Here is a 72,089-nt window from a genome sequence, read left to right as displayed (position 1 = left end):
CATGATCTTCCTGTCCGGGATGGAGCCTCCCTCGGGTTCGTGCAGTGGGGGAGATCTTCGTGGGCTATACTCGGCCTTGTCTCAGGGTAGTAGATTGATGGTTGGAGATATCCCTCTAGTGGTGTGAGGGCTGTGCTTTGGCAAAGTGGGTGGGGTTATATCCTGCCTGTTTGGCAGGCACAGTGTATCCCACACCGCTCCTGTCTCAGCCTCCAGTATTAATGCTGCAATATTTTATGTGTCCGGGGGCTAGGGTCAGTCTGTTATATCTGGAGTATTTCTCCTGTCTCATCCGGTGTCCTGTGTGAATTTAAGTATGATCTCTCTAATTCAAATATTCTCTCTCTCTCTCTCAGCAACATCGATGAGGGTGGTAGTTTCTATACAGCTGGAAATAAGCATTTGTTCTTAACTGACTTGCCTAGCTGAATAAAGGTTAAATCTCTCTCTCTCTCTCTCTCTCTCTCTCTCTCTCTCTCTCTCCTCTCCTCTCCTCTCCTCTCCTCTCCTCTCCTCTCCTCTCCTCTCCTCTCCTCTCCTCTCTCTCTCTCTCTCTCTCTCTCTCTCTCTCTCTCTCTCTCTCTCTCTCTCTCTCTCTCTCTCTCTCTCTCTCTCTCTCTCTCTCTCTCTCTCTCTCTCCCTCTCTCTCTCTCTCTCTCTCTCTCTCTCTCTCTCTCAGGACCTGAGCCCTAGGACCATGCCTCAGGACTACCTGGCCTGATGACACCTTGCTGTCCAGTGCACCTGGTCGTGCTGCTGCTCCAGTTTCAACTGTTATGCCTGCGGCTATGGAACCCTGACCTGTTCACTGGACGTGCTACCTTGTCCCAGACCTTCTGTTTTGGACTCTCTCTACCGCACCTGCTGTCTCTAACTCTGAATGATCGGCTATGAAAAGCCAACTGAGCCACTGTGATTATTATTATATGACCCTTCTGGCCATCTATGAACATTTGAACATCTTGGCCATGTTCTGTTATAATGAGGACTGGCCACCCCTCAGAGCCTGGTTCCTCTCTAGGTTTCTTCCTAGTTTCTGGCCTTTCTAAGGAGTTTTTCCTAGCCACTGTGCTTCTACATCTGCATTGCTTGCTGTTTGGAGTTTTAAGCGGGGTTTCTGTACAGCACTTTGTGACATCAGCCAATGTAAAAAGGGCTTTATAATTATATTTGATAGATATGATTGATACAGGCGACCTTCCTATCTTAGTTGCTGGAGAGGAAGGACACCATTCAGGGATTTCACCATGAGGCCAATGGTGACTTTAAGACAGTTAAGAGTTGAATGGCTGTTATAGGAGAAAACAGAGGATGGATCAACAGCATTGTCGTTACTCCACAATACTAACCTAAATGATTGAAAATAAGGAAGCTTGTACAGAATAAAAATATTCCAGAACATGCATCCTGTTTGCTAAATAAGAATCCCTTTATGTTCTGAATACAAAGTGTAATGCTTGGGGCAAATCCAACACATCACTGAGAACCACTCTTCATATTTTCAAGCATGATGGTGGCTGCATCATGTTATGGGTATGCTTGTCAATATATGAGAAAATTATTGTATCACTGTTCTGCAACATATGTTTATCACTGTTCTGCCCCCGTCCCCACAGGAGGTCTTTTGCCTTTTGGTAGGCCGTCATTGTAAATATTTTTTTTCATGTTTTTTTTTTAACTGACTTGCCTAGTTACATAAAGGTTAAATAAAATAAAGACTGCACTGACCTTGTGTTTAGCCAACATGACAGCAGCTAGCTAGCATAGCTTGGGGATAGCTACAGATGGTTAGCCTATCTAGCTAGCTGATATTGGGCTGTCAAATCACAGCTATGCCAAATTGCCAAGAAGGCAAGAAGTACCAGTGTCTGGAATGTTTTTCATAAGACATATTCTACAACATGTTATCATGGAAACGATATCAACAACTGCGAGTTGAATGCCAGGTCTTCAGTTAGCTCAGCTGTCAACACAATATTATAGTCGCACAAGACTGGAGGTTCTGCCCAAGACTTGAGGCTCTTCTCTGCCAAGACTGGAGGCTCTGCCCAAGACAGGAAGCTCTGCTCTGCCTAAGACTGGAGGCTCTGCCTAAGATTGGAGGCTCTGCACTGCCTAAGACTGGAGGCTCTGCCCAAGACAGGAAGCTCTGCTCTGCCTAAGACTGGAGGCTCTGCACTGCCTAAGACTGGAGGCTCTGCCTAAGATTGGAGGCTCTGCACTGCCTAAGACGGGAGGCTCTGCTCAAGACAGGAAGCTCTGCTCTGCCTAAGACTGGAGGCTCTGCACTGCCTAAGACTGGAGGCTCTGCCCAAGACAGGAAGCTCTGCTCTGCCTAAGACTGGAGGCTCTGCACTGCCTAAGACTGGAGGCTCTGCCCAAGACAGGAAGCTCTGCTCTGCCTCAGACTGGAGGCTCTGCCCATGACTGGAAGCTCAAACCAAATTGCATTTGTCACATGCTTTATAAACAACATGTGTAGACTAACAGGGAAATGCTTACTCGCTGGCTCTTCCCAACAATGCAGAGAGAAAGAAAATAGAGAAATAATAGAAAAATATTAACACAAGGAATAAATACACGAGTAACGATAACTTGGCTATATACTCGGGGTACCAGTACCGAGTTGATGTGCAGGGGTACGAGGTAATTGAGGTAGATATGTACATATAGGTAGGGATAAAGAGATTATGCAACAGGATAGATAACAAACCGTAACAGGAACATCTGTGATGAGTCAAATGAGTTCAATGCAGCTACCCAGACTGTTTAACTAACTATTTTTCAGTCTTATGGCTTGGAGGTAGAAGCTGTTCAGGGTCCTGTTGGCTCCAGACTTTGTGCATCGGCACCACTTGCCGTGCAGTAGCAGAGAGTACAGTCTATGACTTGGGTGGCTGGAGTTTTAGGGCCTTCATCTGACAACACTTGATATAGAGTTCCTGTATGGTAGGGATCTCGGCCCCAGTTATGTCCCGGGCCATACGTACTGTCCTCTGCAGTGCCTTGAGGTCAGATGCCAAGCAGTTGCCATACCAAGCGGTGACACAGCCAATCAAGATGCTCTCAATGGTGCAGCTCTAGAACTTTTTTAGGATCTGAGGACCCATGCCCAATTGTTTCAGCCTCCTGAACTGAACTGAATGACTACCGAGCCGTAACACTCACCTCCGTCATCATGAAGCGAGTCGAGAAGCTAGTCAAAGACCACATCCCCTCCTCCCTCCCTCCTTCCTCTCCGACACACTCTGCCCTCTCCAATTTGCCTACCGCCCTAGTCTAGTTAGTATCTGTTTATAATTCCAGATTTGTCCATGTCATATGACTTTCAATTCTTATTTCTTTCATGTTTTCAGGTTGTCGACCCGATTGCCATTCCACTGCACACTGCCTCACCGACCTGGATAAAAGGAATGCATATGTGTTCATCAACTACAGCCTTCAATAACATAGGGCCCTCTTAAGTTCACCACAAAGCTCACGGGCCACCCCCAGGGGGTGAAGGTGGGAAACATGAACTCCTTGACACTGATTCTCAACACGGGGGCCAAACAACATGCACACCGTGGTGAGGAAGGCACGACAGCGACTTTTCAACCTCAGGATGTTGAAGAAATTCGGCCTGATTCCGAGGGCCTCCCGAGGGCCCTCACAACACCATCGAGAGCATAATGTCGGGCTGAATATTTGTTTTATTATATATTTTTATTATATTTTTATTGTTTTAATTCACTTTGTCCTGCATTATTGGAGCTCAGATTTCACACTACCCTGTCATGTCATCTGCCACCCTGTACATGTGACTATTCAACTCTCTAATCAACTCTCTAATCAACACTTTAATCTCTGTTCAACTCTCTAATCACTGTTCAACTCTCTAATCTCTATTCAACTCTCTATTCGACTCTTTAATCACTGTTCAACTCTCTAATCAACTCTCTATTCGACTCTCTAATCAACTCTCTAATCTCTATTCAACTCTCTAATCAACTCTATAATCAACACTTTAATCTCTGTTCAACTCTCTAATCTCTATTCAACTCTCTAATCAACTCTTTAATCTTTGTTCAACTCTCTAATCTCTATTCAACTCTTTAATCTCTGTTCAACTCTCTAATCTCTATTCGACTCTAATCAACTCTCTAATCTCTATTTAACTCTCTAATCAACTCTAATCTCTATTCAGCTCTCTAATCTCTATTCAACTATCTAATCTCTAGTCCACTCTCTAATCAACTCTATCATTTCTAATCGATCTCACCGGAGAAAGTGTCATAGCAAGTGAAATAGTGCCCCTCTGTCTTAGTAAGTGTAGCCCATGTATCTGATGCTGTCTGGTTATGTATAGCATTTACTATGACATGTTACTCTAGTCATTTTTTCCCGAGTGGCGCAACGGTCTAAGGCACTGTACCTCAGTGCAAGAGAAGTCAATCTCTGGTTCGATTCCAGACTGTATCACATCAGGACGTAATTGGGAGTCCCATAGGGCGATGCACAATTGGCCCAGCGTCGTCCAGGTTTGGCCGACTGTGGTCTGACTCATCAAACCTTTAAGTACATGTCTAATGCCCAACCTGGAGAGTACTGGATTGGACAAGACAGAGAAGGGGGAGAGAGGGGGGGAGAGAGAGAGAAAGAGGGGGGGAGGGAGAGAGAGGGGGGAGACAGAGAGAGAAAGAGGGGGAGAGAGAGAGAGAGGGAGAGAGAGAGAGAAAGAGGGGGAGAGAGAGAGAGAAATGAAAGGAAAGAGAGAGAGACATAGAAGCAGAGACAGAGAGAAACGGAGAGGGACTGAGAGAAAGACGTTTTCGTCTTTTGAGCTTCTAGTCATGAAATCTATGCAGCCTACTCAATCACTTTTTATAGCTACTGTTTACAGGCCTCCTGGGCCATATACAGCGTTCCACATTGAGTTCCCTGAATTCCTATCGGACCTTGTAGCAGATAATATTCACATGGAAAAGTCCACAGACCCACTCCAAAAGGCTTTCGGAGCCATCATCGACTCAGTGGGTTTTGTCAAACTTGTCTCTGGACCTACTCACTGTCACAGTCATACTCTGGACCTAGTTTGGAATAAATGTTGCGGATCTTAATGTTTTTCCTCATGATCCTGGACTATCGGACCACCATTTTATTACGTTTGCAATTGCAACAAATAATCTGCTCAGACCCCAACCAAGGAGCATCAAAAGTTGTGCTTTAAATTCACAGACAACACAAAGATTCCTTGATGCCCTTCCAGACTCCCTCTGCCTACCCAAGGACATCAGAGGACAAAAATCAGTTAACATCCTAACTGAGGAACACAATTTAACCTTGCGCAATACCCTAGATGCAGTTGCACCCCTAAAAACTAAAAACATTTCTCATACGAAACTAGCTCCTTGGTATACAGAAAATGCCCGAGCCCTGAAGCAAGCTTCCAGAAAATTGGAACGGAAATGGCGCCACACCAAACTGGAAGTCTTCCGCCTAGCTTGGAAAGACGGTACCGTGCAGTACTGAAGAGCCCTTACTGCTGCTCGATCATCCTATTTTTCCAACTTAATTGAGGAAAATAAGAACAATCTGAAATTGATTTTTGATACTGTCGAAAGCTAACTAAATAGCAGCATTCCCCAAGTGAGGATGGCTTTCATTTAAGCAGTAATAAATTAATGAACTTCTTTGAGGAAAATATCATGATTATTAGAAAGCAAATTACGGACTACTCTTGAAATCTGCGTATTCCTTCAAAGTTCAGTTGTCCTGAGTCTGCACAACTCTGCCATGACCTAGGATCAAGAGAGGCACTCAAGTGTTTTAGTACTATATCTCTTGACACTGATGAAAATAATCATGGCCTCTAAACCTTCAAGCTGCATACTGGACCCTATTCCAACTAAACTACTGAAAGAGCTGCTTCCTGTGCTTGGCCCTCCTATGTTGAACATAATAAACGGCTCTCTATCCACCGGATGTGTACCAAACTCACTAAAAGTGGCAGTAATAAAGCCTCTCTTGAAAAAGCCAAACCTTGACCCAGAAAATATAAAAAACTATCGGCCTATATTGAATTTTCCATTCCTCTCAAAAATTTTAGAAAAGGCTGTTGCGCATCAACTCACTGCCTTCCTGAAGACAAACAATTTATAGGAAATGCTTCAGTCTTGTTTTAGACCCCATCATAGCACTGAGACTGCACTTGTGTAGGTGGTAAATTACCTTTTAATGGCATCAGACCAAGGCTCTACATCTGTCCTCGTGCTCCTAGACCTTAGAGCTGCTTTTGACACCATCGATCACCACGTTCTTTTGGAGAGATTGGAAACCCAAATTGGTCTACACGGACAAGTTCTGGCCTGGTTTAGATCTTATCTGTCGGAAAGATATCAGTTTGTCTCTGTGAATGGCTTGTCCTCTGACAAATCAACTGTAAATTTCGGTGTTCCTCAAGGTTCCGTTTTAGGACCACTTTTGTTTTCACTATATATTTTACCTCTTGTGGATGTCATTCGAAAACATAATGTTAACTTTCACTGCTATGCGGATGACACACAGCTGTACATTTCAATGAAACATGGTGAAGCCCCAAAATTGCCCTCTCTAGAAGCCTGTGTTTCAGACATAAGGAAGTGGATGGCTGCAAACTTTCTACTTTTAAACTCGGACAAAACAGAGATTCTTGTTCTAGGTCCAAAGAAACAAAGATCTTCTGTTGAATCTGACAATTAATCATGATGGTTGCACAGTCGTCTCAAATAAAACTGTGAGGGACCTCGGCGTTACTCTGGACTCTGATCTCTCTTTTGACGAACATATCAAGACTGTTTCAAGGAGAGCTTTTTTCCATCTAAGTAACATTGCAAAAATCCGAAACTTTCTGTCCAAAAATGATGCAGAAAAATGTATCCATGCTTTTGTTACTTCTAGGTTAGACTACTGCAATGCTACCCGGATAAAGCACTAAATAAACTTCAGTTAGTGCTAAATACGGCTGCTTGAATCCTGACTATAACCCAAAAAATGGATTATATTACTCCAGTGCTAGCCTCCCGACACTGGCTTCCTGTCAAGGCAAGGGCTGATTTCAAGGTTTTACTGCTAACCTGGTGGTTAGGTGAATTCCAGGACAGACAAGTGATTGTATCTTGACCTATGATCAGATCAAATGTGACGGAGAAATCCCCAGTGGGATGGCTTGACCAATAAGCTCTCCCTGTCCTCTTTTAAAATCAATTGTTTATGTGTTCTCCCATCACACAACTATGTATTAAAGAAATAACAAGGATATTAATATTGACTTTCACCCATGAAAAACATCCCTCTCACTACAAAAGAAAAACCAGCCCCATTGTGGACCACGAGGTCTTGCACCCAGACAAACTAAACAACTTCTTTGCCTGCTTTGATGACAATACAGTGCCATTGACACGGCCCGCTACCAACACCTGCGGGTTCTCCTAAAACATTTAAACGCGTTAACCCTCGCAAGGCTGCTGGCCCAGACGGCATCCCCAGCCACGTCCTCAGAGCATGCGCAGACCAGCTGGCTGGTGTGTTTACGGACATATTCAATCAATCCTTATCCCAGTCTGCTGTTCCCACATGCTTCAAGAGGGCCACCATTGTTCCTGTTCCCAAGAAAGCTAAGGTAACTGAGCTAAATGACTACCGCCCCGTAGCACTCACTTCAATTGATTTGAGAGACTAGTCAAGGACCATATCACCTCCACCCTACCTGACACCCTAGACCCACTCCAATTTGCTTACCGCCCCAATAGATCCACAGACGACGCAATCGCAATCACACTGCACACTGCCCTAACCCATCTGGACAAGAGGAATAGCTATGTAAGAATGCTGTTCATCGACTACAGCTCAGCATTTAACACCATAGTACCCTCCAAACTCATCATTAAGCTCGAGACCATGGGACTCGACCCCGCCCTGTGCAACTGGGTCCTGGACTTCCTGGCGGGCTGCCCCCAGGTGGTGAGTGTAGGTAACAACATCTCCACCCCGCTGATCCTCAACACAAGGGTGCGTTCTCAGCCTTCTCCTATACTCCCTGTTCACCCATGACTGCGTGGCCATGCACGCCTTCAACTCAATCATCAAGTTTGCAGACGACACTACAGTGGTAGGCTTGATTACCAACATCGACGAGACGGCCTACAGGGAGGAGGTAAGGGCCCTTGTAGTGTGGTGTCAGGAAAATAACCTCACACTCAATGTCAACAAAACAAAGGAGATGATCGTGGACTTCAGGAAACAGCAGAGGGAGCAGCCCCATATCCACATCGATGGGACAGTAGTGAGAGGGTGGAAAGTTTTAAGTTCCTCGGCGTACACATCACGGACAAACTGAAATGGTCCACCCACACAGACAGCGTGGTGAAGAAGGTGCAGTAGCGCCTCTTCAACCTCAAGAGGCTGAAGAATTTTGGCTTGTCACCAAAAACACTCACAAACCTTTACAGGTGCACAATCGAGAGCATCCTGTCGGCCTGTATCACCGCCTGGTACTGCAACTGCTCCTCCCACAACCGTAAGGCTCTCCAGAGGGTAGTGAGGTCTGCACAACGCATCACAGGCAAACTACATCGCAGGCAAACTACCTGCCCTCCAGGACACCTACACCACCCGATGTCACAGCAAGGCCAAAAAGATCATCAAGGACAACAGCCACCCGAGCCAGCACCCGAGCCACTATCATCCAGAAGGCGAGGTCAGTACAGGTGCATCAAAGCGAGGACCGAGAGACTGAAAAACAGCTTCTATCTGAAGGCCATCAGACATTTAAACAGCCATCACTAACATTGAGTGGCTGCTGCCAACATACTGACTCAACTCTAGCCACTTTTAATACATGTATCACTAGCCACTTTAAACATTGGCACTTAATATAATATTTACATACCCTACATTACACATCTCATATGTAAATACTGTACTCTATACCATCTACTGCATCTTGCCTATGCCATTCGGCCATCACTCATTCATATATACTTGTTAGATATTACTGCATGGTCGGAACTAGAAGCACAAGCATTTTGCTACACTCGCATTAACATCTGCTAACCATGTGTATGTGACCAATACAATTTGATTTGATGGTTTGTGATCCTGACCTGAATTGACCACATGAATTGACCACATGGAATACCCTCTCCTATAGAGGACACATATTTCCATCTTTAAATTATTACACAGACCCACTGGATTTTGATGAATAGGACCTGTGACAACCCCCTTCTCAGATCTGAAAGAATTGACATTCAAAGACATTCGTAGGTTCTGTCCAGAAACAACTCCCGGGGCCTGGTCCCTATAACCTGGACAGACACTTCAGTAGAGCACAAATATTTGTCTGGTAGGCCCTAAGCAATATGGTAGTACCTTCTGCTTTCTGATAGTCTTGCTTTCATCTATCCAGTCTTCTCAGATCTATATACAAGTGCCTAAGGAATATAGCTAGATAAGTCTGTCCAACAAAGCACAATTTGGCTTTCTTTTATTTCTCCTCTTGTATAAAATACGATGTACTTTATTGCCATTAACTTACAGAGAATGGAAATGTGCTTTTATGCTCAGAACCCAACCCCCCCCACCCCCCCCAGACAAGCATGCGCGCACACACACACACACACACACACACACACACACACACACACAGTCTTGTATACCTAACCTTGTGGGGACACATTTCAGTCCCATTCAAAATCCTATTTTCCCTAACCCCTAAACCTAAATCTAACCCATACTCTTAACCTATCCCTAACCCTAACCTTAACACTAACCCGAAAATAACCTAACCCTAACCCAAAAACTAACCCTAGCTCCTCCCAGTTGGTCAAATGTTTGTTTGTTTACTATTCTTGTGGGGACTTCTGGTCCCTACAAGTATAGTTAAATATGTCCACTGACATGTTTAACTATACTTGTAGTATAGTTTAACTTGTAGTATAGTTGGACTATACTGGAAGCAATGGCTGAGGTGCAGCCCAGTGCCCCTGGATACAGTTTAGGGAGTTAAGTGCCTTGTTCAGGGACACAATGGAATCTAGGATGATGCCATCAACCCTCCGGTTGCCGGCTCACTCCGCACCAAATGTTCCTGTCCAACCCTCTGGTTCCTGGCTGATGTTCCTGTCTGACCCTCTGGTTCCTGGCTGATGTTCCTGTCTGACCCTCTGGTTCCTGGCTGATGTTCCTGTCTGACCCTCTGGTTGCTGGCTCATGTTCCTGTCTGACCCTCTGGTTGCTGGCTCATGTTCCTGTCTGACCCTCTGGTTCCTGGCTGATGTTCCTGTCTGACCCTCTGGTTCCTGGCTGATGTTCCTGTCTGACCCTCTGGTTCCTGGCTGATGTTCCTGTCTGACCCTCTGGTTCCTGGCTGATGTTCCTGTCTAACCCTCTGGTTGCTGGCTCATGTTCCTGTCTGACCCTCTGGTTGCTGGCTGATGTTCCTGTCTGACCCTCTGGTTGCTGGCTCATGTTCCTGTCTCACCCTCTGGTTGCTGGCTGATGTTCCTGTCTGACCCTCTGGTTCCTGGCTGATGTTCCTGTCTGACCCTCTGGTTCCTGGCTGATGTTCCTGTCTAACCCTCTGGTTGCTGGCTCACTCAGCACCAAATGTTCCTGTCCAACCCTCTGGTTCCTGGCTGATGTTCCTGTCTGACCCTCTGGATGCTGGCTCACTCAGCACCAAATGTTCCTGTCCAACCCTCTGGTTGCTGGCTGATGTTCCTGTCCAACCCTCTGGTTCCTGGCTGATGTTCCTGTCTGACCCTCTGGTTCCTGGCTGATGTTCCTGTCTAACCCTCTGGTTGCTGGCTCACTCAGCACCAAATGTTCCTGTCCAACCCTCTGGTTCCTGGCTGATGTTCCTGTCTGACCCTCTGGATGCTGGCTGATGTTCCTGTCTGACCCTCTGGTTGCTGGCTCATGTTCTTGTCTGACCCTCTGGTTGCTGGCTGATGTTCCTGTCTGACCCTCTGGTTGCTGGCTGATATTCTTGTCTGACCCTCTGGTTGCTGGCTCATGTTCTTGTCTGACCCTCTGGTTGCTGGCTCATGTTCCTGTCTGACCCTCTGGTTGCTGGCTCATGTTCCTGTCTGACCCTCTGGATGCTGGCTCATGTTCCTGTCTGACCCTCCGGTTTGCTGGTCACCCTCTGATTGCTGGTCACCCTCTGGTTGCTGGTCACCCTCTGGTTGCTGGTCACCCTCTGGTTGCTGGTCCGTCTCTCTAACCGATAGGCTACCTGCCGCCCCCATTATCATGCCTCAATTCCTCTAAAACAGTTTGACTGGTTAATGTCTCCCTCTTTATGACCACATATAATTTGTCACACAAAGAGGTGATCATGCAAATCATGCTGCAAATACTCTGCAGCAATGTTTACTATGTCTTACAGCTAAATTTCATACAGGGAATTAAAGCAGGGTCCTGGTCATAAAGGGAATTACAGCAGGGACCTGGTTATAAAGGGAACTTTTTGAGGGTCTGAGGGCCCATGCCAAATCTTTTCAGACTCCTGAGAGGGAAGAGACTCTGTCGTGCTCTCTTTACAACTGTTTGGGTGTTAGTGGACCATGTTAATTCCTTAGTGATGTGGACACTGAGGAAGCTCTCGACCCAATCCACTACAGCCCCATTGATGTGGATGGGGGCGTACACGCCCCTCCGTTTCTTGTGGTCCACGATCAGCTCCTTTGTCTTGCTGACATTGAGGGAGAGGTTGTTGTCCTGGCACCGCACTGCCAGGTCTCTGACCTCCTCCCTGTTGTCGGCCTCTTCGTCGTCGGTGATCATTCCTACCACCGTCGTGTCGTCAGCAAACTTGATGATGGTGTTGGTGTTGTGCACAGCCACACAGTCATGGGTGAACAGGAAGTACAGGGAGGGAATAGGCACACACCCCTGAGGGGCCCCCGTGTTAATGGTCACCATGGCCGATGTGTTGTTGCCTAAACTCAAGATCCTAAAGATCCAGTTTCAGAGGGAGGTGTTCAGTCCCATGGGATTTTTTTAATTATGTTACTTAGATTGATGTACAGGCGAGTCAATAGGTCTTAATCACATCGGCTATGGAGAGCATGATCACACAGCCACCTGGACCAGCTGGTACTCTCATGGATGGTTCAGTGTTGCTTGCCTAGCATAGAAGGCATTTAGCTCGTCTGGTAGGTTTGTGTCGCTGGGCAGCTTGTGGGTGGGTTTCCCTTTGTATTCCGTAATAGTTTGCAAGCCCTGCCATATCCGTCGAGCGTCAGAGCTGGTGTAGTAGGATTTGATCTTAGTCCTGTAAACACTCTGCCTGTTTGATGGCTTGTCGGAGGTTGTAGCGGGATTTTTTATAAGGGTCCGGATCAGTGACCTGCTCCTTGAAAGCTGCAGCTCTAGCCTTTAGCTCAGTGTGGATGTTGCCTGTAATCCATGGCTTCTGGTTGGGATATGTATGTACGCTCACTGTGGGGATGACCACATCGATACACTAATTGATGAAGCTGGTGACTGATGTGGTAAACTCCTCAATGTTATCGGATGAATCCCGGGACATTTTCCAGTCTGTGCTACCAAAACAGTCTGTAATCATACTGTAGTCGTACTGTAATCATAATGTCTGTAATCATACCGTTGTCATACTGTAATCACAACACCTGTAATCATCCCGTTTGTAATTATGCGGTCTGTAATCATAATGTCTGTAATCATACGGTCTGTAATCATACTGTCTGTAATCATACTGTTTGTAATTATGCGGTCTGTAATCATAATGTCTGTAATCATACTTTCTGAAATCATACTGTAATCATACTGTCTGTAATCATCCCGTTTGTAATTATACGGTCTGTAATCATAATGTCTGTAATCATACTGTAATCATACTGTCTGTAATCATACTGTCTGTAATCATACTGTCTGTAATCGTACTGTAATCGTACTGTCTGTAATTATGCTGCCTGTAATCATACTGTCTATAAGCATACTGTTTGTAATCCTACTGTAATCCTACTGTCTGTAATCATACTGTAATCACACTGTCTATAATCATACTGTTTGTAATCCTACTGTAATCCTACTGTCTGTAATCATACTGTAATCATACTGTCTGTAATCATCCCGTTTGTAATTATGCGGTCTGTAATCATAATGTCTGTAATCATACAGTCTGTAATCATACTGTAATCATACTGTCTGTAATCATACTGTCTGTAATCATACTGTAATCGTACTGTCTGTAATCGTACTGTAATCATACTGTCTGTAATTATGCTGCCTGTAATCATGCTGTCTGTAATCATACTGTCTATAATCATACTGTTTGTAATCCTACTGTAATCCTACTGCCTGTAATCATACTGTCTATAATCGTACTGTTTGTAATCCTACTGTAATCATACTGTCTGTAATCATACTGTAATGATACTGTCTGTAATCATCCCGTTTGTAATTATTCGGTCTGTAATCATAATGTCTGTAATCATACAGTCTGTAATCATACTGTAATCATAATGTCTGTAATCATACTGTCTGTAATCATACTGTGATCATACTGTCTGTAATCGTACTGTAATTATACTGTCTGTAATTATGCTGCCTGTAATCGTGCTGTCTGTAATCATACTGTCTATAATCATACTGTTTGTAATCCTACTGTAATTCTACTGCCTGTAATCATACTGTAATCATACTGTCTGTAATCATCCCGTTTGTAATTATGCGGTCTGTAATCATAATGTCTGTAATCATACAGTCTGTAATAATACTGTAATCATAATGTCTGTAATCATACTGTCTGTAATCATACTGTAATCATACTGTCTGTAATCATACTGTAATCATACTGTCTGTAATTATGCTGCCTGTAATCATGCTGTCTGTAATCATACTGTCTATAATCATACTGTTTGTAATCCTACTGTAATCCTACTGTCTGTAATCATACTGTAATCATACTGTCTATAATCATACTGTTTGTAATCCTACTGTAATCCTACTGTCTGTAATCATACTGTAATCATACTGTCTGTAATCATTCCGTTTGTAATTATGCGTTCTGTAATCATAATGTCTGTAATCATACAGTCTGTAATCATACTTTAATCATAATGTCTGTAATCGTACTGTAATCATACTGTCTGTAATTATGCTGCCTGTAATCATGCCGTCTGTAATCATACTGTCTGTAATCATACTGTCTGCAATCATACTGTAATCATACTGTTTGTAATCATACTGTCTACAATCATACTGTAGTCATAATGTAATCATACTGCATGCAATCATACTGTAATCATACTGTCTGTAATTATGCTGCCTGTAATCATGCTGTCTGTAATCATACTGTCTATAATAATACTGTTTGTAATCCTACTGTAATCCTACTGTCTGTAATCATACTGTAATCATACTGTCTATAATCATACTGTTTGTAATCCTACTGTAATCCTACTGTCTGTAATCATACTGTAATCATACTGTCTGTAATCATTCCGTTTGTAATTATGCGGTCTGTAATCATAATGTCTGTAATCATACAGTCTGTAATCATACTTTAATCATAATGTCTGTGATCGTACTGTAATCATACTGTCTGTAATTATGCTGCCTGTAATCATGCTGTCTGTAATCATACTGTCTGTAATCATACTGTCTGCAATCATACTGTAATCATACTGTTTGTAATCATACTGTCTACAATCATACTGTAGTCATAATGTAATCATACTGCATGCAATCATACTGTAATCATACTGTCTGTAATTATACTGTAATCATACTGTTTGTAATCATACTGTCTGTAATCATAGGGTCTGTGATCATACTGCCTGTAATCATACTGTAATCATAATGTGATCATACTGTCAGTTATTATAATGTAGTCACACTGAAATCACACTGTCTGTAATCACATCGCCTGTGATCATACTGTAATCACAATGTATGTAATCATATTGTCTGTAATCATACGGTAATCATAATGTATGTAATCATATCGTCTATAATCATACGGTAATCACAATGTGTGTAGTCATATGTATATAATCATACTGTAATCATTCTGTGATTGTGCTGTCTGTAATCATACTGTAATCATATTGTAATCATACTGTCTGCAATCACACTGTAATCATGGTGTCTGTAATCATATGGTAATCATGCTGTCTGTAATCATACTGTAATCACACCGTCTGTAATCATACCAGCACTCCCACTCTGAGACTCTTTGTGAATATGGGCCCAGGTTTACTGATCAAAAATGGTTTGTTAAGGTAACTCTTTAGAATGCATTCATGTTAATGACAAGCTAACTCTGATAAGTCTCTCTCTCTCTCTCTCTCTCTCTCTCGCTCTCTCTCAGCAACATACATTGATGAGGGTGGTAGTTTCTATACAGCTGGAAATAAGCATTTGTTCTTAACTGACTTGCCTGTTTTTTGCTTAATCCTCCCTTTTTCTCTATTAGAATAGCCTTCTGTTTAGTGGTTCGTAAACTAAGTTCTGAGTATAGTTTGAGTTATATCGTAGTGCTCTTTACCTAGTTATTACAGTATGTGGACCTAGAATCTACCAAAATGATGCGAGATTTGACTTGATTACCCTCAGGACTACACTTGTTCTCAGTACTCTCAAATTGAATTCGTGAAGCATTACTGAAGCTTCAGTACACAGAGCCAGAGAATGACGGTGTGGTAAATGTCAGAACTGTGGACAGAGTGCACAAACCTTTCTGTCCTAACGGCTGTTGATCATAGTTAAGGATATCCCTATAGCTACATCCTTGACTAAAAAGCTATATATTTGCAGATTGCCCTTTTAATTTGGGTCCAGGAAACAGGCTCTTAGAGTCTGACATTCAAGTAATGGGTTGCATTTAAAAAAAAATAATGGTTTGTGAATAATTGTGAATATTACTGCAGTCGTCAAAATCTCTTTCTCTTTCAGTTAAACAGCCCTGTCGTTTTGATCATATTCTCCCGTTTAACTTGCTATAGATGGTTAAAATAGCACTAACTGACGTAAAATCCTCTTTCTCCTAAGGGAGTTATTATCCCTTGACAACTCTTGACAGATAGAAATGTGCCACAAAGGGAGAACACTGCGTTAACAACAACAATATTAATTGCTGTATTGTTTGGCAGATGTTGAGTTATTATTAGTGAAATATATTATTTTGACTGTCAAGTGGAACATTGTAAACATGCAGTAAATCTACATTTTAACCAATCTACGAGCACATGTCATGTTGAACACATTAGTTAATGTAGTTGATGTAAATTGTTACCTGAAAGCAAGAAGAAAAAGATCATACAAAATCGCTAAAGGAATATTTTGGAGTTTGTTTATTTTGTGTGTTGAAAAGTATATGGTTGCTAGTCCTCTACACCAGAGGTTCCTAATCTCAGTCCTGGGGCTCCCCCAGGTTGCACATTTTGTTTTTTGCACTAGCACTACACAGCTGATTCAATCTTGATGATGTGGTTATTTGAATCAGCTGTGTAGTCCACCCAGGGAGGACCCCAGGACCGAATTTAGGAAACCCTGCTCTACCCTGCACTTGGAGTACCAGTATATCTTCTATTTAGATCCTATGATATACAATACAACTTGTCCATACTAAAGGGCCCGATGGTAACAGGGAATGTCTTGAGGATGTGAACCCAGCAGCCCGTCCACCTCTTTAAATTATTCATTTCATCAACCGATGCGGGAATCGAACCGACCACCTTTCAGCTACAGGTCCAACTCCTTAGCCTCTGGGCTACCTACCACCCCTAGTATAGATGATTGATAACATCATGTATTCTTAAGGTTCACAAATCAAGCCAACCACTGACACCACAGCCTGACACAGATAAATCAAACTGGAGGACCAGTCTTAATTACCTCTCCTGTGTGTGTGTGTGTGTGCGTGTGTGTGTGTGTGTGTGTGTGTGTGTGACACCATCAGAGGAGAGGATCCCTCCACTGCAGCATAAGAGGCCCAGGGCAGCGCAATCTCACACACACACACACACACACACACACACACACACACACAAGCTGGGAGACGAAGATTAATCAACTTTCTCTTCCAAACCAGATCAACAATATGTTCTGTACAGCTATACCAGATCAACAATCTCTTCTGTACTGCCACACCAGATCGACTTTCTCTTCCCTACACGTCTTTAATCCCTCCTGCTGCTAACTACTCCCACGCCGCACTCCCCATCCCCTCCTCCTCTGAAAATGTGTGAGAGTAGCAGAGAGAGAGGAGAGGCAGAGAGAGAGAGAGGAGAGGCAGAGAGAGACAGAGGGGAGAGGCAGAGAGAGAGGAGAGGCAGAGCGAGAGAGAATGAGAGAGAGAAAGAGAGGAGAGGCAGAGAGAGAGAGAGGAAAGGCAGAGAGAGAGTAGCAGAGAGAGAGAGAGGAGGCAGAGAGAGAGAGAGAGAGAGAGAGAGAAGAAAGGCAGAGAGAGAGAGAGAGAGAGAGAGAGGAGAGGCATAGAGAGAGGAGAGGCAGAGAGAGAGAGCAGAGAGGCAGAGAGAGAGAGAGAGAGAGGAGAGGAGAGGAGAGGCAGAGAGAGAGAGAAGAGGCAGTCTTTGAGGGAGGGTGGATATTGATTGTTTCCATTGTGGTATAATTGCAATTAAAGGTTGCAAATAGGCCTGCTGTGGATCAGTTACAAAGCTGTCACACTCCAGGAAGCATCGCAGCGTTGATGCCTCCCTCCCAGCACCTTCAGACCAAAACCGCTAATGATACCATGGAGAATCCCCATAGACATCACTATCATAGCGTGCAATATGTAAGCATTTAGCGCTTTCTAATACACAAATACAGTGAGATTCCCCATAGACAGGACATATCAGTATAATATCAGTAGAATACACTCTTAGAAGAAATGGTTCTAAAAGCGTTCGTTGCAGAGGGATAGGGTTCTACCAAGAACCGTTTTGATCTGAAGAACCCTTTTTGGAAGACAAGGGTTCTTTGTAAGGCAAGGCATTCTACCTAGAAAATGTACCATCCTAAGAAGCGTTTTTTGAAGAAGGGGTTCTTTGACGATTCTTTGGAAGACAAGAAGGTTTCTTTGGAAGACAAGAAAGGTTCTTTGGAAGACAAGAATGGTTATTTGGCAATAAGGGTTCTACATAAAACCATATTTCCCAGCATGCTCTGTGATTTTCAGATTTGTTTGTTTTAAAATCCGTGTTTTTGCATGTACATTGATTGGTTGATTAATTTTATGCTACACAAAGATAAATAGAATACTTTCTTTTTTTTACTAAAACAATTTGTTGTCGAACCTGTTACTGAGATGGTTGTTCCAGTTAATTAAGATGATTGAGGTAGTCTCAGTATTCAATCTTTCCTACCCTGGCAGTCATTCTAAATGCAGGTTGCGGATGATAAAAAAAATCAACTTGTTGGATATCCTAACTCTGGCTGGATTCCAATAGGAATTAAACATCACATTGCAAGCCAGCATAATGTGACTTGCAGGCCTGATGTGGCCTGTAAACCAGGAGTTTTCTAACACCACTGTGTTAGGATATCACTAGGGCCTCAAAGAATGGCCTTATGATATATGTAATGTATTGTCATTAATAACCTCATTTTAAATGATAATAAGGCTGGTGCAACTGTTCATAGAGGGTTCCAGAAAGAACCTTGAGATTATACAAATGTTCTTAGTAGAACTTAGTGGTAGAACTTAGTAGAAGCTTACCGATCACTGTACCTGTACACAGCCAATCTGTAAATAGCACACCCAACTACCTCATCCCCATATTGTTACTTATCCTCTTGCTCCTTTGCACCCCAGTATCTCTACTTGCACATCATCATCTGCACATCTATCACTCCAGTGTTTATGCTAAATTGTAATTATTTCACCTCAATGGCCTATTTATTGCCTACCTCCCTACTCTTCTACATTTGATCACACTGTACATAGATTTTTCTATTGTGTTATTGACTGTACGTTTGTTTATGTGTAACTCTGTGTTGTTGTTTTTGTCGCACTGCTTTGCTTTATCTTGGCTAGGTCACAGTTGTAAATGAGAACTTGTTCTCAACTGGCCTACCTGGTCAAATAAAGGTAAATTTAAAACAAAAATTCACATACACATATTTAGCAGATGTTATAGCAGGTGTATTGAAATGCTTGTTTTCCTAGCTCCAACAGTGCAGTAGTATCTAACAATTCACAACAATACACACAAATCTAAAGTTAAAGAATGAAATTAAGAAATATATAAATATTAGATAGATATTAGATTGACTAAATATGTGTATGTGAAGGGTTCTAGAACAAGTTTATAATCTAAAAGTTATTCTTAGAACCCTTTACGAAGGGTACTACCCTCTATGAATGGTACTACCCTCTATGAAGAGTACTACCCTCTATGAATGGTACTACCCTCTATGAATGGTACTACCCTCTATGAATGGTACTACCCTCTATGAATGGTACTACCCTCTATGAAGAGACCTACCCTCTATGAAGAGTACTACCCTCTATGAATGGTACTACTCTCTATGAAGAGTACTACCCTCTATGAAGAGTACTACCCTCTACGAAGGGTACTACCCTCTATGAATGGTACTACCCTCTATAAAGAGTACTACCCTCTATGAATGGTACTACCCTCTATGAATGGTACTACCCTCTATGAATGGTACTACCCTCTATGAAGAGACCTACCCTCTATGAAGAGTACTACCCTCTATGAATGGTACTACTCTCTATGAAGAGTACTACCCTCTATGAAGAGTACTACCCTCTACGAAGGGTACTACCCTCTACGAAGGATACTACCCTCTACGAAGGGTACTACCCTCTACGAAGGGCACTACCCTCTACGAAGGGCACTACCCTCTACGAAGGGTACTACCCTCTACGAAGGGTACTACCCTCTACGAAGGGCACAACCCTCTACGAAGGGTACTAGCCTCTATGAACGGTACTAGCCTCTATGAAGGGTACTAGCCTCTATGAAGGGTACTAGCCTCTATGAAGGGTACTAGCCTCAATGAACCCTTCACATACACATATTTAGCAGATGTTATTGCAGGTGTAGTGGAATATATACATATTAGATAGAGCAATGTCAGAGTGGCATTTACTAAAATACAGTAGAATAGAATACAGTATATACATATGAGATGAGTAAAGCAAAAATATGTAACCATTATTAAAGGGACCAGTGATTCCATGTCTATGTATATAGGACAGCAGCCTCTAAGGTGAGGGTTGCGTAACCGGGTGAAAGCCGGCTAGTGGTGACTATTTAACAGTCTGATGGCCTGGAGATAGAAGCTGTTTTTCAGTCTCTCGGTCACAGCTTTGATGCACCTGTACCGACCTCGCCTTCTGGATGATAGCGGGGTGAAGTCAGTAGGTCACATGACCAAGGAGCTATTGAATTAGAAAGTTTGAAAAATGAATGTAAAAATGTGTGAGATGGAAATGGACAAACTAAAGGATGTGCTATATAGAAGAGTAGTCAGTGTACATTCTGAACCTTGTTTGAGGTCAGTAGGTCCCATGACCAAGGAGCTATTGAAATTTGAAACATTGAAAAACATTGTAAATTCATGTAAAGTCATGTGAGATGAAAATTGACAAACTAAATGGTGACTAATGTGTAGGCCCACTGAGTGTACATTCTGAACCTTGTTTGAAGTCAGTAGGTCACATGATCAAGGAGCTATTGAAATTTGAAACATTGAAAAACATTGAAAATTCATATAAATTGAAAGCTGTTGAAATTCCAAAATGTAAATAAATAATTTAAAATAGTGCAGGATGTAAATTGACACAAAAAAAGTGTGTGCAATGTGTGTCTATGCCATCGGGTTGGCTAGAACCAGTTTTGAAAGTCTCTGGCCCCCTCCCAGTTAGGGAGAATGATGAGCTCTACAGCAGAGTCTCACAAGTCAATCGCTGGTTGAAAACTGTTTTCTGCCCCTCCCAAAAAATAGAATTTGTAGATTATTGGCCCTCTTTCTGTCTCACCCACAAACAGGACCAAGCCTGGCCTGTTGAGGAGTGAAGGACTCCATCCTAGCTGGAGGGGTGCTCTCATTTTATCTACGAACATAGACAGGGCTGTAACTCCCCTAGCTCTACAATGAGATAGGGTGTAGGCCAGGCAGCAGGCTGTTAGCCAGCTTAGTGGAGTCTGCCACTAGCACAGTCAGTGTAGTCAGCTCAGCTATCCCCATTGAGACCGTGTCTGTGCCTCAATCTAGGTTGGGCAAAACGAAACATGGCGGTGTTCACCTTAGCAATCTCACTGGAATAAAGACCTCTTCCATTCCTGTCATAATTGAAAGAGATTGTGATACCTCACATCTCAAAATAGGGCTACTTAATGTTAGATCCCTCACTTGCAAGGTAGTTGTAGTCAATGAACTAATCACTGATGATAATCTTCATGTGATTAGCCTGACTGAAACACGGTACCACGACTCCCACCGAAGGTGGCTCCCCTGCCTGTTCGGGCGGCGCTCCACGGTCGTCTACTAGCGATCACTTTTTCCGTTTCGTTTTGTCTTATTGGTTGCACCTGTTCCCTGTTTAGTTTCTTGATTTATGTCTATTTAAGCCTGTTAGGTACGCCTAGGTTTGTGGGGGATTGTTACTCTGTTGGTTGTGGATGTGTTTGCGTGTTTGTTTTCTGCAGACTGTTTGGCGTGACCGTTTTGTGCCGAAGAATAAATATTAAGCTTTACCGAACCCTCTGCTCTCTGCGCCTGACTCCAACCCACAACTCAAATCAAATCAAATCAAATTTTATTTGTCACATACACATGGTTAGCAGATGTTAATGCGAGTGTAGCGAAATGCTTGTGCTTCTAGTTCCGACAATGCAGTAATAACAAGTAATCTAACTAACAATTCCAAAACTACTGTCTTGTACACAGTGTAAGGGGATAAAGAATATGTACATAAGGATATATGAATGAGTGATGGTACAGAGCAGCATAGGCAAGATACAGTAGATGGTATCGAGTACAGTATGTACAAATGAGATGAGTATGTAAACAAAGTGGCATAGTTTAAAGTGGCTAGTGATACATGTATTACATAAGGATACAGTCGATGATATAGAGTACAGTATATACGTATGCATATGAGATGAATAATGTAGGGTAAGTAACATTATATAAGGTAGCATTGTTTAAAGTGGCTAGTGATATATTTACATCATTTCCCATCAATTCCCATTATTAAAGTGGCTGGAGTTGAGTCAGTGTCAGTGTGTTGGCAGCAGCCACTCAGTGTTAGTGGTGGCTGTTTAACAGTCTGATGGCCTTGAGATAGAAGCTGTTTTTCAGTCTCTCGGTCCCAGCTTTGATGCACCTGTACTGACCTCGCCTTCTGGATGATAGCGGGGTGAACAGGCAGTGGCTCGGGTGGTTGATGTCCTTGATGATCTTTATGGCCTTCCTGTGACATCGGGTGGTGTAGGTGTCCTGCAGGGCAGGTAGTTTGCCCCCGGTGATGCGTTGTGCAGACCTCACTACCCTCTGGAGAGCCTTACGGTTGAGGGCGGTGCAGTTGCCATACCAGGCTGTGATACAGCCCGCCAGGATGCTCTCGATTGTGCATCTGTAGAAGTTTGTGAGTGCTTTTGGTGACAAGCCGAATTTCTTCAGCCTCCTGAGGTTGAAGAGGCGCTGCTGCGCCTTCTTCACGATGCTGTCTGTGTGAGTGGACCAATTCAGTTTGTCTGTGATGTGTATGCCGAGGAACTTAAAACTTGCTACCCTCTCCAATACTGTTCCATCGATGTGGATAGGGGGGTGTTCCCTCTGCTGTTTCCTGAAGTCCACAATCATCTCCTTAGTTTTGTTGACGTTGAGTGTGAGGTTATTTTCCTGACACCACACTCCGAGGGCCCTCACCTCCTCCCTGTAGGCCGTCTCGTCGTTGTTGGTAATCAAGCCTACCACTGTTGTGTCGTCCGCAAACTTGATGATTGAGTTGGAGGCGTGCGTGGCCACGCAGTCGTGGGTGAACAGGGAGTACAGGAGAGGGCTCAGAACGCACCCTTGTGGGGCCCCAGTGTTGAGGATCAGCGGGGAGGAGATGTTGTTGCCTACCCTCACCACCTGGGGGCGGCCCGTCAGGAAGTCCAGTACCCAGTTGCACAGGGCGGGGTCGAGACCCAGGGTCTCGAGCTTGATGACGAGCTTGGAGGGTACTATGGTGTTGAATGCCGAGCTGTAGTCGATGAACAGCATTCTCACATAGGTATTTCTCTTGTCCAGATGGGTTAGGGCAGTGTGCAGTGTGATTGAGATTGCATCGTCTGTGGACCTATTTGGGCGGTAAGCAAATTGGAGTGGGTCTAGGGTGTCAGGTAGGGTGGAGGTGATATGGTCCTTGACTAGTCTCTCAAAGCACTTCATGATGACGGATGTGAGTGCTACGGGGCGGTAGTCGTTTAGCTCAGTTATCTTAGCTTTCTTGGGAACAGGAACAATGTTGGCCCTCTTGAAGCATGTGGGAACAGCAGACTGGTATAGGGATTGATTGAATATGTCCGTAAACACACCGGCCAGCTGGTCTGCGCATGCTCTGAGGGCGCGGCTGGGGATGCCGCCTAGTAAACTATGACACATGGCTTAAGCCTGATGAATTTACTGTGTTAAATGAGGCCTCACCTCCTGGTTACACTAGTGACCATATCCCCCAAGCACCCCGCAAAAGGCGGAGGTGTCTCTAACATTTACGATAGAAAATTTCAATTTACCAAATAAAAAACGACTGGGTTTTCGTCTTTTGAGCTTCTAGTCATGAAATCTATGCAGCCTACTCAATCACTTTTCTTATAGCTACTGTTTACATGCCTCCTGGGCTATATACAATGTTCATCACTGAGTTCCCTGAATTCCTATTGGACCTTGTAGTCATGGCAGATAATATTCACATTTTTGGTGACTTTAATATTCACATGGAAAAGTCCACAGACCCACTCCAAAAGACTTTCGGAGCCATCATAGACTCGGTGGGTTTTGTCCAACATGTCTCCAGACCTACTCACTACCACAGTCATACTCTGGACCTAGTTTTGTCCAGCAGAATAAATGTTGTGGATCTTTTTCCCTCAAAATCCGGATCACAATTTGATTACGTTTGCAAACGCAACAAATAATCTACTCAGACCCCAACCAAGGATCATCAAAAGCCGTGCTATAATTTCTCGGACAACCCAAAGATTCCTAGATGCCCTTCCAGACACCCTCCAACTACCCAATGACGTTAGAGTACAAAAATCAGTTAACCAATTTAACCTTGCGTAATACCCTAGATGCAGTCGTACCCCTAAAAACAAAAAACACTTGTCATAAGAAACTAGCTCCCTGGTATACAGAAAATACCCGAGCTCTGAAGCAAGCTTCCAGGAAATTGGAACGGAAATGGCGCTACACCAAACTGGAAGTCTTCCGACTAGTTTGAGTTTGAGTTTATTTTATTTTACAGGGACAGAGTGCACATTAATCAACGTTTCAGTAAAAGTGCTGGTTTTAGCCAGTCGGCTAATTTTCAACCGCAGTCCCTAGGCAGGTTATTAAAAACAATTACAACATAGACAATCATTGAGCAGTAAGCATACGCAGAGCAACATAGGACAAGCCAGACGTAGAATACAGACAGAGCAACATAGGACAAGCAAGACATAGCATACAGACAGAGCAACATAGGACAAGCAAGACATAGCATACAGACAGAGCAACATAGGACAAGCAAGACGTAGCATACAGACAGAGCAACATAAAACAAAAAGCAGCAAGACAAAATTCATAAAAGCAACAAAGTGTTTCCACACCTCACAAGCTACAGACAACAGACAACATGGAAAGTGGCAACACACAGCTAGGGATTCACAAATCTGATTGACCTTTAGCCATGTCTTCATGCATTTTGTGAAAGTGTGATATGTGGTTCAGTTATGTGTGTCTGATGGCAGTGTATTCCAGACATGGGAAGCTCTCACAGAGAAAACGGATTTACTAAAGGTGCTTTTCCTTAAGGGAACAATACAGTCACCTCTCATCAAATACAGAGTGGAGGGGGAGCCAGGCCATTTAGGATCTTGAATACAAGACATGCGTCGGTGTATTGCACAAGATTTTCCCAACTCAGGAGCTCATGCTTTCTGAGGATGTAACAGTGATGATGGCTATTGGGCTTCCTATCAAGCACTTTGAGAGCCTGTTTGTAGACAGACTGAATAGGTTTTAATGGAAAGACAGTACCGTGCAGTATTGAAAAGCCCTCACTGCTGTTCGATTATCCTATTTTTCCAACTTAATTGAGGAGAATAAGAACAATCCTAAATGTATGTTTGATACTATCACAAAGCTAACTAAAAAACAGCATTCCCCAAGAGAGGATGGCTTTCACTTCAGCAGTGATAAATTCATGAACTTATTTGACAAAATAAGAAAGCTAATTATGGACTCCTCTTTAAATCTGCGTTTTCCTCCAAATCTCAATTGTCCTGAGTCTGCACAACCCTGCCAGGACCTAGGATCAACGGAGACACTCTTAGTACTATATCTCTTGACACATTGATGAAAATAATCATGGCCTCTAAACCTTCAAGCTGCATACTGGACCCTATTCCAACTAAACTACTGAAAGAGCTGCTTCCTGTGCTTGTTCCTCCTATGTTGAACATAATAAACGTCTCTCTATCCACCGGATGTGTACCAAACTCACTAAAAGTGCCAGTAATAAAGCCTCTCTTGAAAAGGCCAAACCTTGACCTAGAAAATATAAAAACCTATCGGCCTATATCGAGTCTCCCATTCCTCTCAAATTGTTTTGAAAAAGCTGTTGCGTAGCAACTCACTGCCTTCCCGAAGACACACAATGAATACGAAATGCTTCAGTCTAGTTTTAGACCCCATCATAGCACTGAGACGGCACTTGTGAAGGTGGTAAATGACCTTTTAATGGCGTCAGACCGAGGCTCTGCATCTGTCCTCGTGCTCCTAGAACTTAGTGATGCTTTTGATACCATCGATCACCACATTATTTTGGAGAGATTGGAAACCCGAATTGGTCTACATGGACAAGTTCAATGTTTTACCTCTTGGTGATGTGATTCGGAAACATAATGTTAACTTTCACTGCTATGCGGACGACACAGCTGTACATTTCAATCAAACATGGTGAAGCCCCAAAATGGCCCTCCCTGAAAGCCTGTGTTTCAGACATAAGGAAGTGGATGGCGGCAAATGTTCTTCTTTTAACTCGGCCAAAACAGAGATGCTTGTTCTAGGTCCCAAAAAACAAAGAGATCTTCTGTTGAATCTGACAATTAATCTTGATGGTTGTACAGTCGTCTCAAATAAAACTGTGAAGGACCTCGGCGTTACTCTGGACCCTGATCTCTCTATTGATGAACATATCAAGACCATTTCAAGGACAGTTTTTTTTCCATCCAAGTAACACTGCAAAAATCTGAAACTCTCTGTCCAAAAATGATGCAGAAAAATGTGTCCTTGCTTTTATCTCTTCTAGGTTAGACTACTGCAATGCTCTACTTTCCGGCTACCCGGATAAAGCACTAAATAATCTTCAGTTAGTGCTAAACACGGCTGCTAGAATCTTGACTAGAACCAAAAAATTTGATCATATTACTCCAGAGGCTAGCCTCTCTACACTGGCTTCCTGTTAAATCTAGGGATGATTTCAATGTTTTACTGCTAACCTACAAAGCATTACATGGGCTTGCTCCTACCTATCTCTCTGATTTGGTCCTGCCGTACATACCTACACGTACGCTACGGTCACAAGACGCAGGCCTCCTTATTGTCCCTAGAATTTCTAAGCAAACAGCTGGAGGCAGGGCATTCTCCTATTAAGCTCCATTTTTATGGAATGGCCTGCCTACCCATGTGAGAGATGCAGACTCTTCAGTAGGTCCTATGATTGAGTGTAGTCTGGCCCAGGAGTGTGAAGGTGAACGGAAAGGCAGTGGAGCAACGAACCGCCCTTGCTGTCTCTGCCTGGCCGGTTCCCCTCTCTCCACTGGGATTCTCTGCCTCAAACCCTATTACAGGGGCTGAGTCACTTACTTACTGGTGCTCTTCCATGCCGTCCCTAGGAGGGGTGCGTTAATTGAGTGGGTTGAGTCACTGATGTGATCTTCCTGTCCGAGTTGGCGCTCCCCCTTGGGTTCGTGCCATGGCGGAGATCTTCGTGGGCTATACTCGGCCTTGTCTCAGGATAGTAAGTTGGTGGTTGAAGATATCCCTCTAGTGGTTTGGGGGCTGTGCTTTGGCAAAGTGGGTCGGGTTATATCCGGCTTGTTTGGGCCTGTGCCTGGGGGTATCGTCGGATGGGGCCACAGTGTCTCCCAACCCCTCCTGTCTCAGCCTCCAGTATTTATGCTGCAATAGTTTATGTGTAGGGGGGCTAGATTAAGTCTGTTATATCTGGAGTATTTCTCCTGTTTGAATTTAGGTATGCTCTCTCTAATTCTCTCTCTTTCTAATTCTCTCTCTCTCTCTTTCAGACAGACTTCTTCTGGGCCTGTGAGGATGGATGACTGACTGACTGACAGACTTCTTCTGGGCCTGTGAGGGAGGGAGGGAGGGAGGGAGGGAGGGAGGGAGGGAGGGAGGGAGGGAGGCTGTCTGTCTGTCTGTCTCAGTCAGACAGACAGACAGACAGACAGACTGTTGGGCCTGTGAGGATGACAGATAGACAGACAGACTGTTGGGCCTGTGAGGATGACAGACAGACAGACTCCTGCTGGGCCTGTGAGGATGACAGACAGACAGACAGACAGACTCCTGCTGGGCCTGTGAGGATGACAGACAGACAGACAGGCTCCTGTTGGGACTGTGAGGATGACAGACATACTCCTGCTGGGCCCATGAGGATGACAGACAGACAGACTCCTGCTGGGCCTGTGAGGATGACAGAGAGACTGACAGACTTCTGCTGGACCTGTGAGGATGACAGATAGACAGACAGACAGACAGACAGACTCCTGCTGGGCCTGTGAGGATGACAGACAGACAGACTCCTTCTGGGCCTGTGAGGATGACAGACAGACAGACTCCTGCTGGGCCTGTGAGGATGACAGACAGACAGACTCCTGCTGGGCCTGTGAGGATGACAGACAGACAGACTCCCGCTGGGCCTGTGAGGATGACAGACAGACTCCTGCTGGGCCTGTGAGGATGACAGACAGACAGACTCCTGCTGGGCCTGTGAGGATGACAGACAGACTCCTACTGGGCCTGTGAGGATGACAGATAGACAGACAGACAGACTCCTGCTGGGCCTGTGAGGATGACAGACAGACAGACTCCTGCTGGGCCTGTGAGGATGACAGACAGACAGACTCCTGCTGGGCCTGTGAGGATGACAGACAGACTCCTGCTGGGCCTGTGAGGATGACAGACAGACTCCTGCTGGGCCTGTGAGGATGACAGACAGACTCCTGCTGGGCCTGTGAGGATGGCAGACAGACTCCTGCTGGGCCTGTGAGGATGACAGACAGACTCCTGCTGGGCCTGTGAGGATGACAGACAGACTCCTGCTGGGCCTGTGAGGATGACAGACAGACTCCTGCTGGGCCTGTGAGGATGACAGACAGACTCCTACTTGGCCTGTGAGGATGACAGATAGACAGACAGACAGACTCCTGCTGGGCCTGTGAGGATGACAGACAGACAGACTCCTGCTGGGCCTGTGAGGATGACAGACAGACAGACTCCTGCTGGGCCTGTGAGGATGACAGACAGACTCCTGCTGGGCCTGTGAGGATGACAGACAGACTCCTGCTGGGCCTGTGAGGATGACAGACAGACTCCTGCTGGGCCTGTGAGGATGGCAGACAGACTCCTGCTGGGCCTGTGAGGATGACAGACAGACTCCTGCTGGGCCTGTGAGGATGACAGACAGACTCCTGCTGGGCCTGTGAGGATGACAGACAGACTCCTGCTGGGCCTGTGAGGATGACATAGTGGGAGAGGAAGACAGACAGAGAAACATTCAACTGGGAAATGAAGCAGAACTACAATAATCCAGATGTGATGAGAATACAGCAATACGCTAAACATACTTTATTCAACACGTATAACTGGGAGGCGATGGGGAAATATCCTCAAATCTATATCTACGGAAGCTAAAAATACACCTATTATCCAGAGGTGATGAAAAACATCACTCAAGAACACATTTAATACATTACAATTCAATTTCCACATGCGTACCTACTGGATAGTCTCCCCTCTGTCGTGAAAGACAAATGATCGTCAAATCTCATAGCTAGCTAGAGTAGGGGAGATTACACAGGACAGATGCATTTTAACGAGTATATTAAAATCAAAGCAACATTTTTTTCACAAGATGATACTATGCTTTGCTCATACATACATACATACTACTACATGGACATCATAAGCAATGCACTAATGAATCCAAAAACCTACCCAGACTCACAACTTCTATCTACGAATCCCATTAGTTTTAGGATCTTTAATTTCCTGCCTCTGTGTCTGACATCTTTATGGGAACCGTCGTAATGAACGCTTCGCTAATCAGGACAGAGACGCTGGTTGTGTCTGAAACAGCACCCTACCCCCTACGTAGTACACTCCTTTTGATTAGAGCTCTATGGTAATAGGGTGCCATTTTAGACACAGATCACTGTATCAAGAACAAACATCTTTAATTATAACAGCTCCTCTCTTTGATCTCTCTCTCTCTCCGTATTCAATTTATTCCCCTGGATGGGAGGACGGAGGGTAGAAAGGAATTGAGGAGAAGAGCGAGAGAAAGACGGTGGCTCGGGGGGCACTGATTGCGTCCATGAGAAAATCAGAGTCCCATTATTGTCCTCCTTGAACGTTACTTTTACATTAAGGTTACGTCCCAGATGGCACCCTGTTTAGTGCACTACTTATGACCGGGGCCAATAGGGCTCTGATCAAAAGTAAGGCACTTTTGTAAGGACTAGGGTAACAGTTGGGATGCATCCTTTAAACCCTTTTCCTGTTGTGACAGAGTGGGCTCGATTACTGTTTGGAATGGGTATCTTTAAAAAAACTGCAGATAAATTTATAATCCAAAATACATGCAGTCATTTTTAATGACTTCCAGTCCTAATTAACGATATGTATAAATGGACTGCTGTGTTGAGGACGTGCCTATTATCCCTGTGTTCCAACAGTGTATTATTGTAGCTATCGGGATTGAGGCTTGGCCTGAGAAGACCTGGTGAATGGATGTTGAAAAGAGTTTGAATGTTCTTTCAATACATAAACTTTGGGTTGAGACTAAGCTAATCCCCTCAATGAGAGCCAATGTCAAAGAGTTCGCTGTGGAACTCGGAACACAGAACACAGAACACGGAATGCTTTTGAAGAGATCAACTTGAACTCAACGTTCTCACACTGAGTTTTTGACTTTGTCACTCATGACTCATGTGGACTTAACAGCTACTTATAGATACACTGTGGAAGTTCAATTGTTAATTATTTACCTCAGTGTTGACCGTTGGTCTATAGTTCACATATACATATTACATGAATTGACTTCTTATTTCATGAAACCATTATTCTACTGTTCTATCATATACAGTAACTGTTTAAGAGACACATTGACTTAAGAGACACATTGACTGCAACCTTCCGGTTACTAGTCCAACGCTCTAACCACTAGGCTACCCTGCCGCCCCAATAATGACAAACGAGAAGGAAATGCTCCTGGATGTAATACAGGTGGGTCAGCTAACTTCACACAGGTACGTGAGGTGAGTTTAAGGCCTAGACCTTGGACAGAACACAGATGGTGTTCCTGGTGTTGTACAAACACCTACATCACAGTCGGTCCAGACCAGACAGGAATCCCTGGTGGATGACTCCCTGGTGGATAATTCCATCCTTGCTAATTCTTTCAAGATTCCAGGAATCTTCCAACTGGGATTTCTGGGAAACTATGGTATTTTGGAAAAGTTACCAGAATTTTGCAACCCTAGATAGGTCAGGTGGGGGGTCCTTCCAAGTCCTGAGGGTATAACACAGAGACAGGAATATTTCATCAGTACGGACTGACACTAACAGACTGAAAACATGCTGAGGTTTGTTCTCTCTCTCTCTCTCTCTCTCTCTCTCTCTCTCTCTCACACCATGTCCCCAGTCTTTAAAGTAACTGTCAAGTGAAAATCACACTTAAAAGTTGCTATTCTGATAACTCATACCCAAATAATGTTGTTGACTAGTCCTATACTTGTATCGGTGGCCAAAGCATGAATTGGAGAAAAAGCACTTCAGAAACCTCACCTCAAACTTGCATCTCAAACAGACCGTTTCAAAAATGTTACTTATTTCCACACAGACCATGATGTCAGGTTGGCTTATTGGCTGAGCTGGCCAATCAGCGGTCTACTCACATGAATAGCTTTAATGAGCGGTAAACATTAGCCTTCTCCTAGTGTCTCGTAGCCTAGTGGAAACAGCCTGATTGCTGCATTCACCATTCTGTGTACAGAATGGTGAATGTAGTGATCAGGCTGGTTCCATTGGGCTAAGTATCAGGAATCAAGGTAAGACCCAGATGCAGACACGTCAAATTGACAATGGTTTAATATTCCAACAGGGGCAGGCAATAGACAGGTCAAGGCAGGCAGAGGTCAACAATTCAGAGGTGGGGGAAAGGTACAGGACGGCAGGCAAGCTCAGAGGCAGGCAGAGTGGTCAGGCAGGCAGGCTCAGAGTCAGGACAGGCAAGGGTCAAAACCAGGAGGGCGAGAAAAAGGAGAGACTGGAAAAAGCAGGAGCTGAGAACAAAAACGCTGGTTAACTTGACAAACAAGATGAACTGACAACGGACAAACAGAGAACACAGGTATAAATACACAGGGGATAATGGGGAAGATGGGCGACACCTGGAGTGGGGTGGAGACAATTACAAGGACAGGTGAAACAGATCAGGGTGTGACGCTAAGTCTCCTGTGACAGCCTAGCGATCAGTCTGGTTCCACCAAGCTTGAAGAGGGTGTCACTTGAAGAGGCTTGAAGAGGGTGTCACTTGAAGAGGGTGTCATGCACCCCAATAAATCTGAGGCGGTACAGTATGTGAGGATGGCTGGGGGATGGTCCAGAGGGGGGCTATCTCCCCCATCCTGAAGTTGGAGAATTTAACATTTTTCAAACACCTGGAGCAGTTTTTCCTGCAATCTAAAGCCACAATCATTATGCTGACTCAATGTAAATATATTATAGATGTTTATTTTTCTGCATATCTAAGCTTTTGAGCTGTCTGTACCCTCCTGAATGGCGGTTATTATTTTAAAGAAACTAAATACGCTTCTCAGCTTCTCAAAACAAATTGTATTTGTCACATGCGCCGAATACAACAGGTGTAGGTAGACCTTACAGTGAAATGCTTACTGACACACCCCTTAACCAACAATGCAGTTTTAACAAAGTACCTAAAACAGTAAGCAATAAAGGTAACGCCTCTCTCTGCTAAAATCTGGGTAAAAGATTGAAAGGAATGTGAGTCTTATTCAGTACATTTAGTAATTATTTGCTTTTTTAAAGTACCAACCTTGCCAGCAGGCATGCCAGCTAGAATAGTTAGACAAGCTAGCTACTCTAACTTCATTGATAGACTAAAATGGTGTCTTGGTAGCAAGTTACGAGTTTTGGAGATCGGGAACCTATCTGGGCCAGCTAAAGCCAACTTCATCAAATTGATAGGTGTCTATTACTGATAATAAAATATAATAGATACACTTCCATTCAAATGTTTGGTGTCACTTAAAAATGTCCTTGTTTTTGAAAGAAATTAAAATAACATCAAATTGATCAGAAATATGGTGTAGACATTGTTAATGTTGTAAATGACTGTTGTAGTTGGAAATGGCTGTTTTTTAATGGAATATCTACATAGGTGTACAGAGGCCCATTATCAGCAACCATCACTCCTGTATTCCAATGGCACGTTGTGTTAGCTAATCCAAATGTATCATTTTAAAACGCTAATTGATCATTAGAAAACCCTTTTGCAATTATGTTAGCAAAGCTGAAAACTGTTGTACTGATTAAAGAAGCAATAAAACTGGCCTTCTTTAGACTAGTTGAGTTTATGGAGCAGCATTTGTGGATTTAATTACAGTCTCAAAATGGCCAGAAACAAAGACCTTTCTTCTGAAACCCATCAGTCTATTCTTGTTCTGAGAAAGGAAGGCTATTCCATGCGAGAAATGGCCAAGAAACTGAAGATCTCGTACAACGCTGTGTACTACTCCCTTCACAGAACAGAGCAAACTGTATCTAACCAGAATAGAAAGAGGAGTGGGAGGCCCCAGTGCACAAATGAGCAAGAGGACAAGTACATTGGAGTGTCTAGTTTGAGAAACAGATGCCTCACAAGTCCTCAACTGGCACCTTCATTAAATAGTACCCGCAAAACACCAGTCTCAACGTCAACAGTGAGGAGGCGACTCTGGGATGCTGGCCTTCTAGGCAGAGTTCCTCTGTCCAGTGTCTCTGATATTTTGCCCATCTTAATCTTTTATTTTTATTGGCCAGTCTGAGTGTTAGGTATGCATAACTGGCTGTAAGGGAGTCAGGCGCAGGAGAGCAGAAGTTGGGTAGACAAAGGAGACTTTTATTTTGGCAAACAAAACGCACGACACAAAGAACACTAAACACAATATAGGTTGACATAACCCAGCGCAAACCAGTCTAGCGTGCACATACACGAAACAACAAACAATGCCACACACAGACATGGGGGGGAACAGAGGGTTATATACACGTCTAATACTGAGGCAATTGAGACCAGGTGTGTAGGAAGACAAGACAAATGGAAAAATGAAAAGTGGATCGGCAATGGCTAGAAAGCCGGTGACGTCGACCGTCGAACGCCGTCCGAACAAGGAGAGGAACCGGCTTCGGGGGAAGTCGTGACACTGAGATTTGGCAAGAGGCGTCACTACAGTCCCTGGTTCGAATCCAGACGGCATCACATCTGGCTGTGATTGGGAGTCTCAATAAATAAATACATGTAATTGCTATATAGAATAGAATAGATAATCACAAATAGGACCATGCCTCAGGACTACCTGGCCTGAAGACTCCTTGCTGTCCCCAGTCCACCTGGTCGTGCTGCTGCTCCAGTTTTAACTGTTCTGCCTGCGGCTATGAAACCCTGACCTGTTCACCGGACGTGATATCTTGTCCCGGACCTGCTGTTTTCAACTCTCTAGAGACAGCAGGAGCGGTAGAGATACTCTGAATGATCGGCTATGAAAAGCCAACTGAAATTTACTCCTGAGGTGCTGACCTGTTGCACCCTCGACAACCACTGTGATTATTATTATTTGATTCTGCTGGTCATCAATGAACATCTGCTATAATCTCCACCTGTAACAGCCAGAAGAGGACTGGCCACCCCTCATAGCCTGGTTCCTCTCTCGGTTTCTTCCTAGGTTCTGGCCTTTCTAGGGAGTTTTTCCTAGCCACTGTGCTTCTACACTTGCATGGCTTGCTGTTTGGGCTTTTAGGCTGGGTTTCTGTACAGCACTTTGAGATATCAGTGGATTTAAGAAGGGCTTCATAAATAAATTTGATTTACAAATATATTTTTAAACCACACCAGAAGGCCAGCATCCCAGAGTCGCCTCTTCACTGTTGACATTGATACTGGTGTTTTGCAGATACTATTTCATGATGTTGCCAGTTGAGGATTTGTGAGGCGTCACTTTCTCAAACTAGACACTAATGTACTTGTCCTCTTGCTCAGTTGTGCACTGGGTCCTCCCACTCCTCTTTCTATTCTGGTTAGAGCCCGTTTGCTCTGTTCTGTGAGGGGAGTAGTACACAGCGTTGTACAAGATCTTCAGTTTCTTGGCAATTTCTCGCATGGAATAGCCTTCATTTCTCAGAACAAGAATAGACTGATGAGTTTCAGAAGAAAGGTTTTTGTTTCTAGCCATTTTGAGCCTGTAATCAAACCCACAAATGCTGATGCTCCAGATACTCAATTAGTCTAAAGAAGGCCAGTTTTAAACTTTCTCCAGGTCAGAAAGTCAAATTGTAAATAATGTCATGTGATCAAATTCTCAAGAGGGTAGGACATTTAAAGGGTACTGTATAGTGTATCACTCACTCACTCACCACATTAGCGATGTCCTAGAGGCCTTACCTTTTGTCTGTTGTGTCTGTCTTGTGCTTGCAGACACCTGGAAGATGGAGCTGAGGTGAGAGTCGTGGGTGGTGAAGTTGCCAGACCCAACTCCTGGCAGGTAATAACATGGGGATTGGAATGCTATTCATATTTTATTTTACATGAAGATAGTGGTAAATACCTACAAGACCCATTTCCCAAAAGGAATCAAATAAATAAATTAAATAAATTAAATAAAAATGTGAGTCAGCATAGATGTGCATATCTGGAGGAGATTTTTGGAATCTAATACTGTTATTCCTTGTGGAGCTGCTGTGAATATCAGCCTTGTAATTTAGTTACTCATAGAACTACTGCAAATAATACATCAACCATTTACAGTAAACAGTGAGGTAATTGTGTGTGAGGGAATGATGTCATAGACGGCAGCTAAGTAAAGATGGTCATGCTAAGGTACAGTTAGCTCTCTCTTGTTTTGTAATTAAGTAGCCCTGGCTTGTGTGAGCCAATGACGGCTCATAGGTGCAGGAACCTATCTCATGTGAGGCAGCTTGATGTGCAAGTACAGCCCTTGGCCAGGACGCTACCCACTGGGCACACCATGTCATTTCAACTTGGATAATACTTGGTTGAGCCGTTGATCAATGAGATTTCAACCTATATCCACCCACTCACAGCCAAAAGTTAGTTGTATTTACAATGTGTTTTACCAATGCTTTCACCCATCTAAAAGCACAACCAAATTCCAATGGAAAAACAATGTCAGATTTTTTGGTTTAGTTGTCACTGGGCTTTCAACCATCTAAAAGCACAACCAAATTCCAATGGAAAAACAACGTCAGATTTTTTGGTTTAGTTGTCACTGGGCTTTCAACCATCTAAAAGCACAACCAAATTCCAATGGAAAAACAACGTCAGATTTTTTGGTTTAGTTGTCACTAGGCTTTCACCCATCTAAAAGCACAACCAAATTCCAATGGAAAAACAACGTCAGATTTTTTGGTTTAGTTGTCACTGGGCTTTCACCCATCTAAAAGCACAACCAAATTCCAATGGAAAAACAATGTCAGATTTTTTTGTTTAGTTGTCACCCAAATGTCTGTCACTGGGCCTTCAACCATTTACAAGCACAGCAAGGTTCAAATGGGAATACAATGTCAGATATTTTGTTTATTACTACAACAAATGAGTCACTGTGCTTCATCTAATAGCAGAACCAAATGACCTGGTTTGACATTGAGATTACTTAAAAAGTACATGGTGCAATTGATCAATGTAGTCTGAGATTCTGCACAGATTTTTTTACAGCATTTGTGAAAATATGAACAGATCTAATAGTTAATAGGCTATTTATTGTATATATATATATTTTTATATTGAATTGTGTTTGTTTGTCAACGCAACCAGAACAATTGAAGGAGACGTATCTTCTGATTGGCTAGTTCCATCTGTACCACTGGCTTAATCTGTCTTTAATTCCAGTTTGTCTACAAATAAATCATTAATATGTTGGATTCACACCTCCATCTCAACCAAAAAATAAAAGTTAAAGAATAAGACTAAATCAACTCAATCAATCGTATTTAGAAATCCCTTTTAACATAGGCAGATGTCCCAAAAAGTGAAAGAAACCCAGCCTAAAACCACAAACAGCAAGCAACACAGATGTAGAAGCAACATTTTAAATGCACTTTAAATTAAGTTTGATTGGATTTAGTCTTTCCCTTTGATTAATGCTAACGTCCAGCTGGGTTCGCTTTCTCACTCCGGGGCCAAATCCTGCCCCAGGACGACCCCTGCAACATCACTGGACGGGGACGCACATCTAGTGATAAAAGCAAATGTAACAGTAAGTGAACTGGTAAATAATGGACTTTTTGGCAGAGGTGTCCATTGAAACGGAGGGCAGTGCCGCCCAGTGGTAACCGAGCAGTAGTTCATCTTCTGAATACCTACTGTATCTTACTGAATGCTTTCATTTTGACATCAGTAACTGCTCTTGTAATCGTAATCAAATGCATGAAATCCTCTAGCTCTTCAATGTTTTGGGTGTGTGGCTCTTACAATCGATGTTAATCATGTCCTTCCTAGCTGGAGGTAGCCTGTCCTCATGAAAGGGTAGACTGTACCTGGCCATGCTGGACTGGAGCACAAGACCTGCTCCCGTGGTAGCTGGTGGGGAGGTAAGGTCAAGACCACCATGGTCTGTGGTGGTGGGTCTCTCCCTGGGTGCCAGGTGAACAGTCTTCCCAACACAGCATTGCTGTAACACCTCTGTTGTGGAAAGGCCTCCCGGACACAGACATAGCCCAGTCCTGAATTTTGAAGCCATTTCAATGGAAATTCTCCATCGAGCAAGTCCAGGACCAGGCTTAATTTGTGTCTGAGAATCTGCCACCTAGAGTTTAAAGAGGGAGACCGACAAGATATATATGTCATGTAATCTTGCATTACTCATCTCTTCTGTTTATACTGTATTTTATATAATCTATTGCATCTTGCCTTTATCGCTCTGTCATTGCTCATCCATATATTTATATATACACTCCCGGTTAAAAGTTTTAGAACACCTACTCATTCAAGGGTTTGTCTTAATTTTTACTATTTTCTACATTGTAGAATAATAGTGAAGACATCAAAACTATGAAATAACACATATGGAATCATGTAGTAATAATGGTTTGGGATGAGTCGGACTGCAGATTGAAGGAAAAGCAGCCAAACAAGTGCTCAGCATATGTGGGAACTCCTTCAAGACTGTTGGAAAAGCATTCCAGGTGAAGCTGGTTGAGAGAATGTCAAGAGTGTGCAAAAATAAAAATATATATTTGGATTTGTTTACCACTTTTTTGGTTATTACATGTTACATACTACATGATTGTACTGCTTGCATCAGTTACTTGATGTGGAATTTGAGTTCCATGTAGTCATGGCTCTACGTAGTACTGTGTGCCTCCCTTCCCTTGTGAAGAGACCTCTGGTGGCATGTCTTGTGGAGTATGCATGGGTGTCCGAGCTGCGTGCAAGTATTTTAAGCCCGAGTCCCACCCACCCATCTCTTTAAGGATTCACATGTGAGGTCATGTACTAAACAACCAAAGATTTCAAGACTAAAGGCTGGTTTATACTACGTGTATTGACAGTTGTCACGGTGACATCATGAACATTCTATTGTCATCCGACATAAGTTAGCCCTAAATATTTACAAAACTTAAAGCATTGTATTTGAGACACCATTCACTAAAGTCTAAGCCTCAACTACATCTCATAATGAGGAGGTGACTAAACTGCTTGGAGTAATCCTGGATTGTAAACTGTCATGGACAAAACATATTGATACAACAGTAGCTAAGATGGGGAGAAGTCTGTCCATAATAAAGCACTGATCCGCCTTAACAAGTAAAATTGCAGCTCTGAACAGGACAGCACAACTGGCCCTTAAATGTACACGGAGAGCTAATATTAATAATATGCATGTCAATCTCTCATGGTTCAAAGTGGAAGAGAGATTGACTTCAGCACTACTTGTATTTGTAAGATGTGTTGACAAGCTGAATGTATCAAGCTGGCTGTTTTTAAGAGGGTGTGAACGATGCTGAATGGATGGAGACAAAGAAGTGCTCTCCTAGCAGGTGTACCAAAAACATTCAAGGGCTATTTTCTCAAAAGTGAGATTACAAGTTTATCAACTTTTAAAGCAGAATAACTTTCCCATAGTTCTTCAACTGTAGTGTATGATATACAATTTTCTAACTCTGAGTCCCTCCTTTTATCCAATGTAAAAACACAATTTCAAACTTTTCTACATAAGACTGAATCGAGCCGGTAGGTCACATGTATATAATCCTGTAAGAATGTAGCACATGCCCTTTCAGTGTCTGTGTTCCAATGGGAATTTCCATGTTTAAAGTGCCACCATTAGGTAAAAGATCAGAGAAAGGTTTTTTTCTTTAATTTTATAACAGTTATTGGTGACATATTCTATATCATACCTTTCAAATATCTTATTCCCCAACATGGGAACCCCCAACTCAAGAATTTGTTTTGGCAAATTTCAGCGTTTTTTGGGGTCTGCTGCAACTCGGGCTCTGTAGTAGTCACATTGTTTCTGACTCCTTAACTTTCTCCTTTCTTAACTTTCTAATAGTACTAAGTATGAGTTTGTAGGACTTGTAGTTTTGAAAGCTAAATTGACTTTATGAGGGTAGTATACAATATTATGCATTGTTTAGAAAATGCCACCAGAGGGGGTCAGAGTTTAAATAGATCATCTCTTTCATAATTCAGACATGTAAATAATCATGACATAAAAATCCCACCAGTGAATTCAAGTGATTAAGAACAAGTTAAAACACATCACACAGTGTTGCTGGAGAATATCTTCAACGATAGAATCAGGCATTAGGAAATACACTTTCTTATTTACATGTAAGCAATACAGTATTTACACAAAGTCCAATTCAATGTTTGCACATGTGTTCGATTTCACATCAGAGGAATGCTGTACGTCACAGTTTTCCTCATATCTCAACGTTCCACATTGGTTAACTACATTTATTGGTATGTGTTACATCCACGGACGTAGATCTCCAATAACGCACATAAAAGGATAAAGTTATATAAAGTAAGGCACAGACTTGTAGACATGTTCTCTTTAGAAATATGTAACTAAATATGAACAAACTCCAGCTACGTCCCAATGTCCATTCTAGCACACTGTAAATGAACCCCTAAAAACGAGTGCCAGATCACAATGTCTGCTCAACATTTGGACTCTTGTTTTTTTTTTTATAAGTGTGACTTATTTTGACAGCAGATTTATTTTTGCCTTCTCTGATATAAGGTCAAATGGTATATGGGAAACAGGAGAAAAAGGAAAATTACTTTTTGTGAAGGAGGTTGTTCCAAGTATACAACGTCAAACTTAGCACCTAACTGGAAAGAGAGCAAGGTATTTACTGTTTTTCAATATCAGTCTTATTTCAAATCTTTCTAATTATTTTGAACGGATATTTGTGTTGTAACTGATGTTCTAAAGTCTGCTAGCAATATGACGTTATAGCCTAGCTCCACTGTTTGTGCTGGCTAATATATTAGTTCATCTTGCTCCACATTAGCACGTAATCCACTATTTGGGGTAGACATTCTCATGCACATTGATGCATTTGATGTATGAAGCACGCTACTGTAAAGTTGTGTAAAAGTGTATTGTTTGTGGACTGTATTGTAAGAGCATTTTTGGTTTGTTTCTCCATCAGCTCTTACGGTAGTGTTTATGGAAATGGTAGTGCATTAAACATTCATGAACTATCAGTTTGAGAGTTGACCATTCGTTCTGCTGCGGATGCTACACACACACACACACACACCACTGAGAATGCATGCCCAATACATTGCTTCACTCCGAGTGAGGGATATTGCAACAGAGCCCCAGGTACTCAAATGAGGCCAAACACATGACTGAAACAACAGTCACCATGACATCTGAACTCCTTCATCATTACCGGGTCATAGAAGTATCCGTCTGCTGTGCCCTTGTAGCAGAACCTCAGCTAATGTAGCAACAACGTGCTAATGTTCACCAATACACAGCAAAGACAAAGATATTGGCAAGCTGTATTAGGGTATTTCATGATGTCCTTATTAAAAAAGGTATAGTATAGGTCAGTTGTGTGTTGTGAAAGTGACGTATATAAATTAGCAAAAGGTCCCAGAACTATCTGTGCTATCGTGTGAACTCTCGGTCATACCAAACTTGTTATTATACACCCAGCAGTGTTCATTTTGGCATCTGTTTTAGATTTAGTTTGTCTTTAGACTAAAATGGCTTTTAATCTTAGTCACATTTTAGTCATTTTTATCCTTCTTAGTTTAAGATTATCAGTCTAAACTCTGGACAATTTATGTCTGGTTTTAGTCACCGTCATTTTAGTCAAGGCATTTTCCATTTAATAATTAATATTTAGGCTACCCCTAACTTCCACCATGTGCATATTCTGTGAATCAATTGAAAAAGGGGAGAATCTGAGTTTTCCAACAATGCCAGAATTATGGCTGTACTCCTGATATTCAGTAAATAGCAGTAGTATTTCCAATCGGGTAAAAAGTAACTGCAACTCGCATTTGCGGAACGCGAGAGTAACAACACAGATGAATATCAGCGCAAATGGCAAAATATAGCTTTGGATGTGATCAAAGCAAAAATGGCCAGTTTGAACATTGGTTCCTAACAGAATAGAGGTTAGCTACAATTTAGAAGTTCCCTGCCTGCGCATCAGTTCAAAAGAGAGACGATTGAAGTGACCGCCGGGAGCTGTGTATGCTGGAAAGGCGGGCAGGGCTATAATAAACTCAAGTAGCCTGCGCACATGAAAGACGTTCATTCTGTCAGAGAGACGATTGCTTCAAAGGCATGCATGCTTCTGATTGGACAAAACAGATCAGAAGGAGCGTCATGTCAAATTGAATGACCATTAGTCTCAGGTGAACTTCTCATCTTGTTATATTTAGCGTCAACTAAAATGACGAACTATTTGTAAGTTGTTGTTTTTTTCCTGGGCATCTTGTCTTCTTATAGTCAGTTTTAGTCAGGAAAAATAAGTTGTTGCCGAATATTTTTCGTTATTGTTGACAAAATGAACTCTGCTAAGTTCATAATAGTTGGAATCAGTATATGTATCGGAATGCTGCCCAACAATTATTGTTACAAGTCTAATCTCTGACTGAATGAGAGGAGTAAATACTGCATACAAGATAGGGGACTATGTCCCAATTATCTCTCCTTCCTCTCAAAGTGTGCACTTGTTAACTTCCCTTCACCAATATTAAAAGGTAATGACTGGTATAATTAATTAAACTATTTTAGATTTGTGGGAAGTAGTGAACACTTCAGGAGAAAGCAGACATTATTGGGATGTACCCAGAGAAAGTCCTTATGGGAGAAATAACCCTAGGGCAGCACCCCAAATAGCACCCTATTCACTACACACACACTACTAACCAAAAGTAGTACACTAAAGGTCTGTTGGAAATAGAATGCCACTTGGGACACACTTATTTGCAACAGAAATGAAAATTAATGTTTTTTTTTTATTGGACAACTTGAGGAAGTTGTTTCAATCTGTTTTCTTCTGTTTGGGGCCTAATTAATAGATCCTGATGGTCCTGGGCCCAATAGATCCTGATGGTCCTGGGCCCATTTATCAAGGTGGGGTGTTGATCTAGAATCACTGTTCTCCCCGTTTATAATAATCTGTTTCATTACGCAAATATGGATCTTAGATCAGCACTCCTAATGGGAGACGCTTGACACATACGGCCCATGATCACACCATGCCTTCTACAGTCTCTAGTTTGGGGGCTATGGGTATGGTATCAGCCACTGGGAGTCTCTCCTGTTCCTGGCAGGCCACCTGGTAATCCTGTAGGACCTTCACCACGGCACTGTGGCCAAACTGCAGGGCATCATCCAGGGGAATGTTGCCCCACCTGAAGGGAGGTGGTAGAGATGAGGCAGAAGCTAGATGAAGCATGTCAGAAGTTATTTTAAAAAAAAAATTCTCTCAATAAAGACAACGGCCATAAAGGACCGAATGAGATGGAGAAATAAAGACATGAGAGGCTGGGAATATAGTAGCTAAGAGATGTTGTCAGGTTGGAGGAAACGTCAATAGAGATTGTTATAGGTGGATGTATGAATAAATACTACCGTACCGGTCTTTCACAAAGGGGTTCACTTTGCAGGCGTCTGTTAGGAACCGTACCACATCCACATGGCCTGAGGACAAAGCACAAAAGAGGTATCTTAGCCCGGTAACACTTGCTAAGAGGCACACATACATAATTCCTTATGATACACTTCTACTGCATTATAACACTTGCTAGAAGATGTAATAACAACTCATAAGTATCTATAACATCACTAGGAAGCATTATAAGGCATTTGATTTAACCTTTATTTGATCAGGGAATCATACAGAGGAGCCCTGAATTACATCAATGACAGAAAACACAAACTTCAATATAAATACAAAATACAAACAGAAAGAAAAACACGATCACATCATTACCCAAGATGCACCAGAACATCACATTCATCAGTAATACTACGGTCCTCAACCAGCTGTCTGAATGACCCAAGAGGCACCAGAACATCACATTCATCAGTAATAAGGTCCTCAATCAGGTGTCTGAATTACCCAAGATGCACCAGAACATCACATTCATCAGTAATACTACGGTCCTCAACCAGCTGTCTGAATGACCCAAGAGGCACCAGAACATCACATTCATCAGTAATAAGGTCCTCAATCAGCTGTCTGAATGACCCTAGAGGCACCAGAACATCACATTCATCAGTAATAAGGTCCTCAATCAGCTGTCTAAATGACCCTAGAGGCACCAGAACATCACATTCATCAGTAATAAGGTCCTCAATCAGCTGTATGACTGACCCTGGAGGCACCAGAACATCACATTCATCAGTAATAAGGTCCTCAATCAGCTGTCTGAATTACCCAAGAGGCACCAGAACATCACAGTCATCAGTAATTAGGTCCTCAATCAGCTGTCTGAATGACCTCAATCAGTTGTCTGAATTAACCCTAGAGGCACCAGAACATCACATTCATCAGTAATACTACGGTCCTCAATCAGCTGTCTGAATTACCCTAGAGGCACCAGAACATCACATTGAAGAACATTTTGAAGAGCCAATGCCACCAGTGGAGAGAAACTCACCCTCACCAGCAGCCACGTGTAGCGCGGTCCTAGAGTCATAGTCCTTCAGCTCCATGTCCATCAATGACAGAGCAAACCTCAGAGGATAGGAGACAAGCTATATTCTACATAGTATTCCTCATTTCAAAGAGGTACTGTGAAGGATTAGTAGTTAGGAGAGTGACATCCAGAGTTACTGTGAAGGATTAGTAGCTAGGAGAGAGAGTGACATCAAGAGTTACTGTGAAGGATTAGTAGCTAGGAGAGAGTGACATCAATAGTTACTGTGAAGGATCCGTAATTAGGAGAGCGAGTGACATCAAGAGTTACTGTGAAGGATCCGTAGTTAGGAGCGAGTGACATCAATAGTTACTGTGAAGGATTCGTAGTTAGGAGAGCGAGTGACATCAATAGTTACTGTGAAGGATTAGTAGTTAGGAGAGCGAGTGACATCAATAGTTACTGTGAAGGATTCGTAGTTAGGAGAGCGAGTGACATCAATAGTTACTGTGAAGGATTCGTAGTTAGGAGAGCGAGTGACATCAATAGTTACTGTGAAGGATTCGTAGTTAGGAGAGCGAGTGACATCAATAGTTACTGTGAAGGATTAGTAGCTAGGATAGAGTGACATCAAGAGTTACCGTGAAGGATTCGTAGTTAGGAGAGCGAGTGACATCAATAGTTACTGTGAAGGATTCGTAGTTAGGAGAGCGAGTGACATCAATAGTTACTGTGAAGGATTAGTAGCTAGGATAGAGTGACATCAAGAGTTACCGTGAAGGATTCGTAGTTAGGAGAGCGAGTGACATCAATAGTTACTGTGAAGGATTAGTAGCGAGACGAGAGAGTGACATCTACAGCATGTGACTTCGTGGTGAAACTAAGTAAAACATAAACCCTCCTTCTGTAGACTCCTTGATTTGGTATTTTACCTTCTGAGGGCTGACACATCTCCACTGTAGGCTGCAAACATCAGGCTCACCACAGACTTGTTCTACAGATATAGCAGAGATAAATACACCTTAGACTGGGCGGGATACCGGTAGACAACACCACCCCCATGTCAGTCATAGTGCTCATCATAACAAGAGCAAACTTCAACCTCAATTCATGTTCTAGCAAATGTGTTCAATTGTTGGTATGTTTACCTTAACAATTCCACAACAACTACCTAATACACACAAATCTAAGTAAAGGGATGGAATAAGAATATGTATATTTATGTGCATATATTAGATTTCTATTCCTTTACTTAGATTTGTGTGTATTAGGTAGTTGTTGTGGAATTGTTAAATTACTTGTTAGATATTACTGCACTGTCGGAACTAGAAGCACAAGCATTTCGCTACACTCGTAATAACATCTGCTAACCATGTGTATGTGACCAATACAATTGGATTAGATTTTCATAAAACGCTCATAACTCTCAAAAGCCCTTACCCTATCATCCCCGTCCTGCCTTCGAGGGTCCTGCTTCTTGACCAAGTGTCTCAGGTTGTCATAGTTGTGGAAGTTAAACGAAGACACCAGCTCCTGTAAGACCAAGACAGAAAAAAGCAGATAGTTTACGGGGAAGCAAAAACACGATACGTGTTGCATGTGGTTAACGCTATTTAAAGAGTACTTATACGAGGACTTCGTAACACATTCAAAAACCTCGGCAAAACACATGAATACGGAGCACATAAGCATTTCTCCCTCCTGTACATGCAAGTGTTCACTCTGTACAAGTCATTCAGTCATTGTGTCATACATCGTGTGTAAAACGGGTTACCTGGCAGAAGTGTATTCCTCGGACACTGTTTCCAACTCTGTCTAACGGAGGAGACCAACACATCACTCCCATGACGTTAGGAACCACCAACAGAACTGCTCCGGACACCCCAGACTTAGCAGGCAAGCCCACCTGGGAGAGAGGCATACAGGGGCCATACAGGGTATGGTAAAATTGTCTGTTAAAAAACCTCCTAAGTCTACCCCTTCCTTTTTCGAACATTCTGTTAAAAATCGCGCAACTTTTCAGCGTCCTGCTACTCATGCCAGGAATATAGTATATGCATTTGATTAGTATGTGTGGATAGAAAACACTCTGAAGTTTCTAAAACTGGTTGAATCACGGCTGTGACTATAACAGATCGTGTGTTTCATTGAAAAACGCAAGAAAAACTGCTCTCTGAAAGCTAAAAATAATTTCCATAAGTCACTTTCATGGGTTGTTAAAAGAGCACAAAATTAATTATGGATCTGCATGCAATTCATACAGATTCCACACGATGTCGCCATTGTCGTCATTTTCAATTGACTTTTTTGTTGGAAAATCCAACTAACAGGATTCCGTTTCTTCCGGTCTCCACCAGGATGGTTTGAATGTGCACATTGGCAGCCATTGATTTGCAGACGAGGAGCTATTGAATATACATCGCCCTGTAATCATTTTGATAGATTATAAACGTTTACTAATACCTAAAGTTGGATTACAAAAGTATTTCGAAGTGTTTTGTGAAAGTTTATCGTCGACTTTTTTAATTTTTAAAAATGACGCAGCGTTTAAAAACGATGTTTTTTTCTGAATGACACAGCTTCCATAGAAAGCTATTTTGGGTATATATGGACCGATTTAAACGAAAAAAAGACCCAATAGTGATGTTTATGGGGCATATAGGAGTGCCAAGAAAGAAGCTCGTCAAAGGTAATGAATGTTTTATATTTTATTTCTGCGTTTTGTGTAGCGCCGGATAAGCAAAGTCTTTGTTTACGTCGCATTCAGGCATTTTGAGGTGTTGCATGCTATCAGATAATAGCTTCTCATGCTTTCGCCGAAAAGCATTTTAAAAATCTGACTTGTTGGCTAGATTCACAACGAGTGTAGCTTTAATTCAATACCCTGCATGTGAATTTTGATTAAGGTTTGAGTTTTAACGAGTACATTTAGCATTTAGCGTAGCGCATTTGCATTTCCAGGTGTCTACTTGAGACATCTGCGTCTCAAGTAGGAGCAAGAAGTTAAATCATCCCACTAAAGAAAAAGGTGGCCTTCATTTGGCAAATAGATGTTTAAAAAGGTTTACTCGACTATTAATACAGGGTATTTAAAACAGTTTACTAAATGACTAATACAGATACAGTGTATTCAGGAAGTATTCAGATCCCTTCACTTTTCCCATATTTTGTTACGTTACAGCCTTATTCTAAAATTGATTAAATAAAAAAAAATCCTCAATTTACACTCAATACCCCATAATGACAACGCAAAATACGTTTTTAGACATTTTTGCAAATGTATTAAAAATAAAAACCTTTTTTTTTTTTTACATAGGTATTCAGAACGTTTTCTATGAGACTAGAATTTGAGATCAGGTGCATCCTGTTTCCATTGATCATCCTTGAGATTCCATTGATCATCCTTAATTGGAGCCCAACTGTGGTAAATTCAATTGATTGGACATGATTTGGAAAGGTACACACCTGTCTATATAAGGTCCCATAGTTGACAGTGCATGTCAGAGCAAAAACCAAGCCATGAGGTTGAAGGAATTGTCTGTAGAGCTCTGAGTCAGGATTGTGTCCAGGCACAGATCAGGAGAATGGTACCAAAAAATGTCTGCAGTATTGAAGGTCCCCAAGAACACAGTGGACTCAATCATTCTTAAATGGAAGAAGTTTGGAACCACCAAGACTTTTCCTAGGGTTGGCCAAACTGAGCAAGAAAGTGACCAAGAACCCGATGGTCACTCTGACAGAACTCCAGAGTTCCTCGGTGGAGATGGGAGAACCTTCCAGAAGGAGTCTCTCCAAGAAATGGCCATATCACAGTCTGCCGATATGGACTGCCCGATCAAGAGGATCCTCCTGGATGATGTATTTTGAGAGAGAGAGTGGTAAGCAGCCTGAAACTGCCGTAGCCATTGCACGGATTGAGGGAGACAATGCCATCCTGTCTGATGTTCAGACTCTGCTTGCAGATGTAAGAGAAGAAATCCGTACTGCCCTGCCCACTTCACTGTTGCTCCAAGCCGTGGAAACTGCAGTTCTGAAATACATCAAGAAGCCTGAAGCCCATACACACCGCAGCATACATGTTAGACCCCAAGTATGCTGGCAAGAGCATCCTGTCTGGTGCAGAGATCAACAAGGCCTATGGTGTCATCACTACCATGTCTCGCCACCTTGGCCTGGATGAGGGCAAGGTTATTGGCAGTCTGGCGAAGTACACTTCCAAGCAAGGGCTTTGGGATGGAGATGCAATATGGCAGTCGTGCCAACATATCTCATCAGCCACCTGGTGGAAGGAACTTTGTGGATCTGAGGCTGTTTGCCCTGTTGCCTCCAACATCCTCCAAATCCCACCAACATCAGCCGCCTCAGAGTGCAACTGGTCCTTGTTTGGAAACACACACACCAAAGCACACAACAGGCTGACCAATACAAGGATTGAAAAATTGGTGGCCATCCTCAACAAGGTTGGAAAATGACAGTGAAGATGAGGCCTCAGAGTCTGATGTTCAAGAGGTGGACATTGAGGAGGTCCAGGGAGAAGACATGGAAGCCTGAGAAGAAGACAACCAAAACTTTAGTTTCTAGACAATAATTTTACAGGTGTATGTTGAAAACGTTTTTGGGAGATGCGATGGATCATTGGGGATCATTCAATATCCTCTTTCTTTTGTTGTTCAGTGAAATCATCCCATGTGAAGAGTCAAGTCATTTAATTAAAGTTAAATTTGTAACTAAATTGTTTTTAAAATTTCTATTTGGAAGGATTAAATCATTTGCAATTATGTCTACTTATGATGAGGTAAAAGGTTTATGTTTCTGTCTCCATATGATATGGTAAATATATCCAATGCAAAAAACATCTACATTTAAATGGTATTAATATTAATTTATATTTCCGTTAATTCCCATATATTCCCGTTAATTCCCACGGAAAGTTTCTACCTCTGAATATACCCCAAAATGTTCAACCCTACTGAATACTTATGTAAACGTGATATTTTTGTTTTTTGCTTTGTCATTATGGGATATTGTGCGTAGATTGATGAGGGAAAACCAATCCATTTTTTAGAGTAATGCTGTAACGTAACAAAAAGTGGAAAAACTGAATGGATCTGAATACTTTCAAATGCACCGTACATAGGTAGTTGTATACCTTTCCCTACTATATCATATTACTACTGTATAACTACTATAAGACTACTGTTTAACTACTATATGACTACTGTATAACTACTCTGACTACTATATTACTACTATATAACTACTTTATGACTACTATATACCTACTTTATGACTACTTTACAACTACTTTGACTACTATATAACTACTTTATAACTACTATATGACTACTGTATAACTACTTTATGACTACTATATAACTACTATATGACTACTGTATAACTACTATATGACTGCTATACAACTACTTTGACTACTATATGACTACTATATGACTACTATATAACTACTATATAACTACTATATGACTACTATACAACTACTTTATGACTACTATATAACTACTATATGACTACTATATGACTACTATATGACTACTATATAACTACTTTATGACTACTATATAACTACTATATAACTACTATATAACTACTTTGACTACTATATAACTACTTTATGACTACTATATAACTACTATATAACTACTTTATGACTACTATATACCTACTTTATGACTACTTTACAACTACTTTGACTACTATATAACTACTTTATAACTACTATATGACTACTGTATAACTACTTTATGACTACTATATAACTACTATATGACTACTGTATAACTACTATATGACTGCTATACAACTACTTTATGACTACTGTATAACTACTTTAAAACTACTTTGACTACTATATGACTACTTTATAACTACTATATGACTACTGTATGACTACAGTATGACTACTATACAACTACTTTATGACTACTATATAACTACTTTGACTACTATATAACTACTTTATGACTACTATATAACTACTATATAACTACTTCATGACTACTATATGACTACTGTATAACTACTATATAACTACTTTGACTACTATATGACTACTATATGACTACTATATAACTACTATATAACTGCTATACAACTACTTTATGACTACTATATAACTACTATATGACTACTATATGACTACTATATGACTACTATATGACTACTATATAACTACTTTATGACTACTATATAACTACTATATAACTACTATATAACTACTTTGACTACTATATAACTACTTTATGACTACTATATAACTACTATATAACTACTATATAACTACTTTATGACTACTATATAACTACTATATGACTACTATATAACTACTTTATGACTACTATATAACTACTTTATGACTACTATATGACTACTATATAATTACTATATAACTACTTCATGACTACTATATGACTACTGTATGACTACAGTATGAGTACTATATGACTACTGTATAACTACTATATAACTACTGTATAAATACTATATGAGTACAGTATGAGTACTATATAACTACTTTATAACTACTATATAACTACTGTATAAATACTATATGACTACAGTATGAGTACTATATAACTACTTTATAACTACTATATAACTACTATATGACTACAGTATGAGTACTATATGACTACTGTATAACTACTACATAACTACTATATGACTACAGTATAACTACTATATAACTACTATATGACTACAGCATGAGTACTATATGACTACAGCATGAGTACTACATAACTACTGTATGACTACAGTATGACTTACATGGAAGGCCATCTGTCCAGAGAAGTCGTACATGCCGCAAGAGTGCATTAGACTCAGGGTGTTCCTTACAGCCTCGGCACTCAGGACACGCTCGCCGGTGATTGGGCAGATCCCCCCGTGGGCCAGCGTTGCCGCCATGACACTTCCAGACTCACAAGTCACCTCTATGGAACACAGCTGAAAGGAAATCATTGATTTACTATATAGAGAGAAACATGAAGGCTCCGTGTTTCCCAGACACATATTAAGCCTAGAACTGAACTAAGAAGTCTATGGAGAATCTCCATTGAAATAACCTTTTTTAGGTCGAGGACTAAGCCTAATTTATGTCTGGGAAACCGCTCCAGTGTCTGTGACTCATATGCACAGCAAGTAAATAGGGTAATGCTTTATGTTAAGGTCCAGTCACAAATCAGCATTACCAGAAATAGCAAAACCACATACACTGTCACAGTGTGATAAGGTTTATCCGAGGAAGTGTAGTTTACCTGGAAATAGAAGTCCAGCGCGTCAATCATTTCTGCCCCAGTGGGAAAACACTGCAGATGGAAATCAGTTCCTATGATCAATATTTCATACAGGTACAGAATATCTCAAACATTAATATCATATAACCATCGCACAGTGAGGGATCAATATCTTTCTGGTGCACAAACCTCCTGACCTGAGTAGTAGCTGGAAAGTTATCAGGAGGTGTGTCCCAGAACTACTGTAATTAAAATGTTCCCATCGCCACTGTCCCTCACACACCTTCTTCTCTTTGAGGTAGTACCCAATTGCAAAATTTCTGTCGCCTGTTTCTTTTTCCGACTGGAACCTGAGACACAGAGAGACAAAGAGACTCAACAACAACAACAACAACATCAATAATATAACAAACAGAGAGAATAACTCTGCTTTCGGAAAATGAAGACATTAACTAAAACTCACGTGGCATTGCTGAACCCCACGTACTCTCGACCGGCCATCTTCTTAATGAACTCCATCATCTGAGGAGAGAGGATGAGAGATATCGTATAGTAATGTATTGTAATGTAACGTATCATGTGTGCATTGTATAGAACTACGTTTGAATGATACTGAATGATGACACACATTAAGTCTATCTACTTACATAGTCAAACTTCTCTGCCTTATTTGAACCGGGCTGGTGACACACAGAAAGACAGACAGAACAGCCGTGTAAATGATAGGTCACCACATCAAAACCTTTTCAGTAGTCAGCCACCGGGTGGCGATGTTCTACAGGGCTTCAGGACTCATTAGGCTCAACACACTTTAACAGTATGAACGATCACACATCTTGAAGTCCTAATGTCTACTCCTGAACAAGGTGACAAAAACAAGCAGTTATCACAGTAGACGGTGTCCTAATAAAGACACTGGTTATATGAAGTCTCAGGATAGTACAGGTACTCTCTGTAGTAAATCTGCAATATCACCTGTTCCAAAGCAACAGCACCTGGTCTGAAACAGGTGTATCACTGACCCAGCATTGAGAGGTTAAAGGTGGATTTGGTTCGGAATACATTTTTTAAGGGGGCTACTTTATATAAATTATAGAGCATAGCCGTGATGGCCCAAGTGACCCCAAATGTCCAGTATTGGGGTATAAATAAGATTGTTTGCGTCAGAAAGATGCATTATACAGTAATAGTTTTATTTAAGTATATCTATTAAATTATAGATTCATTCTGAACAGATAGGCCGAAATCCAGACTTAAACCCTCTTGTTATTCCTTCAGGCTAACTTCCGCCGGGGCCCCATATGGCTGGGGCCCCTGCTGTCTTTATAGCCGAAATATCTAACTATATATCAGTTAAACTCGCCTGCTCTGTCTATGTACCTTTCTCTCTCTCTGAGATAACACACACGGACCACCTCTCCAAAGTGCTCTGTTAATTGGTTAAACTGATGGTCCCACCGGTCCCAGGGTCCCTCCCCCAACAGTGTGAGGGTGACAGGAGAGCCAGGGTCAACACTACTCACTACACTACCGACTACACTACTCACTACACTACTCACTACCCTACTGACTACCCTACTGACTACCCTACTCACTACACTACTCACTACACTACCCTACTCACTACCCTACTGACTACCCTACTCACTACACTACCGACTACCCTACTGACTACACTACCGACTACCCTACTGACTACACTACCGACTACCCTACTGACTACACTACCGACTACCCTACTGACTACACTACCGACTACCCTACTGACTACACTACCGACTACCCTACTGACTACACTACTGACTACCCTACTGACTACCCTACTCACTACACTACTGACTACCCTACTGACTACACTACTGACTACCCTACTGACTACCCTACTGACTACCCTACTGTACATGTAACTACTATCTACCTTACGTGCCAGATAGGCTGTGCGTGTGTGTGTGTTTAGAGCTGCATGTTTCAATGGGACAAAGCCAAACCTACGTCAGCCTCGGGTCAAAGATTGACAGATGCCCTGGATCTTGGTTTGTTGTGTTTATTTGCTTGTCAAACACTGAGTGGATTTAGCAAATAATGACAGTGACAAATATCACTGATGCATCATTGAGAGTGGATGTTTTAAGGGAATATTTAAAGTCAGACCGGATACACTCACACCATGTATAGGGTGGTCTGTAGACTGTCTGTCTAGTTACAGGATACACTCACACCATGTATAGGGTGGTCTGTAGACTGTCTGTCTAGTTACAGGATACACTCACACCATGTATAGGGTGGTCTGTAGACTGTCTGTCTAGTTACAGGATACACTCACACCATGTATAGGGTGGTCTGTAGACTGTATGTCTAGTTACAGGATACACTCACACCATGTATAGGGTGGTCTGTAGACTGTCTGTCTAGTTACAGGATACACTCACACCATGTATAGGGTGGTCTGTAGACTGTCTGTCTAGTTACAGGATACACTCACACCATGTATAGGGTGGTCTGTAGACTGTCTGTCTAGTTACAGGATACACTCACACCATGTATAGGGTGGTCTGTAGACTGTCTTTCTAGTTACAGGATACACTCACACCATGTATAGGGTGGTCTGTAGACTGTCTGTCTAGTTACCTTGATAAGAGAGCTAATCACAATGGCTCCAGCATTCACCATGGGGTTGTGGGGTTTGTCTAGGCACACAAAACACGAGTTGGTTATTATCAGAGTTAAGACAGAATGCAGTATGGTCACAGAAGTAGAATGATGCTTTACTATTTGGAGACTAAGTCTTTCTTCGAGAGCTGACATCACATCCACTTGGTAGAAAGTAGTAGATCCTATCAACCTGAACTCACGTGGTCTTAACTTGTACTGAAATCAAATCATATTTGTCCAGCAAACTAACAAAACACCCGCAAGACAGTAATGTACAGCAACAGGAGCAAGGGTTCCCTTACCCACCTTCCTCATCCAGGTAGAGCTTGTTGAATTTCAGTCCGCTGGGCTCCATCCCCACATAGCGGTGTACCTTCTCTGTCCCAGCCTCGTGGATGGCCACAGCATATTCCAGTGGCTTCACACACGACTGGAGACAGAAGGGCTGCTTAGTGTCCCCTACTGAGTGTCTGGGGGGAGAGCAGGGAGAGACAGAGGGTGGGAAAAGGCCATTAGTAAAGAGGAAATAAAGGAAGAAAGGAGAGAGACAGAGAGAGAGAGGACCAGAGGAAGAAAGAGAGAGGACCAGAGGAAGAAAGAGAGAAGACCAGAGGAACAAAGAGAGAGAGGACCAGAGGAAAAGGTGTCAGTAGTATGAGTCACTATTTCACATTCAGTTATCAATCATCCAGATATATAAACACACAGGGAGGTTGTACCCACCTCTGTCCGTCCACTGTACACAGGGAGGTTGTACCTACCTCTGCCCGTCCACTGTACACAGGGAGGTTGTACCCACCTCTGTCCATCCACTGTACACAGGGAGGTTGTACCCACCTCTGCCCATCCACTGTACACAGGGAGGTTGTACCTACCTCTGCCCATCCACTGTACACAGGGAGATTGTACCCACCTCTGCCCGTCCACTGTACACAGGGAGGTTGTACCCACCTCTGTCCATCCACTGTACACAGGGAGGTTGTACCCACCTCTGTCCATCCACTGTACACAGGGAGGTTGTACCCACCTCTGTCCATCCTCTGTACACAGGGAGATTGTACCTACCTCTGTCCATCCACTGTACACAGGGAGGTTGTACATACCTCTGTCCATCCACTGTACACAGGGACACACCCCAGAGATCAGGACTGAACTTGGCCAGGTGAGGAATGTAGACTGCTACCTGTAACCAGGAAGTACAGACCATCAGAACTACCAGAACCATATCACATGTAGATAATACTCCACAGGTGAAAGAATAAACGTTTTATTTTCAAAATGATAGGTCCGGATTCTACCATATTAATGACCTAAGGCTCATATTTCTGTGTGTTATTATGTTATAATTAAGTCTATGATTTGATAGAGCAGTCTGACTGAGCGATGGTAGGCACCAGCAGGCTCGTAAGCATTCACTCAAACAGCACTTTTTTGCGTTTGCCAGCAGCTGTTTATGACTTCAAGCCTATCAACTCCCAAGATTAGGCTGGTGTAACCTAGCTAGTTAGCAGGGTGCGCACTAATAGCGTTTCAATCAGTGACGTTACTCGCTCTGAGACCTTGAAGTAGTTGTTCCCCTTGCTCTGCAAGGGCCGCGGCTGTTGTGGAGCGATGGGTAACGATGCTTCGAGGGTGGCTGTTGTCGATGTGTTCCTGGTTCGAGCCCAGGTAGGGGCGAGGAGAGGGACGGAAGCTATAATGTTACACTGGCATTACTAAAGTGCCTATAAGAACATCCAATAGTCAAAGTATATGAAATACAAATGGTATAGAGGGAAATAGTCCTCTAATTCCTATAATAACTACAACCTAAAACTTCTTCCCTGAGAATATTGAAGACTCATGTTAAAAGGAACCACCAGCTTTCATATGTTCTCATGTTCTGAGCAAGGAACTTAAACGTTAATGTGCACATAATGCACTTTTACTTTCTTCTCCAACACTTTGTTTTTGCATTATTTAAACCAAATTGAACATGTTTCATTATTTATTTGAGCCTAAATTGATTTTATTGATGTATTATATGAAGTTAAAATAAAAGTGTTCATTCAGTATTGTTGTAATTGTCATTATTACAAATAAATACATGTAAAAAAAAAAATAAAAAAAAAAGAATTGGCCGATTTTAATCGGTACAGTCTTTTTTTGGTCCTCCAATAATCGGTATTGGTATAGGCGTTGAAAAATCATAATCGGTCGACCTCTACAACAGACACATGTTGACGGAAAGCATTTCAGAGAAAAAGACAAAGTAAGAGGACAGACGACAATAAAGAGAGACAGTGAGAGACAGATGGAGAAGAGTGACACACATGAAAAGTGGAAACAAATCTACTCACATGTCCGCTGTGGTTTTTCTGAACAGTGTTGTAGATTTCATCTATTTTTGAAACGAAGGATTCAAACTCAGGGATGATGAACTTCTTTCTGAAGGCCTGGATCAGAAGCACTATGTTCCCACCTACACACCTGAGGGTTGGTACAACAAACAATACAGTATTAGATCATCAATACAGAAACCCGGTCATTGAACAAGTTCTAGAGCATTCTAGAAAACGAGTTCTGTGAATGAGATGAACTTTGAACTTTTCCCAGATGTTTGCTTTGAAGTGGTGACACTCCCTGAAGCGGTGGATGGACTGCTGCTCATGACTGTATTATGACGTCTGACCTTCTTTTCTGTTGTTGTTTGCCTACTAGACTTGGTGCTGATAAGTGGTTTGAATTGTTGTGGAAAATAGGGTTCAGCGGAGCTATGTGAGAACGTAAACACCATTCTTTGTGACACACATGGCTAATGATACTCCTTATGTATCCTATTAACAGCCTGACACATTTTTTAAATATGTTTTACTGTCACATACACCGGATAGGTGTAGTGAAATGTGTTGTTTTACAGGGTCAGCCATAGCACTGCACCCCAAGAGCAAATAAGGGTTAAGTGCTTTGCTCAAGGGCACATTGACAGATTGTCAGCTCGGGTATTTGAACCAGCAACCTTTTCGTTTCTAGCCCAACGCTCTAACTGCTAGGCTACCTGCCGCTCGATGCTCCCTATATTATTTCCTACCGCAACCTATGTTGCACTTGAAAACAAACACATATGATTAGGGGCAAGAAAAAGTATGTGAACCCTTTGGAATTACCTGGATTTCTACATAAACTGGTCATAACATTTGATCTGATCTTCATCTAAGTCACAACAATAGACAAACACAGTCTGCTTAAACTAATAACACACAGAAATTATATGTTTTTCATGTCTTTATTGAACACACCATGTAAACATTCACAGTGCAGGGTGGGAAAAATATGTGAACCCTTGGATTTAACAACTGGTTGACCCTCCTTTGGCAGCAATAGCTTCAATCAAACATTTTCTGTAGATGCGGATCAGACCTGTACAACAGTCAGGAGGAATTTGGGGGCTTTCCTCTTTACAAAACTGTTTCAGTTCACCAATATTCTTGGGATGTCTGGTGTGAACTGCTCTCTTGAGGTCATGCCACAGCATCTCAATCGGGTTGAGATCAAGACTATGACTGGGCCACTCCAGAAGTTGTATTTTCTTCTGTTGAAGCCATTCTGTTGTTGATTTACTTCTGTGTTTTGGGTCGTTGTCCTGTTGCGTCACCCAACTTCTGTTGAGCTTCAATTGGCGGACAGATAGCCTTTAATTCTCCAGCAAAATGTCTTGATACACTTGGGAATTCATTTTTCTGTCGATGATAGCAAGCTGTCCAGGCCCTGAGGAAGCAAAGCAGCCCCAAACCATGATGCTCCCTCCACCATACTTTACAGTTGGGATGAGGTTTTGATGTTGGTGTGCTGTGCCTTTTTTTCTCCACACATAGTGTTGTGTGTTCCTTCCAAACAACTCAACTGTAGTTTCATCTGTCCACAGAATATTTTGCCTGTAGCGCTATGAAAGGGACAACAGTGGCTTCTTCCGTGGTGTCCTCCCATGAACCCCATTCTTGTTTTGTGTTTTACACAAGTAGACCCGTCAACAGAGATGCTAGCATGTTCCAGAGATTTCTGTAAGTTTTTAGCTGACACTAGGATTCTTCTTCTTAACCTCATTGAGCATTCTGCGCTGTGCTCTTGCAGTCATCTTTGCAGGACGGCCAACAGTGCTGAACTTTCTCCATTTATAGACAATTTTGTCTTATCGTGGACTAATGAACATCAAGGCTTTTAGAGATTATTTTGTAACCCTTTCCAGCTTTATGCAAGTCAAGGTCTTTTGAGATCTCTTTTGTTGGAGTCATGGTTCACATCAGCCAATGCTTCTTGTGAATAGCAAACTCTGTAGCAAATAGCACATTTTGTGAGTGTTTTTTATAGGGCAGGGCAGCTCTAACCAACATCTCCAATCTCATCTCATTGATTGGACTCCAGGTTAGTTGACTCCTGACTCCAATTGGCTAATGACTTCTCCAAAAGCCTAGGGGTTCACATACTTTTTCCAACCTACACTGTGAATGTTTAAATTCTGTATTCAACACGGACAAGAAAAATACAATAATTTGTGTGTTATTAGTTTAAGCACACGGTTTTTGTCTATTGTTGTGATTTAGATGAAGATTAGATCAAATTTTATGACCAATTTATGCAGAAATCCAGGTAATTCCAAAGGGTTCACATACGTTTTCTTGCTACAGTATGTGTACACTCTTAGAAAAAAGGTGCTATCTAGAACTAAAAGGGTTATTTGGTTGTCCCCATAAGATAACCCTTCGAAGAACGCTTTTTGGTTCCAGGTAGAACCCTTTTGAATTCCATGTATAATCCTTTCCACTGAGGATTCTACCTGGAACCAAAAAGGGTTCTACATGGAACCAAAAAGGGTTCTACATGGAACCAAAAAGCGTTCTCCTATGGGGACAGACAAAGAACCTTTTTGGAACCCTTTTTTCTAAGAGTGTCGACTACCTGGCAGATATAAGGAACACTGGTTTTCCCCACGAGATCAAGATGCCTGGACTGTCAAAGTCCACTCCAGATGTCAATCATTCACTCTTTAACTGAATTGTAATGAAAGGACATGCATAGCCATAGCTGAAACACAAAGCTGTCACAGGTCAACTGATTAAGGGTTACATTTCATTCCAATCAAAATGTACTTTGTGTTTGTGTTTGTGTGTGTGTGTGTGTGTGTGTGTGTGTGTAGGCCCAAGGACCAAGGCAGCCGGCACCTATAAATCGGAGTCGTACTCTGCTCTTTAGCCCACACAAGACTACCCGTATCGTCCCTCAGCCCACGGTCCCTCAGCCCACGGTCCCTCAGCCCACGGTCCCTCAGCCCACGGTCCCTCAGCCCTCAGTGGACTGAGAGCACATATACTTTTGCCTCTTAAAATGACTTGAAGAGTAAATGCCAGAGAGAGGAGCCATGTGTGTTTGAGTGAGTGAGTGAGTGAGTGAGTGAGTGAGTGAGTGAGTGAGTGAGTGAGTGAGTGAGTGAGTGAGTGAGTGAGTATTTGTTGTGAGGTCTGGGGTCCGCTCGCCAACCAAGAATTCACAAAATGGGAAAACACCAAACTGAGACTCTGAATGCAGAATTCTGCAAAAAATATCCTCAATGTACAATGTAAAACACCAACTAATACATGCGAAGAGCCGTTCAAGTCTACAACCACCTAAAAGGAAGCTATTTGCAAACTTTCCATAACAAAGCCATCACCTACAGAGAGATGAACCTGGAGAAGAGTCCCATAAGCAAGCTGGTCCTGGGGCTCTGTTCACAAAGACAAACAGACCCCACAGAGCAGCAGGACAGCAACACAATTCGACCCAATCAAATCATGAGAAAATAAAAAGATAATTATTTCCAATGTGTCAAGTAACTAACAAAAAACAGAGAAAACTAGAATGCTATTTGGCCCTAAACAGAGAATATACAGTGGCATAATACCTGACCACTGTGACTGACCCAAACATAAGGAAAGCTTTGACTCAGTGAGCATAGCCTTGCTATTGAGAAATGCCGCCGTAGGCAGACCTGGCTCTCAAGAGAAGACAGGCTATGTGCTCACTGCCCACAAAATGAGGTGGAAACTGAGCTGCACTTCCTAAACTCCTGCCAAATGTATTACCATATTAGAGACACATATTTCCCTCAGATTACACAGACCCACAGAGAATTTGAAAACAAATCCAATTTTGATAAACTCCCATATCTACTGGGTGAAGTTCCACAGTGTGCCATCACAGCAGCAAGATTTGTGACCTGTTGCCACAAAAAAAGGGCAACCAGTGAAGAACAAACACCAATGTAAATACAACCCATATTTATGCTTATTTTCACTTTCCGTTTTCCCTTCCCAACTATTTGCACATCGTTACAACACTGTATATAGACATAATATGACATTTCAAATGTCTTTATTCTTCTGTGATGTTTACTGTTAATTTTTTGTAAACTTTTGTTTATTATCTACTTCACTTGCTTTGTCAATGTTAACATATGTTTCCCATTCCAATAAAGCACTTAATTCAATTCAGAGTGAGTGAGTGAGTGAGTAAGCCTACAACAAGCTTTGGGTTAATAATGTGGAATGCTGAAGGGGTCAGGGTATTAATAGACTCACTCTACCATGGCACCTGGCAGTAAGAGGAGATGGAAATGTGATGACTGTGTGACAGAGGCAAAGAGGGCTAGAGAGGTGGAGAGGGGTAGAGAGGTGGAGAGGGGTAGAGAGGGGTAGAGAGAGGTGGAGGGGTAGAGAGGGTAGAGAGAGGTAAGGAGAGGTGGACAGGGGTAGAGCTGTAGAGAGGGGTGTACAGGGGTTGAGGGCTAGAGAGGGGTAGAGAGGTGGAGAGGGGTAGAGAGGGGTAAAGAGAGGTAGAAGGGGGTGTAGAGGGGTAGAGGGGGGCGGAGAGGGGTAGAGAGAGGTATATAGAGGGGTAGAGAGAGGTAGAGGGGGTTAGAAGGGGGTGGAGAGAGGTAGAAGGGGGTGGAGAGGGGTAGAAGGGGGTGGAGAGGGGTAGAAGGGGGTGGATAGAGGTAGAAGGGGGTGGAGAGAGGTGGAGACAGGTAGAGGTGGCTCTAGAAGCAGGTCCCAAATCCCCCCCCACCCTTGGACCTACCCTCGGTTTATGCAGACCAGCTGTAAGCAATATGGTGGAAGCTCCAACAATGCACTGCTTGTACCTATCCAGACCCTTCAGATCTGCAAACATCGAGGGGTTAGGGACAAGAGGGAGGGGTATGGAGCAATGTGGGAACGTCTAAATCCAACAAGGAGACAAGCTGGGCAACTCACTTGTGGAAGAGTTCCCGGTCCATCATGGCGTCATGACAGGATTCCGATACGGAGCGTTGCAGCTTGTCCATACAGTCCTTCAGTCGCGGGTCGGATACAATAAGACCAGTCCTCTTGAGGGCCTGATCAAATCAAATCAAACTTTATTTAAAGTGCATATAAAGTCACAGGACATGTTACAGTAAAAACAACACAATGAAGCGGTTCAAGTAAACAAAAGACGATAAAATAGATGAATAAATTAACAACACAAAGATTTGGTTGGGGAGAAAGGAATGATGTTGTCAGCGAAGCCATACAGCAAAGCTATACTGCAGTTTAATTTACAGTGTACTGTAAATCATTCTGCCTGGTCATGTCGAGTTCACATCTCACAAAGTTATTAATACTGTTATGCGAGGAACTTGGATGTGAACTAAATTTATATGAACTAACTTTAACTCATCTTGAGGCCCACTGACATACACGAATCTTGTTGCAAGTTGAGTAACTGATATCCATTTTTTGTCCAAGCTGAACTGAAGCTGGTTTGGGTATGCTTTGAGTCACTTGTTGCAAATTGAGTAACTGATACCCTTCTTTGTCCAAGCTGGACTGAAGCTGGTTTGGGTATGCTTTGAGTCACTTGTTGCAAGTTGAGTAACTGATACCCTTCTTTGTCCAAGCTGGACTGAAGCTGGTTTGGGTATGCTTTGAGTCACTTGTTGCAAGTTGAGTAACTGATAGCCTTCTTTGTCCAAGCTGAACTGAAGCTGGTTTGGGTATGCTTTGAGTCACTTGTTGCAAGTTGAGTAACTGATACCCTTCTTTGTCCAAGCTGGACTGAAGCTGGTTTGGGTATGCTTTGAGTCACTTGTTGCAAGTTGAGTAACTGATACCCTTCTTTGTCCAAGCTGAACTGAAGCTGGTTTGGGTATGCTTTGAGTCACTTGTTGCAAATTGAGTAACTGATACCCTTCTTTGTCCAAGCTGGACTGAAGCTGGTTTGGGTATGCTTTGAGTCACTTGTTGCAAGTTGAGTAACTGATACCCTTCTTTGTCCAAGCTGGACTGAAGCTGGTTTGGGTATGCTTTGAGTCACTTGTTGCAAGTTGAGTAACTGATACCCTTCTTTGTCCAAGCTGGACTGAAGCTGGTTTGGGTATGCTTTGAGTCACTTGTTGCAAGTTGAGTAACTGATACCCTTCTTTGTCCAAGCTGGACTGAAGCTGGTTTGGGTATGCTTTGAGTCACTTGTTGCAAGTTGAGTAACTGATACCCTTCTTTGTCCAAGCTGAACTGAAGCTGGTTTGGGTATGCTTTGAGTCACTTGTTGCAAATTGAGTAACTGATACCCTTCTTTGTCCAAGCTGGACTGAAGCTGGTTTGGGTATGCTTTGAGTCACTTGTTGCAAGTTGAGTAACTGATACCCTTCTTTGTCCAAGCTGGACTGAAGCTGGTTTGGGAACGCTTTGAGTCACTTGTTGCAAGTTGAGTAACTGATACCCTTCTTTGTCCAAGCTGAACTGAAGCTGGTTTGGGTATGCTTTGAGTCACTTGTTGCAAATTGAGTAACTGATACCCTTCTTTGTCCAAGCTGGACTGAAGCTGGTTTGGGTATGCTTTGAGTCACTTGTTGCAAGTTGAGTAACTGATACCCTTCTTTGTCCAAGCTGGACTGAAGCTGGTTTGGGAACGCTTTGAGTCACTTGTTGCAAGTTGAGTAACTGATACCCTTCTTTGTCCAAGCTGGACTGAAGCTGGTTTGGGAACGCTTTGAGTCACTTGTTGCAAGTTGAGTAACTGATACCCTTCTTTGTCCAAGCTGGACTGAAGCTGGTTTGGGAACGCTTTGAGTCACTTGTTGCAAGTTGAGTAACTGATACCCTTCTTTGTCCAAGCTGGACTGAAGCTGGTTTGGGAACGCTTTGAGTCACTTGTTGCAAGTTGAGTAACTGATACCCTTCTTTGTCCAAGCTGGACTGAAGCTGGTTTGGGAACGCTTTGAGTCACTTGTTGCAAATTGAGTAACTGATACCCTTCTTTGTCCAAGCTGGACTGAAGCTGGTTTGGGTATGCTTTGAGTCACTTGTTGCAAGTTGAGTAACTGATACCCTTCTTTGTCCAAGCTGGACTGAAGCTGGTTTGGGAACGCTTTGAGTCACTTGTTGCAAGTTGAGTAACTGATACCCTTCTTTGTCCAAGCTGGACTGAAGCTGGTTTGGGAACGCTTTGAGTCACTTGTTGCAAGTTGAGTAACTGATACCCTTCTTTGTCCAAGCTGGACTGAAGCTGGTTTGGGAACGCTTTGAGTCACTTGTTGCAAGTTGAGTAACTGATACCCTTCTTTGTCCAAGCTGGACTGAAGCTGGTTTGGGAACGCTTTGAGTCACTTGTTGCAAGTTGAGTAACTGATACCCTTCTTTGTCCAAGCTGGACTGAAGCTGGTTTGGGAACGCTTTGAGTCACTTGTTGCAAGTTGAGTAACTGATACCCTTCTTTGTCCAAGCTGGACTGAAGCTGGTTTGGGAACGCTTTGAGTCACTTGTTGCAAGTTGAGTAACTGATACCCTTCTTTGTCCAAGCTGGACTGAAGCTGGTTTGGGAACGCTTTGAGTCACTTGTTGCAAGTTGAGTAACTGATACCCTTCTTTGTCCAAGCTGGACTGAAGCTGGTTTGGGTATGCTTTGAGTCACTTGTTGCAAGTTGAGTAACTGATACCCTTCTTTGTCCAAGCTGAACTGAAGCTGGTTTGGGAACGCTTTGAGTCACTTGTTGCAAGTGTTTTGATTGAAACAGTGCAGTAGTGCTGGTGCAATATAAAACACAGATCAAATCAGAGCTTTGACTATCATTGACATCTTCAACAATTGATTCTTTCATTTAACAAGTTCGTTTTTAGGGGGATAATTTCATCACATGTTGAAATACAAAACCCCCATGTTATAGTTGAATGATGATACAACCTAATCTAGTCTGTCTAGTCTCTGCACAGTAATCTTTACAACCTAATTTAGTCTGTCTAGTATCTGCAGGGTAATATTTACAACCTAATCTAGTCTGTCTGGTCTCTGCACGGTAATCTTTACAACCTAATTTAGTCTGTCTAGTATCTGCAGGGTAATATTTACAACCTAATCTAGTCTGTCTGGTCTCTGCCGGGTAATCTTTACAACCTAATCTAGTCTGTCTAGTCTCTGCAGGGTAATCTTTACAACCTAATCTAGTCTGTCTGGTCTCTGCACGGTAATCTTTACAACCTAATCTAGTCTGTCTGGTATCTGCAGGGTAATATTTACAACCTAATCTAGTCTGTCTAGTCTCTGCAGGGTAATCTTTACAACCTAATCTAGTCTCTGCCGGCTAACTTTACAACCTAATCTAGTCTCTGCAGGGTAATCTTTACAACCTAATCTAGTCTGTCTAGTCTCTGCAGGGTAATCTTTACAACCTAATATAGTCTGTCTAGTCTCTGCAGGGTAATCTTTCCAACCTAATCTAGTCTGTCTAGTCTCTGCCGGGTAATCTTTACAACCTAATCTAGTCTGTCTAGTCTCTGCAGGGTAATCTTTACAACCTAATCTAGTCTCTGCAGGGTAATCTTTACAACCTAATCTAGTCTGTCTAGTCTCTGCCGGGTAATCTTTACAACCTAATCTAGTCTGGCTAGTCTCTGCAGGGTAATATTTACAACCTAATCTAGTCTGTCTGGTCTCTGCCGGGTAATCTTTACAACCTAATCTAGTCTGTCTAGTCTCTGCAGGGTAATCTTTACAACCTAATATAGTCTGTCTAGTCTCTGCAGGGTAATCTTTCCAACCTAATCTAGTCTGTCTAGTCTCTGCCGGGTAATCTTTACAACCTAATCTAGTCTGTCTAGTCTCTGCAGGGTAATCTTTACAACCTAATCTAGTCTCTGCAGGGTAATCTTTACAACCTAATCTAGTCTGTCTAGTCTCTGCCGGGTAATCTTTACAACCTAATCTAGTCTGTCTAGTCTCTGCCGGGTAATCTTTACAACCTAATCTAGTCTGTCTAGTCTCTGCAGGGTAATCTTTACAACCTAATATAGTCTGTCTAGTCTCTGCAGGGTAATCTTTACAACCTAATTTAGTCTCTGCCGGTTAACTTTACAACCTAATCTAGTCTCTGCCGGGTAACTTTACAACCTAATTTAGTCTCTGCCGGGTAATCTTTACAACCTAATCTAGTCTGTCTGGTCTCTGCAGGGTAATATTTACAACCTAATCTAGTCTGGCTAGTCTCTGCAGGGTAATATTTACAACCTAATCTAGTCTGTCTGGTCTCTGCCGGGTAATCTTTACAACCTAATCTAGTCTGTCTAGTCTCTGCAGGGTAATCTTTACAACCTAATCTAGTCTGTCTGGTCTCTGCACGGTAATCTTTACAACCTAATCTAGTCTGTCTGATATCTGCAGGGTAATATTTACAACCTAATCCAGTCTGTCTAGTCTCTGCAGGGTTATCTTTACAACCTAATCTAGTCTCTGCCGGCTAACTTTACAACCTAATCTAGTCTCTGCAGGGTAATCTTTACAACCTAATCTAGTCTGTCTAGTCTCTGCAGGGTAATCTTTACAACCTAATATAGTCTGTCTAGTCTCTGCAGGGTAATCTTTCCAACCTAATCTAGTCTGTCTAGTCTCTGCCGGGTAATCTTTACAACCTAATCTAGTCTGTCTAGTCTCTGCAGGGCAATCTTTACAACCTAATCTAGTCTCTGCAGGGTAATCTTTACAACCTAATCTAGTCTGTCTAGTCTCTGCCGGGTAATCTTTACAACCTAATCTAGTCTGTCTAGTCTCTGCAGGGTAATCTTTACAACCTAATCTAGTCTGTCTAGTCTCTGCAGGGTAATCTTTACAACCTAATTTAGTCTCTGCCGGTTAACTTTACAACCTAATCTAGTCTCTGCCGGGTAACTTTACAACCTAATTTAGTCTCTGCCAGGTAATGTTTACAACCTAATCTAGTTTGTCTGGTCTCTGCAGGGTAATATTTACAACCTAATCTAGTCTGGCTGGTCTCTGCAGGGTAATATTTACAACCTAATCTAGTCTGGCTGGTCTCTGCAGGGTAATCTTTACAACCTAATCTAGTCTCTCTAGTTCCTGCAGAGTAATCTTTACAATCTATTCCATTCTGTCTAGTCTCTACAGGGTCATCTTTACAATATATTCCAGTCTGTCTAGTCTCTGCAAGGGTAATCTTTACAACCTAATCTAGTCTGTCTAGTCTCTGTCGGGTAATCTTTACAACCTAATTTAGTCTGTCTAGTTCCTGCAGGGTAATCTTTACAACCTAATCTAGTCTCTGCAGGGTAATCTTTACAACCTAATCTAGTCTGTCTAGTCTCCGCAGGGTAATCTTTACAACCTAATCTAGTCTCCGCAGGGTAATCTTTACAACCTAATCTAGTCTCTGCAGGGTAATCTTTACAACCTAATCTAGTCTCTGCAGGGTAATCTTTACAACCTAATCCAGTCTGTCTAGTCTCTGCAGGGTAATATTTACAACCTAATCTAGTCTCTCTAGTCTCTGCAGGGTAATCTTTACAACCTAATCTAGTCTCTCTAGTCTCTGCAGGGTAATATTTACAACCTAATCCAGTCTGTCTAGTCTCTGCAGGGTAATCTTTACAACCTATTTCTAGTCTCTCTGGTCTCTGCAGGGTAATCTTTACAACCTATTTCTAGTCTCTCTGGTCTCTGCAGGGTAATCTTTACAACCTATTTATAGTCTCTCTGTTCTCTGCAGGGTAATCTTTACAACCTATTTCTAGTCTCTCTGGTCTCTGCAGGGTAATCTTTAGACTGATGTGTTGTGATCTTCACCAGACACATTCCTTCCTTCATCAGGCTTGGAGACATGGAAACGATTTAATTTAAATAACATAATGAAATAGCCATGTTCCACGATACACCTTATTGTTTCAAGAGTTGATTCACTCAATTGTTTTTTTTATTGATTTAACCTTTATTTAACTAGGTTAAATCACATATCAGCGGAATGTATCATTTGAACAGCTATTTGTTATCTATTCAGAAAATGCATATGGATATGACTATCTATAACCTACTATAAGGGACTACAGTACATTGGCCTGTCTTGACATCTACATTGGGAAAGTATGCTATGCTGAATATTATTTTTCTCCTGATAGTTGCACTGTCTATGTCAAACACTGCAATTCAATTTTCAATGAACACCATGTCAGCTTGCACAAGGGATGTACTCGATGTACGCCTCACTTGTTGCACGTCTTTCCTTGCTCATAATTACCATATTCCTCATAATTACCCTACCTCCTCCCTTCCTCATAATTACCCTACCTCCTCCCTTCCTCATAATGGCCATATTCCTCATAATTACCCTACCTCCTCCCTTCCTCATAATTACCATATTCCTCATAATTACCCTACCTCCTCCCTTCCTCATAATGGCCATATTCCTCATAATTACCCTACCTCCTCCCTTCCTCATAATTACCATATTCCTCATAATTACCCTACCTCCTCCCTTCCTCATAATTACCATATTCCTCATAATTACCCTACCTCCTCCCTTCCTCATAATTACCATATTCCTCATAATTACCCTACCTCCCCCCTTACTCATAATTAACACATTCCTCATAATTACCCTACCTCATCCCTTCCTCATAATTACCCTATTACCTCCCTTCCTCATAATTACCCTACTTCCTCATAATTACCCTATTACCTCCCTTCCTCATAATTACCCTACTTCCTCATAATTACCCTACCTCCTCCCTTCCTCATAATTACCCTACTTCCTCATAATTACCCTACCTCCTCCCTTCCTCATAATTACCCTACTTCCTCCCTTCCTCATACTGACCATACTTCCTCCCTTCCTCATAATTACCATATTCCTCATAATTACCATATTCCTCATAATTACCCTACTTCCTTCCTTCCTCATAATTACCCTACTTCCTCCCTTCCTCATAATTACCCTACTTCCTCCCTTCCTCATACTGACCATACTTCCTCCCTTCCTCATAATTACCATATTCCTCATAATTACCCTACCTCCTCATAATTACCCTACCTCCTCCCTTCCTCATAATTACCATACTTCCTCCCTTCCTCATAATTACCATATTCCTCATAATTACCCTACTTCCTCCCGTCCTCATAATTACCATATTCCTCATAATTACCCTACTTCCTCCCTTCCTCATAATTACCATATTCCTCATAACTACCCTACTCCCTCCCTTCCTCATAATTACCATATTCCTCCTAATTACCCTACGTCCTCCCTTCCTCCTAATTACCCTACTTCCTCCCTTCCTCCTAATTACCCTATTTCCTCCATTCCTCATAAGGACCCTACTTCCTCTCTAGCACATAATTACCCTACTTCCTCCCTTCCTCCTAATTACCCTACTTCCTCCCTTCCTCCTAATTACCCAACTTCCTCCCTTCCTCCTAATTACCCTACTTCCTTCATAGCACATAATTATCCTACTTCCTCCATTCCTCATAAGGACCCTACTTCCTCTCTAGCACATAATTACCCTACTTCCTCTCTAGCACATAATTACCCTACTTCCTCAAAGTAAAGAGAGTTGGCACTGCCACGGTGGCAGTTTGGTGGCCCCAAGTCTCCAATAACCCTTGCACTCAGCATACCTGGAGTAAGTATAGCTCAAATGGTGGAAAGACGAAGTTTGAGTGAGAGCAGAATTACATCAAGTCTCATAGATCATCTCTTATGACAGATTTTGTATCTTTATTTGCAAATAAATGTCTGTTCTTCAGTGTTTTTGTGTGTGTGTGTGTGTGTGTGTGTGTGTGTGTGTGGGGGGGAGGGAGCGAGACAGAGGGAGCGAGAGAACAAGAATGTGCTTTTGTGGTTGTGGCTGTATGTCTACATCGAGAGAGAGTTTGTTGTCAAGGAGGGTTGTGACAGAGTAAGGTATTTAATTTACAACCTACTCTTCTTTCCTGTATAGGTTAACTGATGTGTGTACTTACTCACAGAGATAAAGTGTGAGACGGGGACTTGTTTCTGACCCTCTGTGATGGTGTAGAAGAGCATATCTTCTACCTCTGAGAAGAGACCCTTCCCACTGCTCCTACATATACATACAGTGAAGAGGGAAATTGTCAGCTTTAAACAACACAGACATACACAACTTGATTGGCTATTTATAAAGAGTAATGGATGATTGAGGAGAATGGAGACAAGCCATGTTTTGAATATACAATAACATAGGCCTAAATGTGATTCACGCAAACACACAGTAAATTAATATCTGCCAATCAATACATAACACAAATGAACTGTCTGAACTGGAATAATAAAAACACAAACTCACAGTTTGGAAAGCACGTGGTCCATGTCTGAGGTTGTTCCGATGCGGTGCTGATCTGTTGAGCTTGTGTTGAAATATTGTGCCGGTTGAACTTTAACATTACGACGACAACACGGTAATAAACCGTTGTAACAAACCTTTTTAAAAACTATTTTAGTCGTGTCTTTCAAAGTTTCAACAGCTGCTGCGTTGGTAACCCGTAATATTTTCAAACAGTGCATGGTTACACTAACTTTACAAAAAGAAAAGCATTTAAGGATAAATAACTGCCTTCGGATACCTTTTCGATAGTATTTCCGTTACTTTCTCCACTATTTACCCTTAGTCTAATAAATCCGTTCTGGTAAACCGACTACAGGTATCTAGGCAGCAATCTCGTTTTCACGTTCGAAACTTGTCATGAGCGCACAAGAGGAAAACTGCGCCGATGACGTCGGAGTGTGTATTTATAGCAGGTCATCTTGGCTGCAGGGGAGCAAGGAAACCCCCAGCTCCGCTAAAACCATTGACAACTACAGTGCCCTTTTCAAAGAATTGTTAAATAAATGTTTATAACTATTTGGTTTTAATATTATCACATTGAAGAACATAGTCAGAACTAGATATTTCTGATTATTCCACATTTAGCGCAATCATCTGAGTAATAGAGCAAATAACTGCATGGTTTTCATGATCTGTAAAATTCAACTGATCATTTTTTCCATTTGGCATGTAACGCTAAGCAAACAATATGTGTAATTCATCTTGCTTCATCGGATATTAGGCTTTCAGAAAGAGGTTGACATTGGTAAATCCTCCTGGTAAAGTTGTCAGTCGGACTACTGTCATCACCACTACAGTATATGGAAAGCAAATCAAACAATATATGGATATAGCCATCTAGTTTATACCCTGAAAGTGATCTTGTTAACTAGCCATATTAACGTGATCTATTATTAGCTAGCTAACTATCAAGCAAATTAGACGTGGTCCATCAGTCAACGTAGCCTATCATGTATGTCTGCAGCAATTCTTGAATGCTACTAAAATCAATGTTGAAATGGGGAAAACGTTAGCTAACTTTGCTAGGTATGCCTACGTTGATTGTAGAAAAAGTGCATTAGGTCTACTTACCAGTTAAGCCAACTGTACAACGTTTCTACCGGTAGCTTTCAAAGTGAACACATTATCCGCCAACAGTAACGTTATATCGGCATTTGCATATATCAGCATTTATTTTATTTTGTATTTATTCGTTATTTTACCAGTTAAGTTGAATAGTTACAGGGTAGAGGAGGGGGATGAATGAGCCAATTGTAAACTGGGGATTATTAGGTTATGTAGATAATGTAACTGATAGAGCTAAATGTGTTATTTGTTTTGCATGGAAAACTCAGACGTTTGTAGTTTTGACTACGCTCTTAAACAGGTAGTCAAAACGGGCAAATCAAGCGCTCTGCACCTGTGGACCAAACCGCGTTGCAAACAGAAATGTACGCTAGTGATGTGCTGTTCGCGAAAGATGTTGTATTTTTTAACGACTCCTTTTACTAAATCGAGAGTCATGAATCATTTTTTCCCTGAGTGACTCGTTCATTTTGTCGTTCGTTTGACCCGCTGACCGCAGTGACAATACAGCAGGATTTAATACGCTCTCTGGCTCATGGCTCCAGAGACTTGCTCCGACAAAACATCCGTACAATAGATCTAGTTGCACTGCAGACAGCAATAATATCACAGAGAAGAAAAATACATGTTTAGAACTGGTAATTGATCGCATGGTGCAATAATAAATTATGGACACAGCTTTGTAGAACCAAAAACATACAGTCTCTGCATGCTTTTTATGGACACAGCTTTGTAGAACCAAAAACATACAAGTCTGCATGCTTTTGACATTACTGACTCAAATGAACGAAATGAGTCAGTCAGAACATTCGTTATTTTTACTGAACGAGTCGAACAGATCTGAGTTATTAAAAAGAGCCGAACTTCCCATTACTAATTTACACGTACGCGTTATTCACTCATTTCATCCAAACTGCTAGCGAGCTTCAACGTGGTCCGTATTGACAGACGCTAAAGTACAACTTGTTCTATCACTGAGGAAGAGAGGCGCAATTCGGCGGAAAATATGTCTCCACCCAGCAGGTGGCGTTGTTTCGTTGTTTCGCCCACTAAAAGCAAGGACTTTTTGTATGGAGGTCAATGACTGTCAAATTTGGTCATTCAAAAAATATATATTTGCTTTAAGCCAATAGAAGTTTCGTAATGTTTAAGTCGTTACGAGTTTACTAATATAAGACTTCTAGCGTCTCTCTCCATTGAAGACAGGCAGTTGTCGTTTTGTTTTTTTTATTTTACCTTTATTTAACTCAGCAAGTCAGTTAAGAACAAATTCTTATTTTCAATGACGGCCTAGGAACAGTGGGTTAACTGCCTGTTCAGGGGCAGAACGACAGATTTGTACCTTGTCAGCTCGGGGGTTTTGAACTTGCAACCTTACGGTTACTAGTCCAATGCTGTAACCACCCTGCCGCCCCAACCCTCACCGAATATTCAAATGATGATTACAATAAGGAGATGTATGCACCAATCCGGAGAAAGGATAGGCGGCTAGACAGTGTGGACAGCATGCAGATACGACTCCCATTGTTAGGGCGGAGCGACGTGTATCTTGTAAGTATATCCATTAACTTTGGT

At 42.2% G+C, this 72,089-nt stretch overlaps 1 protein-coding gene across 3 annotated transcripts; it reads right to left on the bottom strand.

Moving 5' to 3' along the window:
* Positions 1-39,533: 39,533 nt before the first annotated feature.
* Positions 39,534-69,830, bottom strand: LOC139413879 (glutaminase kidney isoform, mitochondrial-like). 3 transcript variants are annotated; one of them, XM_071161715.1, is made up of 19 exons: positions 69,411-69,830; positions 69,071-69,167; positions 61,059-61,180; positions 56,130-56,259; positions 54,894-54,973; positions 54,097-54,260; positions 53,767-53,825; positions 51,786-51,818; positions 51,602-51,660; positions 51,422-51,488; positions 51,160-51,210; positions 50,672-50,848; positions 45,660-45,791; positions 45,326-45,418; positions 44,818-44,879; positions 43,907-44,003; positions 42,881-42,944; positions 40,996-42,655; positions 39,534-39,940 (listed from the first exon to the last, which is right to left on the bottom strand). In XM_071161715.1, the coding sequence occupies exons 1-16, from the start codon at positions 69,626-69,628 to the stop codon at positions 43,985-43,987; spliced, it is 1,563 nt and encodes a 520-aa protein (XP_071017816.1). In that variant the 5' UTR covers positions 69,629-69,830; the 3' UTR covers positions 39,534-39,940; positions 40,996-42,655; positions 42,881-42,944; positions 43,907-43,984. The 3 variants fall into 3 exon arrangements, with proteins under 3 accessions (XP_071017816.1, XP_071017814.1, XP_071017815.1); XM_071161713.1 differs by having other exon boundaries at positions 43,907-43,983; XM_071161714.1 differs by having other exon boundaries at positions 43,907-43,983; positions 69,067-69,167; positions 69,411-69,826.
* Positions 69,831-72,089: the final 2,259 nt, after the last annotated feature.

The sequence above is a fragment of the Oncorhynchus clarkii genome, chromosome 7 (genome assembly GCF_045791955.1).
Source record: "Oncorhynchus clarkii lewisi isolate Uvic-CL-2024 chromosome 7, UVic_Ocla_1.0, whole genome shotgun sequence".
NCBI lineage: Eukaryota > Metazoa > Chordata > Actinopteri > Salmoniformes > Salmonidae > Oncorhynchus > Oncorhynchus clarkii.
This window is presented reverse-complemented; position numbering and strand designations above follow the sequence as displayed.

Bases quoted from the DNA above. Each gene is read 5' to 3' on its own strand.
- LOC139413879 (XM_071161713.1), bottom strand. From the start codon at position 69,628: ATGCACTGTTTGAAAATATTACGGGTTACCAACGCAGCAGCTGTTGAA. The intron at 61,181-69,070 runs GTGAGTAAGTAC...TGATTTGATCAG, and splicing joins CCGTCTCACACTTTATCTCT to GCCCTCAAGAGGACTGGTCT. The intron at 45,419-45,659 runs GTAACCCGTTTT...TTGGTCTTACAG, and splicing joins GAGGAATACACTTCTGCCAG to GAGCTGGTGTCTTCGTTTAA.